This window comes from Chenopodium quinoa, unplaced genomic scaffold (genome assembly GCF_001683475.1).
Source record: "Chenopodium quinoa cultivar QQ74 unplaced genomic scaffold, ASM168347v1, whole genome shotgun sequence".
Lineage (NCBI taxonomy): Eukaryota > Viridiplantae > Streptophyta > Magnoliopsida > Caryophyllales > Amaranthaceae > Chenopodium > Chenopodium quinoa.
Genome location: NW_018745063.1, coordinates 253,718 through 324,326, shown reverse-complemented (window position 1 = coordinate 324,326; position 70,609 = coordinate 253,718). Strand labels below are relative to the sequence as shown.

The 70,609-nt window shown below is 36.1% G+C and overlaps 1 protein-coding gene across 5 annotated transcripts; it reads left to right on the top strand.

Annotated features, from left to right (window-relative positions):
- Nucleotides 1-32,942: 32,942 nt before the first annotated feature.
- Nucleotides 32,943-57,809, top strand: LOC110709230 (GPI ethanolamine phosphate transferase 1-like). Of its 5 annotated transcripts, none has more exons than XR_002508888.1 (18): nt 32,943-33,498; nt 34,019-34,210; nt 34,350-34,505; nt 34,970-35,263; nt 37,821-38,035; nt 38,130-38,204; nt 38,310-38,376; nt 39,640-39,965; nt 42,061-42,294; nt 42,397-42,584; nt 44,069-44,210; nt 44,332-44,440; nt 46,438-46,540; nt 46,648-46,837; nt 50,137-50,235; nt 50,309-50,367; nt 50,559-51,214; nt 52,072-52,177. XR_002508888.1 is itself a non-coding variant. In XM_021887438.1 (18 exons), exons 1-18 carry the CDS (start codon nt 33,249-33,251, stop codon nt 57,548-57,550), a joined length of 2,970 nt encoding a protein of 989 aa, XP_021743130.1. In that variant the 5' UTR covers nt 32,943-33,248; the 3' UTR covers nt 57,551-57,809. The 5 variants fall into 5 exon arrangements, 4 of the variants coding, with proteins under 4 accessions (XP_021743130.1, XP_021743133.1, XP_021743134.1 ...); XM_021887438.1 differs by lacking the exon at nt 50,559-51,214 and adding an exon at nt 57,386-57,809; XM_021887441.1 differs by lacking the exon at nt 50,559-51,214 and adding an exon at nt 52,521-52,770.
- Nucleotides 57,810-70,609: the final 12,800 nt, after the last annotated feature.

Sequence of the window (70,609 nt, the reverse complement as noted above, 5' to 3'; positions counted from 1 at the left end):
AAATGACCTCGATTAGGAACATCAACAAATTTAACTCACTCTCGCACAATTAAGCATGTTAATTATCCTACTAAAATAATTCACTCTCGTGCAACTAGCCTAGAAAAGGTATGGAAGAATTTAGGGCTCTCAACCAACTCACTCTCGCACAATTTATTGAAAACACAATTAAGAGCATAGAATCGATTAGCTAGAAAGATTCTAATCCATAAAAGCATCACCCATACACAATAATCAAGAAACAATTTCATACTAATCACAATCAATCATTCAATTCATTAATATAACCTTCATCCAACTCCCTAGAACAAGACCTAAGCTAACATAATGAAGAAAGACATAGAAAACAAGGTAAAATAAGAATAAAAACAAGATTAAACAAACAAACTAATTAATCTACTCAAATCAACAAACAAAAGGCAAAAACTAAGGATTAAGCAAAGAAATAAAGATGAGAGAAAGTTAGAAAATTCTCATTGAATAAATGAGAAGAAGTTCCACAAAGTTGCGTCTTCAACCTCTTAAAAACTCTATGGAAATCCAAGCTTTCTCTCTCTACACTACTCCTAAACTAGAGAGAGAAAATCCTAATTTAACCCTAAGAGAGAGAAAATATAGGCTAAACTAATCTAATCTATCTATAAAAAATGTTGATTGAAAGTTGTGAGAAAATAACCCCAAAGGGGTATTTATAATACAAGTTAAATAAAAATAAAATAAAAGAAATTAAAAAGAAATAAAACTAAATAAAAACAATTAAAATAACTAAACTAAAAACCCAAAATAACAAAAGTACAATAAAATATAATAAAAGAAAATGAAAAGGAAAAAGAAACCCCAAAACCCCCTAAACCCGTCCAAACCCACGAAAACCAACAGGCCCCCTTTCTCTTCTTCTTCGAAAATTGCTGCTTTCATTTCACCATTATCAATCAGCAAACAATCATCATAATCACCGTTCATCAACATTATAATCATCTAGCATCACCAAATCTCGGCCTTTGGATTAATTGAAGGAATCGTGGCCGTTCGATTTTCATTAAAATCACGTGAAAAGCTCGTGATTGACCCACATTTGCGCGCCCGCACAGAAGTCGTGCACAGGTCTCACAAAGCTACTACCTCAACTCTGTTTTTGGACTCTAATTTGTGCGCTTTCTGACAGGGTTGCGTGGCCGCGAATTGGCTGCTCTGTGAGTTTGGGTTGCTGCGAGTTGTGTGGCTTAATTGGTGAGTAATTGGGTTGGAGTTTGGTGGTTGATTGTGGGTGAAGGGCTGGTGGTTGTTACGGGGGGTGATTGGTGGTTCAGGTGGTTTGGGTGGCTACGTGGTGGTTGATTTAAGTTTCGGGGTGTAAGTGGTGATTTGGGTGGTTGTTGTTGCGTGAAATGTGGGAGCAGGGGAATTGGTTGTTGCGGTGGTGTTGGTGGTTCAGGTGGTTTGGGTCGCTGCGTGGTGGTTGATTGGATTTGCAGGGTGTTGGTGGTGATTTGGGTGGTTGTTGTTGTTGCGTGAAGTGAGGGAGCAGGGGAATTGGTTGTTGTGGTGGTGTTGGTGGTTCAGGTGGTTTGGGTGCGCTGAGTTGAGTTGTTGTTGTTGTTATTGAGTGAATGGTGGTCGAAGGGGGCTGTGGGCTTGTGTGCGTGGTGTTTTGGTGAATTGAGGGAGCAGCTAGGAGGATGAAAAAGGCTTGGGAAATTTTCTTGGACCTCGAACTCGAACCTACACATAAATAAACCCAAGGATGAAACTGAGACAAATAAAAGAAAATAAATAATAAAAAGAAACTAAATAAACTAAAATAAAATTACGACAAAAGAATAAAACTAAAGACTAAAAAAATAAAGATAAACAATAAAATCAAATAAAATCAAATAAGAAAATAAACTAAAACTAATTAAATAAAGATACTAAACACAAAAACACTAAAAATTACCAAAACACTCAAATAAAAGACAAAAGACAAGAATAAGAAAATAATAGAAATAAAGGATAAAAAGAGTTAAATATTGGAAATTAAGCCAGAAAGCGACTTAATAAACACCCTAAAGGTGACATAAAAGTCACTTATCAACTTTCGCAGGAGAAGAACTTATAAAGAAAACACCAATTACCACATCATTAGCAGACTCAGCCTGCCAACTATTCATCACGAACATACGACCCTTTGGGGCACCTCCTGCACTGCTACTGGTTCCTGCCTTGGTTGTAGGTCCACTAGACTGAGGTGGTTTACTGGGTGCACTAGACTCTTTCACCTTCCCAGAATTAACATCAGCTTCCTTCATGAAACACTCATACTCACGGTGTCCCAACTTCTGACAGTAACGACAAGTTACCTGGTTTCCCACACAGTCCTTTCCTGGGTGGTCTTTCTCACACCTCTTGCAGAAATACTTCCTCTTAGGCTTCTCACCCCTTTGGTTCCCATTCCCTTTATGGTTGGAAGACTATCCCCCATTCCCCTTCCCAAAGTTCCCCTTGTTGTCCCTCCTATCTCCAGAATTCCCTTGGTAATTTCCATTAGGCTTGTGCCTCTTTTCACCCCCGCGAAAAGAGTCTGGGTTCTTCCTTTTCTCTCCCACCTGCTCCATCTCCCTCCCTTTAATTCCGTACAGATGGGCTGCACGGCCATAGACTTCATCTAGGGTCTCAAAAGTCACTCCCCCTAGCTCCCCTTGGAGAGTCAAGGTTAGGCCTTGCTCAAATCTTTGAGCCTTAATGGTTTCAGTAGGGACTACTTCCGGGGCAAACCTCATCAACTCAATGAACTTGTTGTAGTATTCACTGACTGACATGTTTCCCATTCTTAGGTTGGTAAACTCCATACACTTCTGCTTTCTAAGGTAGGAAGGTTAAAACTTCTATTACTTGGTTCGGCCATGAGAGTTGGGTTATAACCACTATAGCTTGGAATAAGGCCTGATGAGCTTGACCCAGATTTACTTATATTTTTGTCTGGGCCAGGAGTGTAACTTGGGATTTTTGTTGGGCTTACATCCCCACAAGGTTGGCTTGAAGAAGCTTTGGGGTTTTGGGCTCTTTCTTTTGCAGTTTGAGAACGAGTTCTAGGCCTTTTTGCAACATGGAAATGGGCTTTTGGGCTAGGTTGTTTGGAAGATTCATAACTTGGAGTTTGGCTAAGAGAATGGTAATGTTGTCTCCTACCAAGAGGTGGTATGGACTCATCACTCGATTCCACATACTCATGTCGCTTTTTTGGGTATGAAAAAGGTACTCGGGCATTTAAGAAGTACATTTGGTCATTAGGTCCAAAGGTGCGGTCTTTTGGGATCGTGGGAATTTTCACAAATTTCCTCTTAGGATCACACTTGCGCTCCACATAGTGCAAGTCCCTCTTAAAACTAGACATGGTTTCTAACCACTTCCCTTCATGATGGTGCTTCTCATTCCACATTGTTCCATCTTCCTTGATCACATCCCCATATTTGTCAAAAAGAGGTTGGTATTTCTCAATTCTAGGCAAATGGGCCAAGGCTAGAAGAACCATCCAAGGTTGCATTGTTGGGTGAAGGCTTCCTTACCATTCTTCTCATAAAGGGTCAAGGCCAAAGTACAAATTCCAGTTATGAAATCACTAACTGTGACTCCACTATCTTTCAAGTAATGAATGTCAAAATATTGGTGTCTCATTGCATCAATCATTTTCATCTGTTTCACACATATATGCAAAACAATTAATTAAGTGTCAAATCACACAAACAATCCAATTCAAAATCCATTTGCAATAAGCAATTCATAACTCAACCAAACATAACTCAAGATTACCCAATCATGGGTAATAACTCAAAATTTTGGACCTCTAGACCACACTCTAAGGTGTTTTAACACCAACTTTAATCCACACATAATCGCTTACTCAAGTTTCAAACAATTTCAATTCTTTTTATTTTCAAAAATAATAAATATGTACTTCAATCAAGATTAAAGGACGGTCAAGCCCGCATCTCCCAGGAAAGTTACCTACGACGTTGAGACGAGCCTTTCCTAGACAGAGAGTCGTACCCATTATAGGCCTCTGTAGAGAACTCAAGAATCCTTTTCTCCTTCATCTTTCCACAAATAAGAAAATAGTTTTTTAAGTAAAAATAAGGCTTTTGGCTCACACACAAATGCGAAACTCTATCTATCCTATATGCCCTCTTAAGTCTACCCACAAATTTTTTTTTATTGTTATTCCAATTTTAATATTTTTAGGAACTTGGCTCTGATACCACTTTGTAACACCCCCAAATCTCCCTCTACGGAAATACTAGTATTATCCGTATAATTATACCGTAGAGATAGACTTAGGCGTATTACCGCCGCGTGATTACGCAAGGCTACTCAACTTACTAAAAATAACAATACTTTGCAGCGGAAACTCAAATACTCTTCTTTATTAATAATAACCATAATAGTAACCAATGTTATGAGTACTCAAAATAGATACAAGACCAAATTCCTAATTTAGTGAAAACCAATCCCGCGACTCCAATGCGTCATTTATTAACTCCAACCTGAAAATAAGCAACACTGCTTACCATTACTGTAAACAGGGCGAACCAAAGCAAATAAGAAGTACGAGTTAGCAAAATATGCTAAGTACGATAAGTGCAAGATAATTAAACTCAATTTATTCGAAAACATGCTTGAAAACCAGTTTCCAATAAATAATCCAATAATACCAAACTCATGGTGTAAAACCAATTCTCAATAATTCCAATATCAATAATCAATAAAACCAATTCCAATTATTAAGAAAAAAAACCGATTCCTCATATTAAAACCAATTCCTCTCCCAAGTGTGCAAACCCCCCAAGCTAGTCTCCTTATGTTACAAGGCTATTCTTGAGGAAAGACCAGGTCATGCAAAGTCCAAGGCCTTATCAATAAACCAAATCCGCATAGTGGGATTACCAACATGCTTTTAAAGCATAATAATAAATCAATGATTCAATAAATCCTCTTTTAAATCCAATAATTTAAACTTTAATGAAAACAATCAAAACTCCTTTTCAATAAATCCAACTTGATTGATTTAATCCTTTTTAAACATGAATAATAAATTAATTAATCAAAACATGTTATAAAAATCAATACTCCAATTCAATTATTAAAACCAACCTTTTAAACATACTTTTATTTCATAAACCATAATTCAAGTCAATTTAATTCAAGCAAACATAAATCATTCAAACATTTTCATTCAAATCGATCACTTTCAAGGTATCTAGCTACCTAACGTACCTTGATCTTTGCTTAGCCAGCAACACTTCAAAAGAACTCTCAAGTAGCTTGATTAAAAACACCCTACAAATAAATATAACCTTAATCAATATAAGGTTAACAAATAATCACAAATAATTAAATTAAACCCTCCCAACTATATGTACATGAACCTCTTAAATTAATTCAACATGAACATTATTAAAATCAGATTTTATATAATTAAAATTACTCATAATAAATTTATATTAATCTCTCATAATAATAATAATAATAATAATAATAATAATAATAATAATAATAATAATAATAATAATAATAATAATAATAATAATAATTGAATAAGAGAAAAGGAGAAGAAAAGAATTGAATTTGCGCAGGAAATAATAGACAGAACTTTCAGAGGCTATAACTCCTTCGATATAGCTCTGAATTGGGTGATTCTTGAGCCTAACCTCAAGGCGTTTTCGAGAGGAACAACTTTTTGTGAAACATCAATACCCAAAAACTGACCAAAAGTTCCCGAAAATTGTCTTCAAAGATGAACGGGATGATTTGTGTAAATTTTAGGAGAAGAAAAGAAGAGAATTGGTGTGAAGAATGTGGGAGGTATGAAGGGGTATTTATAGGCTAGAATGAGCATGAATTATGGTAGGAAAATGTAGGAAGAATTATGGTAATTAGGGTTTAAGAGATTACTTGGAGAAGTTAGCAAAGATTTAAGGAAAGTTTTGATATTTGAAGGGATTGTGTATAATTGAATATGGAAGGTAAGTATGTCATGAAAAATATTAACGTAATTGGAATTACTTGGGGAATAATTAAGAAGAATGAATGGCAAGAAAATATAATGATTAGATATCAAAAAGATGGAGAATTAGAATTATGGAAAATGGGAGATTTTAAGAAGATAATTAAAAATACAAATTACCAAAAAAATTTCCCAAAATCTTCATGGGATGGCCGAAATTTTTGAGCTTTCCTAAGCTCATATTTTCGGCCCTCCTACTTAGTATTTAGGTATATATTTTTCTAGTTTTAAGGAATTAAAAATAATTATGTAAATAATATTTATTGTAATAAATAATTAAATAATAAAGTACCAATTATTCACCAAATAATTTAACTAAATAAAAATCATATTTTCACATAGGAAAATCCAAAATTATTAGCTAATTAATTGGGAATTTTGGACCTATTAAAATAATAATAAAATATAGCTTTTGCCTTAATTAAAATATCCGAAATATATAAATAATCTAGTTTTTAAAATAGGATAAATGGATAATAAATCTTATCCAAAATAAAGAATAGTTTTCAAAATACTTTTGGCGCCAAAATTCAAATATCATTTTTGCTCCAAGATTTTTATAGTAAGTTGAATTACTAAAATACCCTTTTTAGAAAATAATAATTAATTAGGAAAATACGTACGAAAATACAGGGTATTACAGTAAAAGCCTTCTACAATTGCAAAGGATCAATTTAGATTCTTTAGCGCGTTAAGACTTGGAATAGCTACTTGTTTCAAACACTTAGCGAACCAAGGATTGTTTCGAAATCCTTAAACATTACTGAAAGATTCTCTATCTTAGAGAACTTCGCAGAATGAGTCTCGGATTTATTTCCTTGACTACTTTAATCATTGTCTATTCTAGACTCTATCAAAGTGGGGGCTAACTGTAGACATCTACTTTTGGCCTCTTGTCCCGACAATAAGTGCAATGACGATAAATAAAACCATCTTCGTGTTGGATCAAAGTGAAGAATACTTATGGAGAACTGGTTAAGCCACAAAACACAAACACAAACCATCTACAAGTTGGATCAAAGTGAATAATACTTATGGAGACCATAAATCCATGCGCAAGACAATTAGTTGCGCTACCCATAACAGCGCAACATAATCACTTGCGCTGGTATGTCGCGCGCAACTCATCCTGTTGCGCGCGACACCTGCTGTGGTAGAATGCTCGTAACCCTAAACCTAATCATTCCCTATAAATAAGAGCTTAAACCGAGGCTTACACACAGAAAAATAACCTAAAACTCTGGCGAAATACTTGTGAACTTGTATGTGCAACCTATCCCCTCTTGTCTTAAACACTCACCCCTTTTGATATTTTGTTACTATGGTGGAGGTTCCCCGACAAGAAGGAGTCCATAAGTATTTTAAACGGAGATCTAGCAAAGAGAAGTGGTAAATTCCCAAGCACTTTGTTAAATCACATTTATTTTCTTGTTTAAAAGAACCCTAATTAAAAAATTAGTGTTGTTTGATCACCTTTAAAATAATTAATTAATCAATTCCACATAGTATCTTGCGTTAAATAAAGATTAGAATTAAATTAAATAATTGTTGGTTGATCACTTAAGCCAAGGCGAATATTAATTATTTTCTTGTCCTTTTCACGAATTTGATTACATAAAGAATAACGACATTACGATGTAATTCCTACGTGAATTGGTATGTGTAAATAAAATCAACTAACATAGTTTTAGGTATCGCGTTGCATATATTATTTGGTGATGAAATTGTAAAAAAGGAAGAGCTAGTAGAGGCCACACTAGGGCTAGGATAACGATTCCCCTCTAAAGGGAACGTTATTTTAGTATCCTTGCTCCCGAACTCGTTTTTGGTTTATAGACCAATTTAGGCATGGGTAAACTGATATGTCCAATTTATATAGTGTTTTACCCCCGTCCCACGGTCATCATTAGTAGTGTTTTTGGCTCTTTAGAGCCACTTTTATTACTAAGTTGTGTTTTCTAGTGTTTTCATAGTTTTAGTTGTATTTTACAGAAAATAGCACTTTTGGAGCATTTTCCCGGGTTTTCATGGATCAACTACGGAAGCTAGAAGGACACGACCACTCTTGAAGCCCATGATTGGTGAGAGCCGGTGATTAAGGGCTCGGTATTAGATACCGGGGCTATTGGATCGATTAATCAAGACCCGATGAGGAAACTTAGATTGGGCGGAGGAATTGAGCCCAATCGAAATCCAAGCCTCGAAGAAGAAGATTGGGCCCAATCGGGCAAGCATACGCCCGATCGGGCGGATGCGCGCACAAGCACCTTCAAGGAAGAAGCGCACCCGATCGGGTGAGCAAGCTCGATCCGGCGCGGCATACCAGCAGGGCGTTGTTAAAAAGGGGGGCCCGATCGGGCGGCCCTTCGCCCGATCGGGCGCGTGTTTTTCTCAGTGCTGATTAGATTAGTTTTAATTTTTGTTTTGATAAATGTTTAAGTACGAATTATGTATGTAAATTCTAATAACCTTCTTCTTTAGATTTTCTCTCTCTACTTAGGATATTTCTCTCTCTTAAATTCTCTCTCAACTTTTGTTCTTAATTACTTTCATTAATCCAGATTTCTTTTGGTAACAATTTCTTCTCTTTTAATTTCAGTTATTTTATTTACTTCTTTGATTATGTTTTGCTTTATTAATTTGATTAGTTTAGTTATGATGATGCTTGAGTAGTTTTATTTCTAGGGTTTATGGGGATCTAATAAATGATATGAAGGGATAATTTTGTGATTGTTAATTACCAATGCTTGGTTAATTTCCTATTGATTGATTTAATGCTATGCAATTAGGTTTGGCCAGATTTAATTGTATGAGTTTAGCAATATTAATTCAAGATTCGACAGATGAGAATTGATGTTTAGGCTTAGTTTCAATAGGAGGATTAATTTATAAATGGTTAAGTCGAGATTTGACAGATGAGATTTAATACCGGTAAATTAACTCTGTGATTATAATACGTAGCGAAAGCCCTTTATAATCTGATTAATCAATGCTTGATGATTGCTTATTATGATTTGCCCTGGAATATTGTTTATTAGTGAACATATGCCCTAGGTATTTTAATATTTGATTTTCCCCTACTTTATTTCTTTCGACCTTATTCTTCGTAGTATAGAATTTATTCACAATAATATTGGTTACTTAGATAATTTAGATTATAATAATTAATTAGGAGTAGAAAGACTTGTTTCCCTGTGAAGTTCGACCTTACTTCCCTATCTACTTTAGTTAGAGGACTTAGGTAATTACTTTTGATTAGGGGATACGACTTTACCCTGTCAAAATTTGGCGCCGTTGCCGGGGAAACGGTTTTATTTTTATTTTCTGATTATTTTTGTAGTCTAGATTATCCCCTTTTTTCTTAGAGAACGTTAGTTCTCTGAGGAAATTCTCATATTTGTCTTTTAGTTCCTTGTTTATGCCCAGGTGTTCCAGATTAGGTTACATCCCATTCGATCTTGAAATCGAGCGGTCTTTTCATAGGCAAAGGAAAATCTATAGACAAATTCTGGCGGGTTCTGAGGAGGACAACAGTCGAAGAGATCCTCCCTCTTATTCTAGTGGCACAGATATTCCTTCAGATTCCGAATCAGAGATGACGGGCCAGAAGAAACTCAGTGATTACTCGCAGCCGAAGCTCACAGATTTCCCGCACCTTACTCCCACTCCGGCACTAGATGGAGTTCAATTCGAAATCAAGCCCCAATTTATCACTATGATAGAGAGGAAGCAATTCAGTGGAGCTAAGGGTGAAGATCCTAATCTTCACATCGCAGATTTCTGCCAATATTGTAACACCATTAGACAAGCCAGAGTCACACAAGACCAAATCAGGGAGATTCTTTTTCCTTTTTCATTATGTGGCAAAGCTAAATTATGGTTTAATAGTTTGAATAGAACTACACTTGGTATTACTGACTGGGAAACTCTTGCTTTGAATTTCTATAATAAATACTATCCTGCAGAGAGAACAGCAGTGCTAAGGAGTGTTATTCAGAACTTCGCTCAAGAGGCCGACGAAACGCTATATGAGACTTGGGAGAGGTTCAAGGATCTACAGAGAGAATGCCCCCACCACAATCTAGCACAATGGCAATTGATCCAAGCATTTTACAATGGACTTGGAAATTCTTCTAGGTCAGTGCTAGATTCCGCAGCCAGTGGGAGGTTCATGAATTTAAATGTGGACGATGCAGGACAGGTTATCGAAGAGATGGCAATACACAATTCCCAATACGGGAATCTGAGAGGGTTTGCAAATAAAGGAAAACATAATGTCGATTCTGTATCCTTTTTGCAAGCTCAATTAACGTCTATTTGTCAAAAATTAGATAATATTACTGTTGCTCCTAACTCTGTAGCTAATGTTTCTGCTGTTGCTAACAATGAAGCTTTTTGTGAAAATTGTGGAATTATAGGGCATTGGGAGCAAGATTGTAGGAGCTCTATGGAACAAGTTAATGTCTTTCAAACCTATAGGCAGAATAACCCATATTCCAATTCCTACAATGCCGGTTATAGGAACCATCCATATTTTTCATACCGGAGCACTAATGTACAAAACCCTCCACCTCCATAACAACCACAACAGCAAACCCCACCATAGCAAAAATATTATCACTTTAATTCAGGCCAGAAAACCCAAGCATTACCCTCATCATCTTCCGACCCTGCCATGACAGAATTTAGAGCAATGCTTGCCAATATGCAAAAGCATATGGAGAGTAGGGATGCGCAAATTGATTCTATTCTAGCCCATAATAAAATCATGGACAATCAAATTGCACAACTTTTATCTACCCTACAATCCCGTCAGCAGGGAGCTCTACCATCACAACCTATCCATCCTACAGATCATGCCAATGCAATCACTCTAAGGAGTGGTTCACATTATGATGGACCTCCTATGCCAAAGGAAGATAGACCAGTTCCTGATCTAGATTCCTCTATACCAAACGCTAATCCCGCTAGCCCTGCAGGGATACAAATAGATACTAACTTTACTAATGTTTCTATGCAGGGTAAATCGCAGGATAAGGGAGGAGATTTGTAGAGCCCGGTTATCAAACTTCCATTCCCTAATAGACAACTGAAGAGTAAGTTTGATAAGCTATTCGGTAAGTTTTTAGAGGTTGTGAAAAACCTGCAGGTAACAGTTCCTTTCATTGACTTAATCACTCAAGTTCCTGCTTATGCTAAATTTATGAAGGATATTCTGACTAGGAAAACGGCCTTTAATGAAGTAGAAATTGTAGCTTTCACAGAGGAGTGTAGCGCTTTATTGCAAAACAAATCCCCTCCTAAATTAAAGGATCCCGGTAGTTTTTCTATCCCTTGTCATATAGGGAATTTTTTTATTGATAAAGCTTTGTGTGATTTGAGTGCTAGTGTAAGTGTCATGCCATCGTCTGTCTGTGCTAAACTTAATATGGGAGAATTAAAAGTTACTAATACAACTTTGCAAATGGCAGATCGTTCGGTAAAATACCCCTTAGGTATTTTAGAGGACGTCCATGTCAGAGTCTGTAAATTTTTTATTCCTGATGATTTTGTTGTTTTAGACATGGCAGAGGATACGCAAATACCCATTATATTAGGTAACATAGGCCTTTTCTCCATACTGCAGGAGCCATTATTGATGTTAAAAATGCCAAACTAACCCTTTCTGTAGGTGACAATAATGTTAATTTTAATCTAGGGAAATTTTTGAAAGGGCCTATGCTAGAGGAAAATTGTTTCTATATTGATGTAATTGATATAATGGATGATATTTGTGATGATATCTTAACACAGGTTCTTGCGAGAGATCCCCTAAAGGAAGTTCTCTACGGGAATTTATCTAAAGACAATGCAAGCGTTTGGGGTAATGAGGTACAAGATATTGAAAAGGCTCTTTCCTTAAAAGACTTAAGCCCCAAGGAAACAATGAAGGTAGTAAATTTAGTTCAGGAATCAAAACCTGCAGAGGTCAAGAAACCTAAGCTAAAACCTCTCCCTTCTCATTTAAAATATATTTTTCTAGATGAACAGGAACTATACCCCGTGATCATCAGTACTGCACTTACTGACTACAAACTTCCCAACTTCTAGGGGTTCTCAAAACCCATAAGAAAGCTATTGGGTACAGTATTGATGATCTCAAGGGTATTAGCCCTGATTTTTGTATGCACAGGATACATCTAGAGGACAACTATAAGCCCTGCATTCAACCCCAACAAAGATTAAATCCCAACATGCAGGAGGTAGTCAAGAAGGAGGTTATGAAACTACTTGATGCAGGTATTATCTATCCTATTTCTGACTCCAAATGGGTAAGTCCTATGCAGGTAGTGCCTAAAAAGGGTGGGATTACTATGATAACCAATGAAAAAAATGAATTAATTCCCACTAGAACTGTAACAGGGTGGCGTATGTGCATTGATTATCGTAGATTCAATATCGCCGCTAAAAAGGACCAATTCCCTCTTCCCTTTATAGATCAAATGCATGAGAGGTTATGATATGTCCATATTATATAGTGTTTTACCCCCGTCCCTTGGTCGTTATTAGTAGAGTTTTTGGCTCCTTCGGGCCACTTTTATTACTAATTTGTGTGTTCTAGTATTTTCGTAGTTTTAGTTGTATTTTACAGGAAATTACACTCTTGGAGCATTTTCCCAGGCTTTATTGGATCGACTACGGAAGCTAGAAGGACACGACCACTTTTGGAGCCCAAGATCGGTGAGAGCCGGTGATTAAGGGCTCGGTAATTGGGATCACGAGGCATTTGGACCATGTATTCGAGACCCGAGAGGAAATATGGATTGGGCCGAGAAATCTAGCCCAATCGAAGTCCAAGCCACAAAGAAGAAGACCGGGCCCGATCGGGTGAGCGTAGGCTCGATCGGGCGCGGCACATCAGTATAGGAGTTGTGAAAAAGGCGGGCCCGATCGGGCGCGTGTTTTCTTAGTAGATGATTAACATAGTTTTAATTTGTTTTAGCGTAGGATTTTTGTACGGAATATAAATACTCCTCCGTAATACGTTTTTTATATCTCTCTTCTTCCCTTGTCTCCTCTCTCTTAGACTTTCTCTCTCTACTTAGTTTTCTCTCTCTTAAACTCTCTCTAAACCTTTGTTCTTAATTCTTTCTTTTAATTCCAGATTTATTTTGGTAACAATTTCTCTTCCCTTAATCTTAGTTATTTATTTTATTCCTTTTATCATGAGTTATTTTATTATTTTGATTAGTTTAGTTTTTAATATGTGTGAGTAGTTTAATTTCTAGGGTTTATGGGGATCTAATAAATAATATGAAGGAGTAAATTATTGTTGTTAATTATCAATGCTAGATTAATTTCCTATTGATTGATTTAATGCTCTGTGACTAGATTAGGCCTATCTTTTATGCATGAGTTTGACAATATTGATTCAAGAATCGAGAGATGAGAATTAATTTTTAGGTCTAGCTTCAATAGGCAAGTTAATTTATAAATGGTTAAGTCAAGATTCGAGAGATGAGATTTAATACCGGTAAATTAATTGTGTGATTGTAATAAGTAGCGAGAGCCCTTTACAATCTGGTTAATTGATGCATTGATGATTGACTATTATTGATTATTGGTATTGCATGATAATTTCTTATTGGATTGTTTTAATGTTTTACAATTGCGACTTGTAAAAGTATAGCAATATTAAATTGATGAATCGAGCAGATGTTAATTTGATATTAAAGGCTATTTTCAATGAGGACTTAGATCTAGTAAATTGCGAGAGCCTGTTAGATCTATGTTGATTAATAAATTGCGAGAGCCTGTTAATCATGTTATTTATGCAATGTCAATGACTGGTTACTATGTTTTACCCTGAAGTGTTATTTATTGGTGAACCTATACCCTAGATCCTTTCATATATTGTTATCTTCCTATTCTCAACCTTAGTAGTTTAGTTTCTTACTTAATTATAAATATTGGTTACTTAAATAATTTAGATTATAATAATTAATTATGAGTAAAACGACTTGTTTCCCTGTAGAGATCGACCCTACTTCCCTATCTACTTTATTTAGAGGATTTAAGTATTACTTTTGATTAGGGGATACGACTTTACCCTGTCAAAATTTGGCGTCGTTGCCGGGGAAACGGTTTTATTTTTATTTCTGATTGTTTTTGTAGTCTAGATTATTTCCCTTTTTGTCTCAGAGAGCGTTAGTTCTCTGAGACAAATCTCATATTTGCTTCTAGTTTTTGTTTATGCCCAGGTGTTCCAGATCAGGTTATATCCCATTCGATCCTAAGATCGAACGTTCCTTCCATAGACAGAAAAACTTCTACAAGCAAATCCTAGCGGATTCTGGTGATACTAACAATAATCACCGTGATCCTCCAACTGATTCTAGCGATTTAGAGACATCATTAGACACAGAATCAGAGATGGCGGCTCCAAAGAAGCTTAGTGATTATTCACAACCAAAGCTTACGGATTTTCCACATCTCACCCCTACTCCGGCTCTTGATGGGGTTCAATTTAAAATTAAACCTCAATTTATAATGATGATAGAGAGGAAGCAATTCAGTGGAGCCAAGGGTGAAGACCCGAATCTTCACATTGCCGACTATTGTCAATATTGCAACACCATCAGGCAAGTCGGGGTCACTCAAGACCAAATCAGGGAGATTCTTTTTCCCTTCTCTTTAACTGGAAAAGCTAAATTTTGGTTTAATGGCTTGAATAGAACTACACTTGGTATAACTGAATGGGAAACTCTTGTTTTGAATTTCTATAACAAGTATTATCCTGCAGAGAGAACAACAGTACTACGAAGTGCGATTCAGAACTTTGCCCAAGAAGTCGATGAGTCTTTATATGAGGCTTGGGAGAGGTTTAAGGACTTACAAAGAGAATGCCCTCACCATAATTTAGCACAATGGCAGTTAATCCAAGCCTTTTATAACGGCATTGGAAATTCTTCTAGAATAATTTTAGACTCTGCAGCTAGTGGGAGATTTATGAATCTTAATGTTGATGATGCAGGTCAGGTTATTGAAGATATGGCGATACACAATTCCAAATATGGGAATCCAGAGGATTTGCTAATAAGGGGAAACATAGTGTCAACTCTGTATCCTATTTGCAAGCTCAACTGACCTCTATTTGCCAAAAATTAGATAATCTGAGCACTGCTAATGTAGCTAATGTTTCTGAGATTAATAATAATTCTAATGAGGCTTTCTGTGAAAACTGTGGTATTGTAGGTCATTGGGAGCAGGATTGCAGGAGTTCCGTGGAGCAAGTTAATGCCTTCCAAGCTTATAGGCAGAATAACCCATACTCCAACACTTACAATCCTGGATATCGGAATCATCCATACCTTTCCTACCGGAGCACTAATATTCAAAATCCACCACCACAAGAACCACAGGTGCCACAGCAACAGCAGCAGAAATATTATCATCCCAATGCTAGCCAGAAGAATCAACCACAACAACCCCCCTCATCTTCCGACCCTTCTTTGGGGGAAATTAGAGAAATGTTGGTCAATATGAAAAAGCACATGGAGAGCAGGGATGCGACAATTGATCAAATTCTAGCGCATAATAAAATTGTAGATAATCAAATTGCGCAACTCTCCGCTACTCTACAAGCACGCCAACAGGGAGCCCTGCCGGCACAGCCAACTAGGCCTACGGATTAAGCATTTGCAATTACTCTAAGAAGTGGTTCAAACTATGAAGGGCCCTCTATGCCCAGAGTTGATGAACCTATTTTATTAAATACTACTAATCTTGATTCCATTAAACCAAACAATGTAGTTGATAGCCCCGTAGGGCTAAAGGATAATACTAACATATCTAATTCTACATTGCAGGGTAAAACTCCAGAGAAGGTGGCTACTCCAGAAAAAGATAAGAATGCTCCAAAGCCAATCATCAAACTTCCTTTCCCCAATCCTCAATTGAAGACAAACTTGGATAAGCAGTTTGGTAAGTTCCTGGAGGTGGTTAAAGATTTGAAGGTAACAGTTCCCTTTACTGAATTGATCACACAAATCCCCTCGTATGCAAAATTTATGAAAGAAATATTGACGAGAAAAAGGTCTATTAGTGAGGTAGAGACAGTAGCTTTCACTGCAGAGTGTAGTGTCGTACTTCAAAATAAGTCTCCGCCTAAATTAAAAGATCCGGGTAGTTTTTCTATCCCTTGTCATATTGACAATCTCTTGATTGATAATGCATTATGTGATTTGGGTGCTAGTGTTAGCGTCATGCCATTATCTGTGTGTTCTAAGTTGAATATAGGTAAATTAAAAGCTACCAATATAACTCTGCAAATGGCCGACCGTTCTTTCAAATACCCCCTAGGTGTTTTAGAGGATGTTCCCGTTAGAGTAGGTAAATTTTATATACCTGTAGATTTTGTTGTCCTTGATATGGCTGAGGATATGCAAACCCCGATTATTTTGGGTAGACCATTCCTTAACACTGCAGGAGCAGTCATAGATGTTAGAAGTGATAAGTTAACACTATCAGTAGGGACGATAAAGTTGTTTTTAATCTAAATAATGCCCCCAAAAGCTCCATGACTGAGGAGAAATGTTTCAGTGTTAATGTGGCTGTAAATTATTCTAACAAGCCCCAAGCTCTTGAAAAATATCCCTTGGAGGCGGTATCTTGTGTTGCATCCTTTTCAGATGAGATAGAAAGATGGCAAAAGGAAGTCGATGCAATAGAAAGAGCACTCTACAATGTTGGTCTTGGTTTCGAGGATGAACAAGTGGAACCGATCGAGCAAGTTGTGCGAATCGAGCCTACAGTAAGTGTTCCGCTAGATCGAGTTGCAAGTGTTGAACGCAATGACAATTTGAAGCAACATTCGATCGAAAAAGGGTTTTTAGTGCGGAGCATTGAAGAACCCCCAATCCAAGTCAAGGAGGATCCACCAGATAATGCGACTTGGCGTCCCACAGGTTATGTTAGGAAGCCGCATCGCAGCCTAAACATCGCTAGACCGGGTGAGAAACCACCCGATCAAGCGTTAGGCCAAGGATCCTAGAAATTGTACTTGGTAAGAAAGTCGTGCGGGACCTAGATAAACCAGCGCTTTGCGGGAGGCAACCCGTATTTTTATTGCTTTTTAGTCTAGTTTTTCTTTTTTCTTTTTCTTATGAGAGAAGAGATGAGGGAACTTAATGAGTTTTATGAGTATTTGTACAGATTTGAAGGAAAAGAGTTAGCCAAATTTTGGAGAAAAGAAGAAAATATCGATTGGACAATTTAGTCTCAGGCCCGATCAGGCGAAGTTCGCCCGACCGGGCGTGAGAGCATGGTTCAAAAATAAAGAAATTTCGCCCGACCGGGCGAGAGGCGCCCGACCGGGCGCAAAACTTGACGTTTACGGACTTAATTGTCCACCCGATCAGGCAAGCCTCGCCCGACCGAGCGCGAGAAGGGAAGAATTTTGGCTTAAAATTCGCCCGACCGGGCGAAGGCCGCCCGATCGGGCGCGAGAAGAGAGCTGGAATCGAGCCTTAACTAGCCCGATCGGGCGCGCTAGTGCAGTTAGAAACTCGAGCAAATTTCGCCCGATTGGGCGAGGTTGCCCGATCGGGCGCAAATCGAGTGAAGGAAAAGATATATCGGGCGGATCTCGCCCGATCGGGCGCGCGTACGCGTCAGCAAACTTAGTCAACTTCAACAGGCCATAACTTTTGTGTTTCTTATCTGATTTTTGTGTGTGACCTGTCGTTGGAAATATCTTCAAGTCTAGTTTCCAATGCAATTAGAATCACTGTATTATCATTTATATATCAAAAGTTATGATCGGAATAGTGCACCTGACTCAAATTTGAACTTTTTCCCACTAACACTTTGTTTCTTTCTTGCCCAGTTTTGTTCCAAAGAGATGTATTGCAATCCTCGAGACTTTGGTGAAATTGATGTGGTGATGATGAAGAGTAGTCACCTTGACTACTAGCTTCCCTTTAAGACAGTGAGGACATTGTCTGATTTAGCTTGGGGGGAGGTTCTCGTGTTCGTATGGTACATCTTTCACTCTCTCTCTTCTTTTTTTTATTTTTATTTTTCTTAGTATAGATTTTATTACTTTCTTAGGTTAGTTTTGTTCTAATTAATTGTAAATCATACTTCCCTGTGCCCCGAACTTGAAAAAAAAATATTGTTTTGATTCTTGGTTATTGATAATGAGCATTGTGGATTTGTTGGTCATGATTTGAAGTTTAATTGTTTTGAATCCTAAACATGCGTCAATTTTGTCCAACTATTTGTGAATATAGTGCCTGACTAGTTGATTTGGTTAGTAAATGTGTGATAGTTCCATAGTCCCAGGTATATCAATGAATTTGAGTATTGGTTTGCAACTACTAGTAATAATATTTATATGATTCATTATTATGCACATTGTGGAGGACGAAGGCATTTGTTCTTTTAGGTGGCCTCCAGATGATTATAGATACATTTGTTCCCTTCTTGCTGCCCATGTTGTTGCCTTGACCCTTTTGTTGTTTATTAGCCACATTACAAGCTTAATTTGCCCCATTGGTTACTAGTCCCAAGCTTGGCTTGGGGGAGCTATTAGTGAGTGAGGTGAGGGAGTTTGTAGTGTGCTTATTATTAGCACAATTTGGGTGGGATTTGAGAAGTTGTTTTGTTGTTATTCATGCTTATTTTTGATGAGTTTGAGAGTTATATTTTCTTGAAAAAATAAAGCATGATATTATGAGAAAAAAAAAAGAGCAGTTCAAAGAAAAAAAATGTGAAAAAAAAATAAGTGAACTTCAATAGAAAAAATGTTCAAATGTTCTAGTTGGAGGTAGATCAAAAGAAAAAAATTGAGCCTCAATGAAAAAAATTCAAGTTTGGAAAATAAGTTTGTTTATTCACTCTATTGCTCCATTATTATATCTTATGAGTGGAATTGTAAGTGTTGGTATTATTTATTATAATTGGAGTATATTTGGTTGATGTTAGAGTTGGTTATGTAGGAGATGTATGATCATTATTTATTTTGATCATGGGTTTTATTAGGATATGGCTCCTTTAAGCATAGCTTTTCTCTCACTTATTCCCAAATTTATCCTAACCTTTACCTTAGCCTTACATTACAAGCTTTAAAGACCTTCTGACCTTTGTGCATAGAATTGTATGAATGTGAAAGTGTTGCTTATCAATGCAAGTTATGACTTGGCATATTTCGAGTCGACTAGTAGGTTGAGCGTTCATTGTTTTATACACGCGAGAGTGTGAGTTGGGAGGGCATTGTTCACATAAAGGGGTTGGTTAGAGAGCGATCGAGTACATTCTTTACTCGCCACATAAATAAGAGTTGAGTGTGTGAGCACTAGTCTTGAATTCTATATGCTCTTGTGGTTTGCTCTACTTGACAATTGTTGGGGAGGAAGGGTGATTAAATGAATAAGATTGATTGATGTTGAAGCGTGTTCATTAGATTTGCCTTGAATTGTTGGTTATTGATTTGACTATTGGGGTGAAGTATGTTTTATATGTTCATTGATGAGCTCTTTGCTTAGGGACAAACAAAGGTTTGGCTTGGGGGAGTTTGATATGTCCATTTTATATAGTGTTTTACCCCCGTCCCTTGGTCGTAATTAGTAGTGTTTTTGGCTCCTTCGGGCCACTTTTATTACTAATTTGTGTGTTCTAGTGTTTTCGTAGTTTTAGTTGTATTTTACAGGAAATTGCACTCTTAGAGCATTTTCCCGGGCTTTTATTGGATCGACTACGGAAGCTAGAAGGACACGACCACTTTTGGAGCCCAAGATCGGTGAGAGCCGGTGATTAAGGGCTCGGTAATTGGGATCACGAGGCATTTGGACCATGTATTCGAGACCCGAGAGGAAATATGGATTGGGCCGAGAAATCTAGCCCAATCGAAGTCCAAGCCTCAAAGAAGAAGACCGGGCCCGATCGGGTGAGCGTAGGCTCGATCGGGCGCGGCACATCAGTATAGGCGTTGTGAAAAAGGCGGGCCCGATCGGGCGGCCCTTCGCCCGATCGGGCGCGTGTTTTCTTAGTAGATGATTAACATAGTTTTAATTTGTTTTAGCGTAGGATTTTTGCACGGAATATAAATACTCCTCCGTAATACGTTTTTTATATCTCTCTTCTTCCCTTATCTCCTCTCTCTTAGAATTTCTCTCTCTACTTAGTTTTCTCTCTCTTAAACTCTCTCTAAACCTTTGTTCTTAATTCTTTCTTTTAATTCCAGATTTATTTTGGTAACGATTTCTCTTCCCTTAATCTTAGTTAATTATTTTATTCCTTTGATCATGAGTTATTTTATTATTTTGATTAGTTTAGTTTTTAATATGTGTGAGTAGTTTAATTTCTAGGGTTTATGGGGATCTAATAAATAATATGAAGGGGTAAATTATTGTTGTTAATTATCAATGCTAGATTAATTTCCTATTGATTGATTTAATGCTCTTTGACTAGATTAGGCCTATCTTTTATGCATGAGTTTGACAATATTGATTCAAGAATCGAGAGATGAGAATTAATTTTTAGGTCTAGCTTCAATAGGCAAGTTAATTTATAAATGGTTAAGTCAAGATTCGAGAGATGAGATTTAATACCGGTAAATTAATTGTGTGATTGTAATAAGTAGCGAGAGCCCTTTACAATCTGGTTAATTGATGCATTGATGATTGACTATTATTGATTATTGGTATTGCATGATAATTTCTTATTGGATTGTTTTAATGTTTTACAATTGCGGCTTGTAAAAGTATAGCAATATTAATTTATGAATCGAGCAGATGTTAATTTGATATTAAAGGCTATTTTCAATGAGGACTTAGATCTAGTAAATTGCGAGAGCCTGTTAGATCTATGTTGATTAATAAATTGCGAGAGCATGTTAATCATGTTATTTATGCAATGCCAATGACTGATTACTATGTTTTACCCTGAAGTGTTATTTATTGGTGAACCTATGCCCTAGATCCTTTCATATATTGTTATCTTCCTATTCTCAACCTTAGTAGTTTAGTTTCTTACTTAATTATAAATATTGGTTACTTAAATAATTTAGATTATAATAATTAATTAGGAGTAAAAAGACTTGTTTCCCTGTGGAGATCGACCCTACTTCCCTATCTACTTTAGTTAGAGGATTTAGGTATTACTTTTGATTAGGGGATACGACTTTACCCTGTCAGGTTAGCTAACCATAAATTCTTTTTCTATTTGGATGGGTATTCGGGATTTTTCCAAATTCCGATTCACCCTGAAGATCAGGAAAAGACAACTTTTACATGCCCTTATGGCACTTTTGCATATCGTAGAATGCCTTTTGGTTTATGTAATGCACCCGCTACCTTTCAACGTTGCATGATGAGCATTTTTTCTGATTTCATAGAGTCCATTATGGAAGTCTTTATGGATGATTTTAGCGTGTATGGTTCTTCATTTGATTCATGTTTAATTAATCTCGCTAAAATTTTGAAACGATGTGAAGAGTGCAATTTAGTTCTTAATTGGGAAAAATGTCACTTTATGGTGACAGAGGAAGTAGTTCTAGGTCACATTGTATCTGATAAGGGCATACAAGTAGACAAAGCTAAGATATCAGTGATTGAGCAATTACCTCCCCCAGTTAATGTTAAGGGAGTTAGAAGTTTCTTGGGTCATGCGGGGTTTTATCGCCGTTTTATCAAAGATTTTTCTAAATCTGCTAAACCACTGACTCAGCTTTTGCTCAAGGATGCTCCTTTTATTTTTACTGACGAGTGTCCTGAGGCTTTCAACAGGATTAAGTAGGATTTTATATCGGCACCCATCATATGTGCTCCCGATTGGAATCTTCCTTTCGAGATCATGTGTGATGCAAGTGACTTTGCGCTAGGATAAAAAGGGAGTAGAGAACGTAGTGGCAGACCACTTGTCACGTATCAAGTATGATGAGGGTAAGGATTCTCTACCTATAGATGATTCTTTCCCTGATGACAACCTCTATGCAGTTGTAGAGCAACACCCATGGTATGAGGATTTTTCTAATTATTTAGTGGGTGGAACTCTACCTCCTGACTTGTCCTACCAACAAAAAAAGAAATTCCTTTCTGATGTTAAACATTATTTTTGGGATGATCCTTTTTTGTTTCGTGAGTGTGCAGATGGATTATTTTGCAGGTGTGTTCCCGAATGGGAAGTCCACGGTGTGCTTACTAGTTGCCACACCTCACCATATGGAGGACATCATGGCCCCACTAAAACGGTGGCCAAGATTAATGAGTCGGGATTCTATTGGCCTACAATGCTCAAGGATGCTAACATTTTTGTGTAGGCTTGTGACTCTTGCCAGAGGACTGGAAACATCTCGCGGAGGCATGAGATGCCCCAAACAGGAATTTTAGAAGTTGAAATTTTCGACGTTTGGGGTGTTGATTACATGGGACCGTTACCTTCTTCAAAAGGGAACCGTTATATTCTTGTCGCCGTCGACTATGTATCCAAATGCGTTGAGGCCATCGCCACTCCTGCCAATGATGCCAAGGTGGTCCACAAACTTTTCAAGAAGACCATCTTTCCAAGATTTGGCGTACCTAGAGCAATAATAAGTGACGGAGGTTCTCATTTCCATGAGCGGAAGTTAGACTTTCTCCTCAAAAAGTATGGTGTTTACCATAGGACAAGTTTAACCTACCACCCCCAAACTAGTGGCCAAGTTGAGCTTTCTAACCGTGAGATCAAGGCCATTCTAGAGAAGGTGGTGGAAAAGTCAAGGAAAGATTGGAGCGACAAGTTGGACGACACCCTTTGGGCGTACAGAACTGCATTCAAGACCCCTATAGGTACTACTCTGTATATACGGCAAAGCATGTCATCTCCCGGTCGAATTGGAATATAAGGCATATTGGGCTTTTAAGGAGCTCAATTTAGATTCCAAACTAGCGGGAGGAAAGAGGTTACTTCAACTTAACCAACTCGATGAGTTTAGGTTGACGACCTATGATAGTGCTCGAGTCTACAAAGAGAAGATGAAGAGGTGGCACGACAAGATGATCCTTTCGAGAGAATTCAAGGAGGGTGATAAAGTGTTACTATTCAACTTTCGACTTAAACTTTTCCCAGGAAAGTTAAGGTCAAGGTGGTCGGGACCTTTTATTGTAAAAAGGGCCAATAAATTCGGTTCTGTGGAGGTTTTCGACGAACATGGTAACGATTTTAAGGTTAATGGCCAAAGACTCAAGCTATATCATGAGGGGGCTACGATTGGTGCAGTTGAATTACTTGACCTAAGAGGTTCCGATTCACTTTGAGTTTCACTGTGGTAAGAGGGTCGTGCGGGACCTAGATAAACCAGCGCTTTGCGGGAGGCAACCTGTATTTCTTGCTTTCTAGACTAATATTTTTCTTTATTTTTATTTTTACTTTTTTCTTCGAGATGTGAGGAGAGTGAATTTTACCTTCCATGAGTGTTATGTATAGGTTTTGGATCACAAAGTACGGAGGTTTTCAAGAGAACAAGGCGAAGAAAGAGAAGCTCCGGATCTGGGTACGGGCCCGATCGGGCTAGGCTCGCCCGATCGGGCGCGCACCTAAGGTCCAAAGTTCGACTTTACTTCGCCCGATCGGGCGAGGAGTCCCGATCGGGCGCGCACCTGCAGTCAGATTTGAGCAAAATTTCGCCCGATCAGGCAAGGAGTCCCGATCGGGCGCGAAATATTGATTTTGTCGAGCTAAATTTTGCCCGATCGTGCGGAGGTCGCCTGATCGGGCGCAAGTGAAGAAAGAAATTGAGGAAAACTTCGCCCGATCGGACGAGGCCGCCCGATCGGGCGGATTTTTAGAGAAATCGAGTGCCAAAAAAAAGAAATATCGGGCGAAGCTCACCCGATCGGGCGGGCAAAATGGCGATTCCAAGGTTCGTGTTCGCGCCCGATCGGGCGGAGGTAGCCCGATCAAGCGCGCACTTTGCAAATCAGCATAAGCCACCTTCGCCCGATCAGGCGCGCCTATTTCTATCCGGGGTTTTAACCCCCTTCTCCCTTCCTCTTTTCTTTTTCTTTCTTACTTCTTCTTTCTCCTTCACACTTTCTCTCTCTAAAACCTCCATTTTCAAACCTTCAACTCCACCTTCAATCCAAGATCTCCTCAAATTCACCCATCAAAACTTCAAATTTCTTACATATTCTTAATCCTCACACCTTACTCTACATTTTCCACCCATTTTCTCCCACTTTCTCTCATACTTCCTTCAAACCCTTAGAGAGAGAAAACTCCAAATACCCAATTTTCCACATACAATGGCTTCAAAGCGTTCTAGGACACAAAGGGGTGAAAGTTCAAGGGCACAACAACCCACGGTCAACCCGGAGCTTCAAGTACCGGGATGGGAGGAGGTTGTAATCACCTTGGAGGAGCAACGGGCCAGGATGCTAAACCTCATTGATCGACAGGTAATCTCAATTCACTTTTTTCATCATCCCACACTAGCTAGATTAGGTCTAGATAAATATGTGGAAAAATTGTTTAAAGGTATAGGCATGAGTGGTTTCTTTCAAATGTGCCATGATACATATGACTATTTAACATTAAAATTTATCTCAAGTTTTAATGTTATTAAAATGAATGCATTAATCACTCATGTGCAATTTCGATTATTGAACAACGATGTGAGATTAACTCTTAAAGAATTTGGAAAGTTGTTTGATTTGAAATCGGATAAACCAATCGAACCCTCTCAAGACCACACTGTCGTGGTCTACAAGAGGCTAACTGGGGAGGATTTGGCTAACCTCCAACACGCCAAAGGGACGTGGATTCAACATCCCGTCCCAAAATTTTGGCAAAGATTTGCCGGCCTCACTATTTTTGGGAGGCATGAACCGGCAAATGTGAGGAGGGATGAATTGGAACTATTGGCATCCTATGTAATTCCTAACGCTGAAAATTTAAACATACCCCATAGGATATTCAATCACTTAGCTTCCAAAGGGCGGCCAATGCGGCCGAAGCGAGTAGGTCTAGGGAACCTATTTATTTTGGGGGGTTAGTGACCCATATTGCCAAAAAACACCTAGGTTGGAACCCGGATGGGCATAGGAAAGTTGTAGGCTCAAACCTCATGGACCTAGCCTATTTAGGGAGTCTAAACTGGGTGCAACCCGTGGGGGTGACACTTGGTGGATAGTCCACCGACAATCGGGTAGGAGGGACTAAGCCTTCACCTTACCCAACCCCGCCTTGACCAAATTTGAGAAGGGGAAGCCTTATTATACATTTGATATTAACGGTCAAGGTGAGGTTCAACCACCTCACCCTTCACCACAACCCCACCAATCTCCTCAAGACCATTCCCCCCAACACCATTCACCACACTACCCATCACCTCCACCCTTCACCTATGGCGTACCCACTTCCTCGGTCGACTATAACGTCGACCCCAATGCCCCTTATGACTTTTCGGCTTTTAGGAGCCAATTGGACCGTATCGAGATGGGGCAAGGGAGAGTTGAGGGTATGATGCAAAACCTAGATTCTAGGTTAAGCACCTTGGATGGTCGGGTAGGACACATAGAGAGGAACCTCGGGAGGGGTTTATACCCCATGTACAATGACTATGCACACCGAGGGGCTATCCCCCCCGAGGCATTAGTTCCCGACTGGTTCCAATACCTACAAGGAGGGTATTCTCACCCCGGTGCATATGGTACTTATGTGGACTACTCTTCAGTCCATGGATATGAGGGTGACGCTCCTTTTGGGGGTATGGGGGGAAATGTAAACCCTAACTACTTTGCAGGTGGTTCGGGTTATGGTGGTGCTTGACCGAGCCAGGGTGGTGCCGGCTCGAGCTATGGAGGAGGATATGAGAGGATGGATGACGATGAGGAGTAGCTTCTCCTGGCTACCCTCCCAAGTCAATGAGGGCATTGCTTGATTTGGCTTGGGGGGAGATTTCTTATATGTATGGTAACTTTCTTTCTCTCTTCTCTATTTATTTCTTTCCTAGTGTAGTTTTTATTGTTTTCCCTTATGAAAAAAATACAAAAAAATACAAAAAAAAAAAACAATTGAAAAATAAAAAAAAAAATCAAAAATACGTTCCAATGAATTGTAATTCATGCTTCCCTGTGTCCCATACTTAGAAAATATTGTTTTGATTCTTGGTATATGATAATGAGCTTTATGAATTTGTTGATCATGATTTGAAGTTTAATTGTTCGGATTCCTAAACATGCGTCAATTTTGCCAACTATTTGTGAATATAGTGCTTGACTAGTTTATTTGGTTAGGAATGTGTGATAGTTCCTGGTATGTCAATGAATTTGAGTATTGGTTTGCAACTATTAGTAATGTTTATATAGCTCAATATTATGCACATTGAGGAGGACGAAGGCATTTGTTCTCTTAGGAAGCCTTCAGACGAAATTAGATACATTTGTTCCCTTCTTGTTACCCATGTTGTTGCTTGTGACCTTTTATTGTTTATTTAGCCACATTACAAGCCTATATGAGCCCCACTGGTTACAAGTCTCAAGCTTGGCTTGGGGGAGCTATTAGTTGGTGAGGTGAGGGAGTTGTGGTGTGCACATTATTTGCACAATGTGGCCTGGGAATAAAAGAAGAGTGATTGTTCTTTGATCTTATGATTGGAAAATATTGATATATTGTGTTACAAAGTTGAAATTTCCAATATGAGTTAAAAAGAAAAAAAAGAGCAAAGAAAAAAAAGTTGTTTCATATGTTCAAATGTTCTATTTGAAGGTTGTTCAAGAAGAAAAAAAAAAAGACAAAAAAAAAAAAAAAAAAAAAAAGAGTTCAAGTTTGAAAGAAAAAGAAGAAAAAGAATAAGTGGTTCAAAGTTTGTTTCAATTCACTCTATTCCATATCATTATATTCTTATGAGTGAAATTGTAAGTGTTGGGATTGTTTATATTGTTTGGAGTTGTATTTGGTGGATTCTTGTTGGAGTTAGTTGTGTTGTTGGAGATGTATGATCATCATTTATTTTTTATCATGGGTTTAGTAGGATTTGTCTCCCTTAATGCATAGCTTTTCTTTCACATATTCCCAAATTTATCCTACCCTTTACCCTAGCCTTACATTACAAGCTTTAAAGACCTTCCGACCTTTGTGCATAGAGTTGTGTGAATGTGAAAGTGTTGTTTATCAATGCAAGTTATGATTTGACATGTTTTGAGTCGACTAGTAGGTTGAGCGTTCATTGTTTTAAACACACGAGAGTGTGAGATGGGTGGGCATTGTTCACAAATAAAGGGGTTAGTTGGAGAGCGATCGAGTACATCTTTTACTCGCCACATAAATGAGAGTTGAGTGTGTGAGCACTAGTCTTGAATTCTATATGCTCATGTGGTTTGCTTTACTTGACAATTGTTGGGGATGAATGATAATTAGATGTATGAGATTGATTGACATTGAAGCAGGTTCATTACATTTATCTTGAATCGTTTGTGCTTGATTTTGTTTATTGGGATGACCCATGTTTTATATGTTCATTGATGAGCTCTTTGCTTAGGGACAAGCAAAGGTTTGGCTTGGGGAAGTTTGATATGTCCAATTTATATAGTGTTTTACCCCCGTCCCACGGTCATAATTAGTAGTGTTTTTGGCTCTTTAGAGCCACTTTTATTACTAATTTGTGTTTTCTAGTGTTTTCGTAGTTTTAGTTGTATTTTACAGGAAATTGCACTTTTGGAGCATTTTCCCGGGTTTTCATGGATCAACTACGGAAACTAGAAAGACACGACCACTCTTGAAGCCCAGGATCGGTGAGAGCCGGTGAATAAGGGCTCGGTATGAGATACCGGGGCTATTGGATCGATTAATCAAGACCCGATGAGGAAACTTAGATTGGGCCGAGGAATTGATCCCAATCGAAATCCAAGCCTCGAAGAAGAAGACCAGGCCCGATCAGGCAAGCATACGCCCGATCGGGTGGATGCGCGCACAAGCACCTTCAAGGAAGAAGCGCGCCCGATCAGGTGAGCGTAAGCTCGATCGGGCGCGACATACCAGCAGGGCGTTGTAAAAAAGGCGGGCCCGATCGGGCGGCCCTTCGCCCGATCGGGCGCTGTGTTTTTCTCAGTGCTGATTAGATTAGTTTTTATTTTTGTTTTGAGAAATGTTTAAGTACGAATTATGTACGTAAATTCTAATAACCTTCTTCTTTAGATTTTCTCTCTCTACTTAGGATATTTCTCTCTCTTAAATTCTCTCTCAACTTTTGTTCTTAATTACTTTCATTAATCCAGATTTCTTTTGGTAACAATTTCTTCTCTTTTAATTTCAGTTATTTTATTTACTTCTTTGATTATGCTTTGCTTTATTAATTTGATTAGTTTAGTTATGATGATGCTTGAGTAGTTTTATTTCTAGGGTTTATGGGGATCTAATAAATGAGATGAAGGGGTAATTTTGTGATTGTTAATTATCAATGCTTGGTTAATTTCCTATTGATTGATTTAATGCTTTGCAATTAGGTTTGGCCAGATTTAATTGTATGAGTTTAACAATATTAATTCGAGATTCGACAGATGAGAATTGATGTTTAGGCTTAGTTTCAATAGGTGGATTAATTTATAAATGGTTAAGTAGAGATTCGACAGATCAGATTTAATACCGGTAAATTAACTCTGTGATTATAATACGTAGCGAAAGCCCTTTATAATCTGATTAATCAATGCTTGATGATTGCTTATTATGATTTGCCCTGGAATATTGTTTATTAGTGAAACTATGCCCTAGGTCTTTTAATATTTGATTTTCCCCTACTTTATTTCTTTCGACCTTATTCTTCGTAGTATAGAATTTATTCACAATAATATTGGTTACTTAGATAATTTAGATTATAATAATTAATTAGGAGTAAAAAGACTTGTTTTCTTGTGGAGTTTGACCCTACTTCCCTATCTACTTTAGTTAGAGGACTTAGGTAATTACTTTTGATTAGGGGATACGACTTTACCCTGTCATAAACTTATGATTTATCCCAATTATTCCATGAACTCCACATGGAAGAAAGGCATGAATGAGGTTTATGAGTTTTCCTAAAACTTATTGGCGACTTCCTACTTATTTCTTACAAAAAAGCGTAGTGATAGAATCAATTCTAATTTAAGGTCCCCCAAACAGTCAGGAATTCAAATCCTACTACACCCTAACAAGTGTAAAGTCCTAGGCTTTTAAAGGGCCATGGACATTTAAGGAGAGGACCCCTTACAATGGGAATCCCCTCCTTACAGTTAGTCAGAGAGCGCACATGAATACGAGTAGAATAAAGTAGAGGCTTATTTTTAGGGCGAGTTCTTTCTCTTTTAGATTGGATTCGTACCCTCATCGTCGAACACCATTCATGGTTCCAGACCTATTGGAGTTGACAATCTTATGGATCGTTAAGGGGTGTAACCTTCACCCTGTGAACGGTTTACAAGTTCCTAAAACTTGTTGGCGACTCTTTTGCTCTAGCTTCCTTCCCATTGGACGCCACCATGCTTAAGTGTATGATCACAGTGGGGTTCAAGTTTAAGATAATGCTTGAAATATTTCCTACATGTTATCATACAACGTAAAATTGTGAGGCATTATCATACAGCATAAAAATGTATGGCGTAGGTGTTTCGAAAAATTTCACCTCTTCCTAGCTTACACGGGATCTACCACTCGTAGTGAAAAGGTAGAATTACTTTACTTTACTTTACTTTAGGATTTAGCTCACGAGTCGACAGGCGCGCCGAACCATTTGAGAACAGACACTTCTTGGTTAGAAGTAAATATGGTAGTTAGTGAGCTTACTGGCTTACTAGACAATTAGGCTGTCGTCCACCCCCTGTATAAAGAGCGACATGCGATATCGCATCTATGTAGGCACGTGCCCCTAGTCCTAAGACACGTGTACTCATATTGTGGACAAAACTGCTTAGAGAGTTGCCAATTTTCTTCTCTCTCACTGGATTTGGATATATGTCTCCAGTCCTAAGACATGTATTTCTATCTTGTAAAGACCGAGTATTGTGTTTTGACAAGCGAATTATCGAGAACTTTACTCAGGCTGCGAAAGCTGAATCATTCAAGCTACGAAAGCCGAAACATTCAGGCTGCGAAACCCAAAACACTCTTTTTATCATCTTTACAAACTTGTTAAAATTAGGCTAAAGTTTTAATGACATATCGAGGGACTTTAGACCAACAATGACATGATTGAAAGGACATCATCCCCTTTTAATATTTTTTAAACCGATTTCTTCGCATGACATGACATCACCCAGAACACCTTTACCTGTAAAAGCGTTCTACAATTGCAAAGGATCAATCTAGATTCTTTAGCGCATTAAGACTAGAAAGTACTCCTATAAGGCCTTAACAACTATTTGTCTTAAGCATTTAGCGAACCATGCAAGGATTGTTTCGACATCCCTTAAACATTTCTGAAAGATTCTCTATTCTTTGAGAACTCCGCTAAAAATCTCGGATTTATTTCCTTGGCTACTTTGATCCTCGTCTATCCTAGACTCGATCAAAGTGGGGGCTAACTGTAGACATCTACTTTTGGCCTCCTGTCCCGACAGGAAGTGTAATGACGATAAATAAAATCATCTTCGTGTTGGATTAATGTGAAGAACACTTATGGATAACTGATTGAATTACAAGAACATAAAAATAAGCTAGCCTAACCCAAAAGCAAAAGCATTAAGGTCCAATTAACTAAGCCCGATCATAATTAGGCTTAAGCCCGAGCTTAAACCCTAAAAATGATGGATTTAGAGGTGCCTAGGTTAAAATTGATGTTGTTGCAGATAAATCTGCGTGCATCTCAAAGAGTCGCGCTGGTCTGGCGCGCGTAACTCACAAGGTTGCGCGCAACATCCAGCGCAACTTCCAGTGATGCGCTTGCGAAAGATTCATAATTTTATGAAAATATGAAATCAAATCTTACCATAATACCGCGCGTAAGACAATCTGTTGCACTGCCTATAGCAGTGCGACCAAATCAATTGCGCTGGTGAGTCGCGCGCAACCCATTCAGATGCGGGAGACACCTGCTGCGATAGAATGCTCAAAACCCTAATCGTATCCCTTTCCTAGAAATAGGCTAGGGTCTTAATACGAGGCTCAAACAGACATAAATTAACCTAAAATGCTGGCAAAAATCTTGTGTGCAACCAAACCTTCTTGTCCTAAACACTCATCCCTCTTAATATTTGTTACTACGGTGGAGGTTCCCGAACAAGAAGGAGCCCATAAGTGTTCTAAACGAAAATCTAGCAAAGAGAAGTGGTAAATTCCCGAGCACTTAGATCAATCACCTTTATTTTATTGTTTAAAATAATTTTAATTAATTAATGGGTAATGCTTTATGCAGCCCTTAGGGCTGCATATAAGCATTTAATATACTTCCTTTTTAGTATTAAGTTGGGAATTTATCGACAATTCACGAGTAAATCGGTGTAATAAATTTTTATTAATTATTAGTTATTTCCATTTTTAGCTTCTTATATGCAGCCCTTAGGACTACATTTATCTTTTTCCTTAATTAATTAGTGTTGTTTGATCACTTTAAATGGATTTCTAATTAATCAATTCCACATAGCATCTTACGTTAAATAAGAACATAATTGAATAATTCATTGTTGAGTGATCACTTTAAGCCAAGGCGAATCTTGTTTATTTTGTTTTTCTCACGAATTTGAATTAAATAAAGAATAAAGACTTTACAATGTAATTCCTACGTGATCAATGTGTGTAAATAAAATCAACTAACTTAGTTTTAGGTATCACGTTGCATATATTGTTTGCTAATGAAATTGTGGAAAAGGAAGAGCTAGTAGAGGCCGTAACTAGGGCTAGAATAGCGATTCCTCTCTAAAAGGAACGTTATTTTAGTACCCTCGCTCCCAAACTCATTTCTGGTTTATGTACACCAATTTGGGCGTGGATAAACTTACAATTCGTGCAAAATATCCCTTGAACTCCACTTGAGAGAAAGACATGAACGAGGTTTATGTGTTTTCCTAAAACTCATTAGCGACTCCAACTTATTTCTTACAAAAAAGCGTGATGAGAGTATCTTTTTAATTCAAGGTCTCCCAAACAGTCAGGAATTCAAATCCTAATACACCCTAACAAGTGTAAAATCCTAGGCTTTTAATGAGCCATGGGCATCTAAGGAGAAGGATCCCCTACGATTGGAACACCCTCCTTGGCCAACTTGGCACAAAATAGCAAAATTATATTAGTAAAGATTTTCCCCATTTTTCTTTCTTTCTCTCTCCTCCAAACCTTCCTCCTTCCTTCAATGGTAATTCCCCTGCCATTGCAACCACCAACCATAGCATCACCAACCCCCGTCATCGAACCCACCCACCACCGCCGTTCGCATGCCTCCACAACCACCAGCGAATGGCTCCTCCACCAGTGACGCCCCCATGACCACCAGCAAACGCCCCCACCACAACTTCCTTCAGAGACCAAAAATTGAGTATCACCGTACCCAAATCGCGAATTGCAAATGGAAAATCGTGAATTGGTGGTGTGAAGTTGCAAATTGGTGAAAAAAAGAGGGAGAAAGATTTAGTTTTCTGATTTCTAAGCGAAAATGTGAAAAGGAGTAAAATATAGAATGGCCGCACCAAACGATGGGTGCGGGTGCCCACACCTAATAGTTTGTGTTAAAAATATACTTCCTCCGTTCTTTTTTTATCGCATCACTTACTACTTTAGGAAGTTTACTTATTATTGCATCATTTCCTTTTTAGGATAAAAAATATCTATGTTCACACTGCAAATACCCAACATACCCTTACTTTTTCACACTTACTTTTTATTTTATCTTATATTACATGGACAATTTTGTATTTTTACGTTTCTCTCTCTTACTTTTTCCCACTACCAAATTTTGCCTCCAAAACCTTATGATGCAATAAAAAAAAAACGGAGGAAGTATATGATTAAAGATTTGTATGGAATGAAATAGTTTTTTTTTTTTTAATAAAAAACCACAAATTTTGATGCAACTTATTTATTAAAAATGCTACTTGTATTTAATAAACATTTATCAAGGTGAAAAATTGGAACTTGCTCGACTTTTGTCACCTTCGAACCCAAACTGTAGAATAGAATTCTCTTTTTTTTAGAGGGAAGAGCAAAGACGAGCGTCAACTAATAAGCTTTGTTTAGAAGCCTAACACCCTTTGCCCAATTCAAGATCAAGAGAAAGAAGAAGAGAGAAATGAGGAGGGATGGTATTCTGGGTGACAATGTGAGCAATGAAGAAAGCATGAGATTAAGGAAGAAAACCAAAATTAACAGAACTTGGGTGAAGAGAAGAGAGAAATGGCTAGTACTTTTGGGAGTTGTTCTTCATGCTGTTTATATGTTAAGCATTTTCGACATTTACTTCAAATCTCCAATTGTTCATGGCATGGATCCAGTCAAACCCCGGTTTTCTCCTCCTGCTAAACGCCTCGTTCTTCTTGTTGGTAACTTGCTATTTTATTACCCATTAATCTGATGATTTATAGCTTGTTTTGATATTTTGTTGGATTATATGAATTGGGTTTGCTTTAATTTTTACTTTGAAGTGGCATTTCTTTGATTATAATGATGGTTGTTAGAAATTATGATCTGGGGTTTGTAGCAATTTATCGTTTGAGAACAGATGAATGTTCCAATGCAAATGATTATGCTTCTATAATGCAATATTTAATGCTGATTTAGATGATTAGAATATATGATTAGTATATGATTTGGGTTTGCATTAATTTTGAAGTGGGTTCATTAATTTATGTTTTGAAAGGGAATTTATGTTTTGAGTGTTGTTGATCATGCTTCCATCATGAAAGTGCAGTTTTATGCTTGTCAATTAAATTCTAGTTGTGAAACCAAATGACTGTTTAATAGTAAGGGTTTGGAACACTACATGAGGTTTGATGAGTAATGACTATCAGTTTGTGCATGATGTAAATTGAAAGTTGGAAACCCTTATAATGAACATGGCAGCTGATGGTTTGCGAGCTGACAAATTCTATGAGCCGGATGAGGAAGGGAATTACCGAGCACCTTTCCTTAGAAGTGTGATAAAAGAACGAGGGCGTTGGGGTGTGTCCCATGCCAGGCCTCCAACAGAGTCAAGGCCTGGACATGTCTCTATTATAGCTGGTTTTTATGAAGATCCTAGTGCTGTTACAAAAGGTACTTACTTTATATCCGTCATCTTTTTGTTTAACTTGCTCCTTTGTTCAAATTGATCAATTTGTTTTTCAAGATAAAATTTGCATGGTTGCCTCCAGACAATATTTTATGTCTAAATCTGTTTTGTTCGTTAATGCAGGGTGGAAAGCTAATCCAGTTGAATTTGATTCAGTATTCAACCGCAGCCGTCATACCTTTTCATACGGCAGCCCTGATATTGTGCCAATATTCTGTGGCGCGTTGCCTCACAGCACATGGAAAACATATCCTCATGAGTTTGAGGACTTTGCCACTGGTACTTTTTATATCTGTTTTGAATATGTCACTTGTAGTTTCTTGTTGGCAGTTGGTTAGATGTACTATATGTGAGCTGATGAGTACAGACTCTTCACTTGGATAAGTTTCTGATATGTCTATTGTGGTTATCTGTTTGGAACTACTTCTAACAGGTACTTTTGTGCAAAATGAGCTCTGATTGTTTGTAAAGGTCTAGTATTATGTTTGGTGAAGTTACTACAACATTGCCTCCCATTTCAACACTTGTTGGGAGAAATTGAAGTCAGATATTTGGATTATCTCAACTCAATATGTATATAGTGAGCAATGATCTATTCAATAAGATAACATATTGATATTAGCTCTGTCTACGCGCCTGAATTTTCACTTAGACTAGCGACTAGTGAATTGTCTTAAAGTTAATTTGTAATCGCTTTTTGGAAATTCATGAATATGCTTGATTAAGTGTTAATTTTTATGCAGATGCATCATTTTTGGATGAATGGTCCTTTGATCAATTTCAAAGCCTTTTGAACAATTCTAAGGAAGACCAGAACTTGAAGCACTTACTTAAGCAGGACGACATTACAATTTTTCTGCACCTTTTGGGTTGTGATTCAAATGGTCATGCTCATCGCCCATTCTCTTCTATTTATCTCAATAATGTTAAGGTTGTGGACAGCATTGCTGAGAGAGTTTATAATCTAATGGAGGATCATTTCAAGGACAATCGGACTGCATACATCTTTACAGCAGACCATGGGATGAGTGACAAAGGTCAGAGACTCAAAATTAATATTTTTTTTTCTCTTTAAAATTGATTCTTATATTATTCCTCTCCATCTGCTTTTTATTTTTGTTTTTCTTCATTTCCTTATATTTTTATTTATTTATTATTATTATTTTTTTTAGGGTAATGTTATATGTAGCCCTAAGGGCTATATATAAGCATTAAATACACTCTTGGAAATTGTATTAAATTAGGAATTCATGACAAAAACACGCATTAATTAGTGTAATTAGTGTTTATATTTTGATTATTTCTTAACTTTTTACGATTTTCAAGTGTAAATTTAATGCTTATATGTAGCCCTAAGGGCTATGTATAACATTTTCTTTTTTTTTTTTTTTATATATAAAAAGAGGCTTTACTAGAACAAGGGAACAAGATGCGAATCAAATCCTGATTTCCCTTTGTTGATTCTTGATTGACAACTTAGCAATTCCCTTTACCCTTTGTTTGAATTTAAAGTCTCTTTAACTCCAGGTTTCGATTTTTCTTTTGCCCTGAATGATTAGATTTAGAGCAGTATGTCCGTAGCGACTAACTGTTTAACCCAAAAGATACAAAAGCAATGGAAAAATAGGTGCAACAATGTCAAGTAATTTATAAAGCATCCATTGGACTAACTGTTAGACCCAAAAGATACAAAAACAATGGAAAAATAGGTGCAGCAATGTCAAGTAATTTATAAGACATCCATTAACTATGGTCGTATGGTGGTTGTAACACCTTCTACACACTATATGTGTGTTTCTTTTTTTTTTTTTTTTTTTTTTTTTTTTTTTTTTTTTTTTTCTCTCTCTACACACTATATGTTAACTATTGATGGTTACTCCGTCCGTTCCATATTGTTGGTTACGTTTCAATAGTTTCCTAAATAATTTTTTTACACATTTTCCCTCAAATTTACATATTTCTAATGCGACTATTCCCATTTGCCAATATATTTACCTACTCCCAAAGCAACTATTCCTAATTACCAAAATTTTTATGTACTCCCAAAACAAATATTTAATATCTTAATACTTGATATATGTGATATCTAATCATTGCTTTCCACTATCTTCTTTTCTTTAATAACCGATACCAAACATAACCAACAATGTAGAATGGAGGGAGTAGTAATTTTCTACTTATTACAATTAATGTTACGTATGAGTATAGGAGGCTTGTTAGTTGTTTTATGATGTACAAAAGACATCGATACAATATAAGAGTACCATTCCTATATCTTGTGTGTTTTTATATCTTTTGTGTGCTTCCTTATCTATATTGCTGTCAATATTATATCAAAATGTGCTTAGAGCCTTAGACCTTATTTAATTTCCCGGTACAGCTACAAATTGCTTGGTTGTCTGTCTTGTTTCCTGGAGTGATTATTTTGTTCACCATTTCACTTCCAAGAATGGACGGCTAAACTAAAACCCATAAAGCCGTCATCAGTTTTTCAGTTTGTTTCTCCTCTTTCATATCCTTTTCTCATTATAGTAGGATAGAGAGCAGTACAATACCATTGAAACATTCAATCTTGTATTTAAATTTAATTTTCAATCAACTCACCTCAACAAATAAGAAAAGAATCTCAGGCAAGATATCTAGTTCAATTATAGCGTCACTTAGTTGGCTATTTGAGCTGAAACTCCTCTGATATCCAGTTGACTCTATTTCCCACATAGTTGATCTCTTTAATTAACCTCGCAAAAGAAATACAATTAACTTGTCAATGAATGCAGAAAGTTCGAATGAAGCCTCCCTCCAGAGCTTCACTAACTTTCCTATCATAAAATCTCTATCTTTCCTTGTGATTTTGAGCTTCACTAAATCAAAGACATGAAAATTCTGTCATTATTGACTTATTGTTATCAGAGGATCTAAATGTTAACATTATCAATGTGAAACTTTAACCTTGCTATATTTGTGAAATTAAGTCTATAGTTGTGAAATTAAGCGGTTGTCTTGTTCAATAACAAATCCAACTAAGCATTCAGGGCTTAAGTACAATATTTAAAGATGATGGTGATAAATGATAGATGAATGCTACGGAATTGTGTTTCTTTCTATTTGTACTGATCGCTCAGCTGTTTCTTTATGTATTTTTGTGGAGGAACCTCTACGGAAACCAATATTAATGAAAAAATTGAAGTACTGAAGTGCATATCACGACATAATTCTTAATATCTCTTTTTTCTTGGTAAATTTAAGGACAAGTATATAATTGACTTTAATTGGTGGTTCATCCGTTCATGAATCTAGAATAACAGAATCCGTGCCTTAGTTGATGATGTGTCTATACCTAGATTCCCACAACAAACACTTTTTCCCTCCCACCTACTCCAGCCTACTGCTTCAAGGATTTCAAACACTTTAATGGACTATAACGAGCTGGTTAATGAGTAGGCAAAATCAAGGAGAAGGAAATAAAAGATCAGGCATGCTAGATTATCAAAAGCTGCAATTCCAGCATAGTGAATAACTTTGATGTGCTGCATACTCTTATCTGATATGCTTGTGCTTATGCTTTTCATTCGACTTGTTGAAGCTGATGCATAGGTAGTCATGGGGATGGACATCCTTCAAACACTGATACTCCCCTTGTTGCTTGGGGAGCAGGAGTGAAAACTCCCAGGCTTAACTCAAGCAACCATTCTGATTGCGGTTTCCGTTTTGTTGATGAGCATTCTCATGACACACCAACACCAAATGAATGGGGTCTTGATGGCATAGAGAGGGTTGATGTCAATCAGGCTGATATTTCACCATTGATGGTTGTTTTATCTTCCTTGATCATCTGTTTGATGCCTCTTTATTTATTTATAGCTTATTTGTATTATTCTCATTTCTTGTTTGTCTTATTAACAGTCCACTCTACTTGGTCAGTCATGTCCTGTAAACTCAGTTGGAAGCTTACCTCTTGATTACATTGACTTCAATGAGGTAAGCTCAGAGATTATTTGTTTCACTATACTTTAACAGTATGACAGATATTATCTGTTTATTATTTCTTTTTGTAACTTTATTCCACTAACTGAAAGTTTCCAGGCTGAAGAAGTTGAAGCTGTGCTTGCTAATACCAAACAAATTTTAAATCAATTTCTCCGCAAGTCATGTATCCTTTTTGCCGTGATTTCATACTTTCCATGTCAACATTTTTTCATTTTATGCACATGTTATTGTTTTCTTGTCTAAGTTATCACGAACTGTTTCTACAAGAAAATAACAGCTTACTTACTTTTTGGGAAAACTAGTTTTTTGTACTGATGTTATGTTACACTTAGTACTAGGAGATACAGATAAGTTGTCTATAATAGCTGCATGTATTCTGAAATAACAGAGCTTCTTACTATATCTTATGAGTACTGGATCTACAAAGCAAGTGGTAGAACTACTTGGCATCGTGGTGTTTTCGTATGCTTAATGCTTAGAACTTAATAAAAGTGAATTTCCATTTTTCCCATTATTATCCAGCAATCTCATAATTCAAAATTTCAAGAGATGGGAGAGGGTGTGAGTGTATGGTTTGGAATCAAGAATGAAAAACGATGGCATGGGGTTGGAACTTGATTTTTTATATACCTTGTGTTTGGTTGATGGTTAAGAATGGTTTTTTTTTTTCAAAAAATAAATAGAGGTGTGGTATAAGCCATACAACCCCCCCCCCCCCCCTCGGGTTTTCTAACCCCATACCATGTGGGTTTGAGGTATGGGTTTAAAATTGAAATTCTCTAAAATAAGCATATGGTATGGGTTATCATCATTCAAAACTCATACCTCATACCTAAAATCTACAAAACAAACGCCTGTCTATAAAAGTGATTGCTGTAATATGTGAGTTTTTAGGAATAGGTGAAGAGTTAAACTTACAGGCTGGAATCAAGCCTTTCCCTCTCTTCTACTGGGCTACAAGCTGAGACCTAGTTTGCCAATTAATATAAGATGACATTGTCTTAGTCTTATAAAGGAGGAAGAGGGTTTAGGCAGCCTCGTATGCAGGCTATCCATGAGATGTTACTTTATAAAGTTTAATTGTTTTGCGGTTCCGGATTGTCACTGTAATATCTTTTGTCTCAATTTTGTGCAATGTATCTAGGACCATCCATCTCATATAAGCAGAGTAGTAATTCTGTTTCTACAACTACTGCTAGGATTATTAAATTTTGTTCTTGTTGTCATAGTTCTTTTTTCTTTTTATTCTTTTATTTTGTAATTTTATCCCTGCTGAACTCTGTATTGTTATATTTGAATGTTAATGCTACTAACCTGTAGGTGTAATAGTTCATTGTTCATGTTTTCGTGTGCTCCTTTTGATTTTGTTGTGGACTGTAACATCTAGTGACTAGTGGGTAGTACTATTTTTCTTAACAATAATTAGATGTTAAACAGTCAAATTCTTTATTTTTCAAGACTTTCAAGCCTCTGGCCAACTATTCAGCGATTCTGGATAAAATTGAAGACCTTATCTCTGCTAAAGACTATCATGGTGCGATGGAACTATCTGAAAATCTCAGAAAACTGGCGCTTGAAGGACTTCATTATTTTCAAACCTATGACTGGATGATGCTCATGACAGTAGTGATTCTTGGATACATTGGTTGGATATTTTATCTAGTGATCCACGTGCTGCAATCATATACTAGCTTGCCTGGTCAGATAATGTACAGAGAGGAAGCTGGTCAAGTGGACAAAAAGATGGGAAAGGTATGCATAGAATACATGCCTACTGATTGCCTCTTTTTCGTTTCTTTACTCCAATTTTCTGTGATACTTGCAGATGTGTTCCGTTGTTGTGGAGTTGTGATTGTTATATATTTTTGTACTACTAGAGCACTCTACTTCCATAATTTGTCTGCATAATGTATTCCATTCTTGTGGAGTTGTGATTGTTTTTAATTTTTAATTATTTAATTTACTATTAGAGCACTCTACTTCCATTCCATCAAGATATTGTGAGGAACTAATATGTGTCATGTAAAACTGATGCCTATTCATGCAAAACTTGCTCTCTTTGCGAGACACTGATATGTGTCAGGAGAAGAGGACGCTATGAAACTGTAAAGAAAGAATGTTGGTGTGAATTCTTTTACGTGAAGAAAACTAACAATTACAAAAGATGTAAGTCAATTAGCTTGTGTCTACTGCATATAATGAAATTCTACGGTTCTACCATTCCATCAAGATATTTATTTCAGAGTAGTTTCCCAATTAAATAGATTGAAAAGTCAGTTGTATTGCTTAATTACTCAGCTTGGCTCTACCATAACAACCCAATAGAGTATAGTCTTTGCAGTATGGCAGTTTCTTATCTCAGCTTAATTGACTTTAGTTATAACTGTCCATCTGTACCCCTAAATTTCTCTACACATGAGTTTCCTTCCAAACATACTCTCAATGTTCTAGTGTATCATTAAATTATTACTTATTTCTGCTAATCCATTTTTGATTTTATGTATCAAACAATCAGCTTGTGCAGTAACTTCTTCAAGGACTTGCACAATTAGGAGTGTCTATGAGAATTTGTGAGAATTAGGTATGGCAATGGGTTTGGGATCCTACCCAGACCTGGCGGATCCTACCCTAAAATACGGGTATGGGTCTTATTTTTTTAGAACCTATGGGTACGGGTAGCTGGGTAGGGTATGGGTCTAGGCGGCATCAGGTAGAGTAAGGGTCCGGGTATAATGTTTTTAGACCCAGACCCGTACATAGACCCGCATAATATATTAACTTGGACAAAGTTTCAAAATTAAATAGAAAAAAATCTTAAGGATGTTGATTTTGTAGGATGTTAATGATGAAATCGAGTATGATACGAAAGACAATTATAAATAGTAGGCTATTAACTTCTTATTCGTGCACTTAATTTTACAAAACTATAATTGTAATGTGCTTATGGATAATAATAATTTGTTTATCTATCATTCTAATATATATATTTTATTAATTGTTTTACGATATGTCCAATTAATCGGTCATGTTCTTATGTATTAGTTTATTTGTTTTTTGTGTAATACATGCAATCGTACAACAATAAATAAACGATTAAAAATTGGGAAAAAAGGCTAGTGAAGGACCCATATCCCTGTTAGACCCATAGGGTCCGGGTAAGGGTCTTAAAATTTTAGACCCTAAGGGTCCAAGTAGGGCATGGATATGGATTGAAAATTCTGCTACGGGTACAAGTATCACTAGGAGACCCTAGTGAGAATAATGCATAGCTAAGTTTTAGTTGTATGGTTTAAATGTAGCAAAATGAACTCAAGAGAAAATTTTGATTCTTCAATATTTTTTTCTGGTGATTATTTACCTTGTTGCTAGAAATTAATTTGTAGCTTTGATATTGTCTGTGATGAATTTGGGCTTTGTCACTTTACTTTAATTCCTGTTACTGCTGTTATTTCTGTATGACTGAAATACTAGGTACTAAGTTGGGTTTTTTGATCGTTTGATATTATTTGCATTAAATTCACTAGATGGTAATCATGGTATGAAAAAGCATCATATTATTTGAATTGACACTATCTTCCAGTTGATATTTATATTTACTTCTGTCAACATTATTCAACATTCAACACATATGCTATGCTCTTATGTCTATAGATCGAAGCATTTAACTTGTTTTGCATTATGTCTGCATTTTGGAGTATTCCAAATGCCTTGGCTTGAAACATCATACTTTATATTCTTGTTAGTTTATCTGTAAGAATAATTGTATTTCCTTCTATTAACGATGTCAATAACCTTTTTTTTTTTAATTGCTTTTTATGTTATAATCTTACAATATTTCTTCATGCAGGTTTATATACTTGGAAGTTTGCTGATGGGGGCATTTTCTATAATACTGCTTGTTGAGCGTTCTCCTCCTCTCTATCATGCTTACATTGCAATGACCGTTTTCCTTTGGACACAAATTTTAAGTCAATACCAGTTTTTAAATGCTTTACTGAGAAGCTTTCAGAAGGAGAAATTTGCTTACTTTGTCAAACTTCTAGCTTATGGCATTGTGTCATTGGTTATTCTTGAATTTCTGGTATGGTTTTAGCTAAACAAATTAAAAATGCTATTCATTGAAATTTAAAATGATTGATGAAACTTCTAAATTTTTACTTTGAACGGTTTACCCCCTGTGTAGGTACACAGCTTTACAGAAAGGAAGCTGTACACCTGGTGCTTCCTAATTGTTGGTAGTGTAGCTCCCTTATATCTTTATCGTGCAATTCCGTGGAAATCATGGATACCAGGATTTGTGTGTGTATCATGTTGGTTGTTATCAATTTTCACATTGATGCCTGCAGAAATTCCTGATAATACATTCTTAGTGTAAGGTTTTCTCTCACATCCTTTTTTTTTTTTTTTTTGTTTTTGGTTCCATATGCCTTGTGTGGGTATTTAACTTTGCCAATTTAACCATTCTTGCCTTGTATTATTGATAAAGATAATCTTTCACCATGTCTGCATTTGGGGAAGAGGAAGGGGAGAGAATGAGACATACTGAGTTCAATTTATTTCCATATAAGACACCATTTATACCATATAAAGTCAGTTTATAAATATTAGAAACTTAAGAAAATATGTGGATATTTATCCTCCAACCTTTGGAAACATGCAAGTGTATATTTTTATGGTTAATTTAGCGTTTTTTCTTATAGTTTAACATTCCCATAAACACGACCTTCCAGAGAAACATAGCTTTAATTTTTTATTATTTAAATAATTATTTATTACTATTAATTTGAGATTTAGAACGTTGATAACCTTTTTTTTTAAAAAAAATAACTTGGGAAAATTTAACAAGAATAATCCAAGCTTTGCTTGGTTCTCCAAAATAATCCTACTGTTTGATTATTTTTTAATAATCCAAGCTTTGCTTTGTCCTCTAAAATAATCCTACTTTTTGATTATTTCTAATCCAACCTTAGCTACCCACTTTTCCCTAGCAACCGATCATCCTACCCGTTATACCCGTTGCTAATCCATGTGTCACCTTTTTATATTTTAGTTTAAAACATAATTTTATTTTTATTTTATTAATTATGTTAATTAAAGCTAACAAACAAAAAAAAAATCCCACTTCTTTCTCTCTCTTTCCTTTTCTCACTTCGTTATCTCTCCATCCCCTCCATGGCTTTCCTCCATTACCACCACTTTCCTCGATTCCTCCTTTGAGCGTGTGTGCGTGTGCGCGTGTGAGTGGGCGTGGGTGTGTGCGTATGCGTGTGTGTGAGGTGGTTGTGTGTATCTGTGTGTGGTCTTATTATATTTGTCTCAATTTTCCATATATCAAAATTATAAATTTTAGTTATAGATAATTGAAGATATCAAAATTGATATAATGTGTTAGAAAACATGCCTAAAGGATACGTGTCAACTGAAATGAGATGAAGGAAATATATGGTTAAAAGAAAGCTATATTGATACTCGATAGAGGATATTTAAAGCAAAATTAAATAATTATGAGAATAAGTAGTAGTTAACTGAACTTGTATGTCTGATTCTAGATAAACTTTAAATTGTATATTGAAAAATAGTAAGACAAATACTCAATTTTTGGCATGTTTCACTGCAGATACATTAATCGGAAATAAAAATAGTGTTTGTTTGCTATGATGCCATAAACCATGTATAGTATAAATTTTTAGCAAATATGTTAATGTTTTATTATTGAAAAACATGATCTAAACTTTTTTATTTTAGAATATCACATTATTAAACCTTCACAATCAAATTTGGAATCAGAAACCTGGGTTTAACTTGTTGATTATGAGGTAAAAGATGATGCTGATGTCTGTTTTACTTGTTTACAGTGTATTTTGTGGAGCTTTGATTATTTTAATTGGACTAGCTGCAAGATGGATAGAATTGTGCTACGGAGAGAATAAATATTTTCAGAATATCATAAATCCTGAATTGACCAAGCTGAAGTTACCAATGCTTTTTCCTCTGCAGGTACATAGATTTGTTATAGTAATGCCAGTTCCATTGATATGAATTTATTCACCAGGTTCTTTCTTCTCCTTGGTGACTAACATGAACAGACTCCTGATGCTTCTTCTCTCAAAAAACATAGGCTGTTTTGGTGGGTTTATCGTCAGTGATGCTCTCTCTATCAACATCACACAGAACTCAAAAGCAAGAATTACTTGTATTTCATCAGTTAACAAATTGGTTTGTGGCAGGTATGATCTTTCTTTCATCTTCATCCTTTTCTTCAACCTTGAGACATGAGCCCAAAAGTATTAAAAAGCAGTGGCAGATCCAGTATGTGTTCAGTTGAACCCATACTGGATCTGGAAAAAATCTAACAAGTTTTTTGAGTAATTAGATAAAAGTCAATACGAATATTATTTTATAATACTTTTAACAGCCCAACAGTAGGAGCACTACATAATATATCAACGACAGCAGGTTTAGTTATGCCTATCATCCTTTTTAGGGAATTAACCAGTACCCAAAATACCAACAAAGCCTAATTTTCCAAGATTTCCAACATCTTCCTCTCTGTCTCACTTTCACTCCTTAAGCTCCCTGTGTTGACCTTGGATTTTGTCACATTTATCGTTTTTTTTTTTCAAGTTAAAGATGATGTAATATATTGCTTTCAACACATGGAAGATTCATCGAATTTAATTGTAACTTGTGTAATATGTGCACACCTATTTTGGATTACACTATTTGATTTCGTTGTGTGTGTTTAGTGACTCCGGAAGTTGTAATTATTATATTTTTACATGTACAAATTAACCCAAATTCTAAGTAGTAACTTGTATTTTGGATTATGCTGTTTGATTTCATTCTATGTATTTAAAGAATTCGAACCCATAAGGAAAATTTTCTTGATTTTCTGCTGATGAAAAAAAGGGGATAAAAAGAAAAGAAAAAGGAGTGTTGCCACTCTCTTCTTCTTCTGCAGGTCTAGTAAGTAAACGTGTCTGCACTAACTTTGTACTGCATCCGTCCCTAAATTTGATTGGGGTGCATTTCTAAGCGATTGAGTGAATAAATATCATTGTATTTCTTCGTTGTTTATAATTCTGCATCTCTTGTTTCCATGTGATTTTCGGTTTATCAAGGATAGTACATGAAGTCCAAAGTCCAAACTTTAACTTGCTGAACTATGAAAGTGGCCTTTTATTTGAAGTTTGGATGTCTAAAAGTAGAAAAACTAGAAATGTTTCTTAATATTAAGAGATTGAGGGAGTAATTTAAAGTTGTGGTGACCTTATTTTACTGATGTGCTGGGAGTAATTTAAATTTGAGGTGACTAATATATTACTAATATAGTAGAATTATGACCCGCTTAATTAGTTTGTTACTTTGAACATTAGAAGAAAAAAATTAATGACATCAGAACTTTGATGTTTGTATATAGCTGGCATGTTTATCTTTAAACTTGACAGTTTCTTCTCCGTCAAATGAAATTCTCTACAAATATTCTCCCTCCGTATTTTACTATTTTTGTAAGTGAAATGTTTTTCATGTGCACGTATCAACGTCTGCTAATGCAAAACTTTGACCATTATATCTATGATTATTCATTCCATCAATCAAAGTTCCATAATTATTGAGAAGCATAAATTATAACAATTGAATCTTAATAATCTATTCATTGAGACGATTCCAACAAATACCCACAATACTGTAATTTTTGTTATGTATTTAAATCACTAACATTAGTCAAACTGGATTAGGTGAGTAGTGCAAAAAAGTCAAAACGTTTTACTTAAATAAATACGGAGGGAGTAGCATATTTCTGAGAACTTGCCATTTCAAGCTGACATCTCCTAAAGTTGTTTTGCCCAACTCTTGCATATTGAGAGTTGAGACTAGTCATTTACATTTACTTTCTTTCTAGACAAGGTTTAGTATATTAATACTTTATGTGTTTTCTTCTAGTTACTGTGTGATTAGTGTTTCTAAGTCTAGTTTTAATAGTGGTTTCGCGATTGGTACATTGAAGTTTTAGTTTTTTTTTTTTTTTTTTTTTTTTAAATATATCCTACTTGCAATTGATTACCCCTGAATTCCCTTAAAAAAAAAGAGAGAGAGAGATTGTCCCTCAATTAAATTAATTAAAAAATGAACAAATAAAAAACTACATATTACTGTTCTGAGTTTAATGGAGGTGTTTTGGCCTCGAGACTTATGCTAACACTTTTCATGTTTCACTTGATAGGATTTTCTATGATTCTCCCCTTATTTTCAGCACCTTGCCTTTTGTCTAGATTAACGTCCATTTTCCTTGGATTTGCACCAGCATTTTTGCTTTTATCAATTGGGTAAATCTGCTTTCTCCATTTATGCAATGAAACCTACTTAGTCAACTTATTGTGCTTAACCATGTTTGGAAGCAGTAATTAATTTTTCCAACTTTTGAAAATTGTAGCTATGAAGCACTGTTTTATGCTGCACTTGGTCTAGTACTTATGGCATGGGTACTATTTGAAAATACAATTCTCTATTTAAGTAAGGCGAGAAGATATTCAGTTTCTTCAAATAGTGTGGTTGAAGAGGTCCCTACTGAGAATGAGGATAGATCTTTGGAGTTGTCTGATGCAAGAATTGGTTTGATCTTTGTAAGTCACTCTCCTTCATGTTTATCAAGAAAATTTAAGGTATTTACTAATTCAAGTCATAGACAGCTCAGTCTTTTTGCATGGCTGGTTTTGTTTTTTTTTTTTTTTTTTTTTTTTGTTATTTTTGTTATTTTTTTTTTTTTATATTTTTTTTAAGTTGCGAAATAATTGTACCATCACTTAATTGGCCAAGGGTTCTCTCTATCTCTCTCTCCTCATCATGGAGATTCCCCTTTTAATTACTCTTTACAACTCTCATCTCCCGAAACAACGTGCATCCCCTCTAATTGCACTTGTAAGAGAATTGAGGGTGTACAATCTATCTACAAAAGATTTTACGCTGGTGTTTCTTATTTATTCTGGATTATTGGCAAAGTATTAGTCTTGAAATGATAATTGCTTTCTTGTGCAATTTCCATTATGAAGCATATGGATTTGCATGAGAATGAGGTAATTGATCGTAAGGTGTAGAGGAGGATGATTTTTGTAGATAACTATACGGAATAATCACTTTTGGTTCATGTAGCCGACCCCACTTATGCGGGTTAAGGCTTTGATTATGTTTATAAAGCTTTATCAATCAAAAGTCAAAGATGTGTGCAATGTGCTACACCTTTATTGGTAGCATAACTGCTTGATACACAAAGTAGTCGCTATTCTCTTTGTTCTTCCTATTTGGAATCTTGACACCATTCAAAAGATGAGGGAATCTTCTAAATTAATTTCAATATATGCAACATAATATTTTCACGTTGGTTTTTTTTTTTTTTTTTTTTTTTTTTTTTTTTTTTTTTTTGTGACAATGAATAATTTATTAATATTGTATTGTCATACATGTTACTAATGTGAAACTAACGATATTGATGATCAAAGTAATGCATTGACAAATGCGCACAATCATAATGAGAAGAATTTTAAGGAACAAAGGGAGTAGTAGTTAGTATATGATAAAATTTACTACTATCATAGGAGTATAGGACCAAAGCATCATTATGTGCTATTTTTTAGTTATGTTTTTTAATAATGCTTTTCTTATTGGTCAAAAGGAGATGAGTCCATGTATAGTAGTTTCTATTACAAGTAAAAGCATCCACTCTTGCAGTGCTTCAAATCTGGACAAAACAATTGATAAAGAAAAAACATGACTATTAGATACGCTTACATGGTAGTCTACAATTTTGGACATGATCACTATGTTAGGGGAGTAGGGGGTTGGTGGGTAGGAATGGCAGTGGGTTGGGTTAAATGGAGATCCGCCCCATTGGGGCGGGAATGGAGGGAGGTTTGGCGGGTGATGGGTATAAAATGTGTACCCGCCATGGGTGATGGGGCGGGTATGGATTTTAGAGTAGACTTGCCCCATGCCCGCTTCCCCATATTTCCTTTAGAAGAGTTTAAATTTTATGAAACTTGATACCCTCCAAGGCCTAATCCACACAAACAATAAGAGTCTCAAATGTTTTAACCTAATTTGATGTAATCGTCATAAATGTGATACCACAATACGTCATTATGGCAATGGGTTGGGGGCGGTTTTAGGGCGGGTATGGGGTGGATATGGATATCCAAGCGAGTGGTGGGGTGGGGATGAATCATATCTTGTACGCGGCGGGGCGGGAATGGATGTGGATATTGTATCCGCCACAAGTGGTGGGGCGGGGATGGGTATAAGATTTTTAGGCGGGTATGGGTATGGAGGTACCGATCATCCACATCCGACCCGCCCCATTGTCATCCCTAGTAGTGGATGGAGAAAAGGGATCTATTGTTATTGAATTAGATTGTGAAACTAAGGCTGGGGGGTTTGTGTTTTGATTGTGTGTTGCCCCTCTAGTATTCATTTTGGAAGCTGACTATGAAAATAAATTCTCCTTGCATAATGGATGATGTGCATTGTCAGGATTCGACACCTTTATCCACTATATTTTCCTTTTCCCCATATAAAGTTTGATGAAGGGTAGGGTTTTTATAAAAAAATCAAAAATTTCACTGTGGACTTTGAGATTTACCTTTTAGTTGTATGTTCTCTTCTCTATCCGTTTTTTATGCAATTGTCTTGCATTGAATATAAGAGGGTTAATGCTTTTTTATTTATTTATTTTTTTTTATTATTATTTTTTTTTTTATTTTTTTTTTTTTGACGGGATAAGAGGGTCTATGCTATTGTCATGTACTTAATGTAAGTTGGGTACAAATTGTCCATAAGAATTTTCAATGGAGGAGACATCCTAATTATTGAATGTGGAACTTGGTTAATAAGTAGTCTAGCTCAAATAACTAAGTGCTCAATTTGTATATGCTCGTGAACAACTTGTTTCTAGTTGTCTATATATTTGTTCGCATTTGTTTATAAGCTTTAATGAATCTTGTTCTAGTTCGGAATTTTAAAATAAACATATATATATATATATATATATATATATATATATATATTAATAACCGTTATTTTAGTTTTTTTAAGCTTCATTAAATATTTTTCTAGCTCAAATTTTAAAAATAATTATGTAAATTAATGGCCATTCTTTTAGTTTAAACGTAGGATTAATATTATCTATGTTATAGTTTCCTTACTTTTCTCGAAAATCCTAAATTGTAATATCGAGTCTTGCATTTGGTTAATATCCACCATTGTTATAAATTCATTGTTGCTTTTTTAATTTGGCTTGGACATAGCAATTTATTTGTAGTTTTAGAGGCCTCATTTTTCTGGTATATACAAGAAGAAAAAACTTGACAAGCTAGCATTTGTAGACAAAGTAGATCCACCTTCCTAGTGCCCATGATAGGCAAGAGAAGGGACACTTTTCTATTGGTTGCTCATATATTCTAAATCACAACATTCATGTTGAGTAGTTTAGTAGTTCAAAAAGTGAACAGTTGGGTTATCCAACCAAATTAGAGAACCTTTAAGTAAAGATATATTGGCTTCACAGATTCTTGGGTTGATCTAAACTTTTGGAAGATAATATCACCTTGCCCTTAATGCTCAGCATCACTCTTACAACGCTGAAGCTCTCTGTTTGTTTAGTTCCCTGTATCATATAGTTGTGAGTTGTGACTGGCAAGTATAACCCTCAACTTCTGGCAGCATTTCTAGCTAACCTGACATGTCAGGTGAACTAAGTGACATGTCAGCATTTATATGCATGCCTGTTTAAAGCATTAAGATAGGTTTTTATGGCTTAGTATGTATGTTTGCTGTAGTGTCTTCTATTATATGACCTAGCAGTTGTGGTCAAGTTTACATTCTATTTTGGATTATTCTATCATTAGTAACAAGTGCAATGGTTACTATCCAGATGGTCTTGTTCAATGTTGCATTTTTTGGCACGGGAAACTTTGCAAGTATCGCTAGTTTTGAGATATCATCTGTGTACCGCTTCATCACCGTCTTTAGTGTAAGTGAAGGAATGAACCCTTAAAATTGCTTGAATTTGCTTTTCAAACTGTTCTAACGTTGATGTGTTGCAGCCATTCTTGATGGCAGCCCTTCTGATTTTCAAGCTATTTATTCCCTTCATGCTTGTAATGTAAGTTATTCTTCCATCAGCTCTATGTGCAATATGTCTTGCTGGCTTACTGCTTTGTTGGTCGTGATGGCTCATGACAGTGTTGCATATGTGCTAACTCTATTGAGATAAAATAATTAAATAAATAAATAAATAAAAAGAGGAGAAGGTAGTTTAGTTGTTGTGATGATTGTTGTTGTTAGAGTGTGCAGGGTACAAGGCCACAAATTCATTTGTAGCAGCACCATAGTAAATGTCTTTTGTACCAAAAAAAAAAAAAAAAAAAAAAAAAAAAAAAAAAAAAATCAAAGTTTACAACAACCCAGCACCTGAATTCACGAACCACCACCACCACCACCACCTATCACCACGAAACCACCCAACACCACCACCTATCACCATGAAACCACCCAATACCACCACCTAGCACCACGAAACCACCCAACACCACCACCCAGGACCAACACCACAACCCACCACTACCCACAACCCCACTACCCACGAATCTAGAACCACAAAAATCACAACCAGTGAACCCAAAACCCACAACCACACAACCCACAATCCACAAATTGACGAACCCAGAAATCCCGCCCCTAGAAAAACGCAACCCTAAAAATATAAACTAAAGGGATGTAAACGACAAACTAATTCATCAATTAAAGCTTTAATTCGTCAAATTTAACCATCAAAACTCAAGATCTAGAGTTTTCATGTTTAAATTTGACCATAAAATCTTCAAATTTGAGCTTCAGCGGCAATGACGAAACAACAAGAAAAGAAAGAGAAAGAAAACGGAGGCAGCCACAAGCAAGGGGACATCAGCGGCAGTGACTTCCAGTGATGGTGGTGGTGGTTGCCAATGAAGGTGATGATGAATTTAGATGGAAGGAGAATTATTTTGGTGGAAATGGTTAAGTTAATCTATTAACCTTTACTAAAAGCAAATCCTCAATGACACTTGTCATTACCTTGTGAAAAATTTTCCCACAATATCTTGTGATATTTTCTTTTCATATTGACAATCATATTCCCTATATATTTAAATGAATTATTAGTATTTTGTAATATTATTGTCAATAATATTTGCACGGGATTTTAAGGTTTAAGTTAATAAGATAAAATCAGTAGTTTAATTAGGGTGTTTAAAAAAAAGTAAGACTAATTTTGTAAAATCACACAAAAAAACTTACTATAGAAGGAAAGAAATTTTTTTGTTGCAAGTAATGTGTACCGGTCATTTATAGTAATTGTTGCAAATAATGTGTAACGGAAGTAGTATTAACTTGTGAAAACTTAACCCATCTACCTTAGGGCATCATGCTTTGGTTGCACTTTCTTATTTTTTAAACTGTGGTACATGACAACACATTTTTCCTTGTGATGGTAGTATTTGCTCTCTCACAAATGAACATTTATTCTGAACATTTGGCCTGCTCGTTATCAAGCGGCAATGATAAATAGTGAACCTTTTGTATATTGATCTTGCCAACAATAATGTGTGCTCAGTATGATTGAAATTTTCATGGAAAAAGAGAAGCCTCTTGGACTTTGTCTTCTTATACATGTATCGAAATGAACCTTTGCATGTGGTGTAGACTTTAGGATTGCATAATTAGCTATTTCCTCTGTGCTGGAGCTGTAATTACTGATTAAGTTTATATTGTTGCTTTGCTGTTGTCTAGTATTCTGCTCTGGCACTGACAATTCTTATCTTGTACACAGCTGTGCCTTCAGTGCCATAACCAAACTTATTCGAGTCCCACGTCTGGGATTGTATTTTCTTGTCATACTGTTCTCGGACGTCATGACTATCCATTTCTTCTTCCTGGTATGTCACCCGTTGACCCTTCTCTTCTACTTTATTTGTCATACTGTTTGCTCTTAAACTTAATAACCCTAAATCTGCGGTTGATACTTGTGTCCTTGCTTTACCATCAAATTTATTACTTTTAAAGCATAAAGTTTGAAGGTTTTGCAAATCTTGTAGTATAATAAAGCGTTCTTAATAATTTGAAGGCTCCCAAAAGCCATAATTGAAATCAGAAATACCCCAAAGATTAATGCTTTTCAGCTTGTTAACTACGCTACTATCTTTTTAGTGGCTGATGTGACTAATTGAATGGACTTCTTTTCATGGTGCTGCAACCTGCAATGGCGACATGCTTCCTTAGCCATTCAACTGTTAACTATGCTAAAATCAGCTGCCTGCCTTAAGCCTTCTTCACTTGGTTGATAAATTTGAATCTCTCCCTTGATTGACTGATTGTCAAGCAGCTGTCAAGTGTTAGTCTTGTAGTACTAGTTGTGAGAACTATTGGTAATATGCATTTTTGATTTTGCTATTGTAGGAGTTGTAACAATTTACGAATTGCTAACTCAAATATTAATAAGGTTTATAAGAAAGAAATCATATGGGTTACAACCCGAAATAACAAAATATGCTTCTTTGAATTAAATTACATCTCCTTATATCTCTCCTTTAATTTCTCTCTTATCATCTACCTTCTTTTATATCTCCTTCCTCACATTGCAATGAAAAGAACAACTCTATATATATAACTTATGAATTACTAAACAAACAAAGGACGAGAATTATTCTCATCTTGAACAACTACTCATTTAAGCCAATGCTATTAACAACAATCTAATATTAAAAATGCTATTTTAAAGTTTGTATTTTCAACACACCCCCTCGAGCATTTCTCTCAATCTATTGAATGTGTCTAGAGATAGAGGCTTCGTAAATATGTCTGCAACTTGCTCATCTGTATTACAATACTTCAGTGTGATTGTTCCTTGTTTAACTTGTTCCTGAAGTATCAATATGCTTGCTTCTCCCATGTTGTACTGGATTCTTAGCAAGTTTTATTGCTGACACATTGTCAACATACACTATTGTAGACTCCTCTTGAGCATGACAAAGTTCTTGGAGGAGATTTCTTAACCATAATGCTTCACACACCGCAGATGGAGATGCTATATATTCTGCATCACAACTTGATAATGCCACTACTGGCTGTTTTTTTGAACGCCAAGTAAAAGTAGTTGATCCTAGATAAAATGCATATCTTTTTCTGTCATCTAGATCTCCAGCCCAATCGCTATTAGAATAACCAGATAATTTTGCTTCATCTCCATAAGAATAGAACATTCCATAATCTAAGGTACCTTTAATATACCTTACTATTCTCTTTACAGTGCACCAATGTGACTCTTTTGGTGTCTCCATGTATCTACTAACAAGCCCGACTCCATATACTATGTCTGACCTAGTTATGGTTAAATATCTTAGGCTTCCAACAAGACTCTCGTATAAAGTTGGATTAATCAATTTTCCTTCTCCTGATTTCGTCATTTTCATTCCTGTCGTTACAAGAGTGCTCATGGGTTTGCATGAGTCCATCTTAAACTTTTCAAGTATTTCTTTCGCATATTTCTTTTGCGAAATGAAAATTCCATCTTTAGATTGCTTTACCTCAATGCCTAGAAAGAAGTTTATTAGCCCACAATATGTCATTTCAAATTCTTTGAACATTGCCGTTTTGAAATCATCAAACATACTTGGATTGTTGCCGGTGAATAATAGATCATCAACATATAAACTTACTATAAGAATATCATCACCATTCTTCTTCACATATACAGCATGTTCATATGGACACTTAATAAAACCATTGTGGATCAAGTATCCGTCTATAGGTGTATTCCAAGCTCGTGGGGCTTGCTTTAAACCATAAAGTGCCTTTTCAAACGAAACAGTTTATATTCTTCTCCTTTGATGACAAAACCTTCTAGTTGTTCCACATAAACTTCTTCTTCTAAAACTCCATTTAAAAATGTTGACTTAACGTCAAGTTGATATATCTTCCATTTGTGATGTGCGGCAAGTGAGATCATCATTCTTACAGTGTCTAAACGAACGAGCTACAGGAGCAAATACTTCATCATAATCAACACCATACTTTTGCTTGTATCCTTTTGCTACAAGTCTTGCTTTGTATCTTTCAATGCTTCTATCTGCACCTCTTTTTATCTTATAAACCCATTTTATACCTATGGCCTTATGGCCTTGTGGTAATGTAGCCAATTCCCATGTATCATTTTTCTCTATTGACTGGATCTCCTCTTTCATAGCAGATCTCCATTCCTCTTGTCCTAATGCTTCTTCAAAATTAATGGGTTCATGGTCTGCATATAAGTAGGATAAATCAACTTCATTTGTGAGTAGAATAAATCAACTTCATTTGTTTCTTCATATGTCTCTAAGACTTCTCATTTTAACAGGTGTTTTTTTTTTATGATGAATCTGATTTCAGTTGATGGTGATGATGAATCATTATTATTTCTTATGTTCCTCGATTTAGTTTGTTCAGAATTCTTTTATGTAATATCATTATACTCTTCAAACACAATTTTCTCTTTCTCCTTTTCCTTTTCTTGGTCATCCCATTTCCATGATTCTCCTTCACTAAAGATTATGTCTCTACTCTCAATCAACTTTCCAGTGATTGGATTGTATAATTTATAAGCTTTAGATTGTGAACTGTATCCAGTGAAAATACATTTCTCACCACGATCATCTAACTTCTTTTTCTTTGCCTCGGGTACTTGGGCATAGGCAATGCACCCAAACACTAAAAAATGTTCAACATTTGGCTTCTCACCACTCCATGCTTCTTGTGGTGTCATATTCTTTACACTCTTTGTAGGACAATGATTTAGAATATAGGTTGTCCATGTAACAACTTCTTCCCATAATTGCTTTGGCAATCCTCTTTCTTTCATTATGCTTCTTGTCATGTCTAAAGTTGTTCGATTTTTCCGTTTGGCAATTGCATTTTGTTGTGGTGTATAGGAGGCTGTAAATTGTTGTCTAATTCCTGATACAGAAATATTTGAATATATTTGATGTTTATTCGCCCCCTCGATCAGACCTAAGTGTTTTCAACTTACATCCGCTTTCTAGCTCAACTTCGAGGCTTAAATTGTATGAATGTATCAAATGGAGCTGCTTCAGCGTATACACCCACAATTTTCTACTATAATCATCAATGAAGGTAATAAAATAGCGATTACCTCCCAAAGATATTGGCTCCAATGGTCCACATATATCTGTGTGTACCAATTCTTCATTTCCATTCTTAAGAAAAAATTGTATTTTTCTTTTACCTTCAACTTGTAGTTTGGATGAATCTCCCAAACTTACATTACCTTGAATCTTTTCATCAAGGTTAATGCAAAATTCTTTTCTCCCACACATGTGGTTGCTAGCTCCAGAATTGAAAAACCACAAGTCTTGCTGATTACTAGCTTCTTCATGTGCTAGTAACAATGTAGGACTTTCTTCATTGTTTCTTGATGATTCAGCAAAATTTAATCGATTGCCTTGATCCTTTTGTTTGCTCCAACACTCAGTTGCATAATGTCCATATTTTTGACAATTATAGCATTGAGTGTCTTTTGATTTACTGTGTTCGTTGAAACTCTTTCCTCCTCTGCTTGACCCTCTCCCTTGGCCAAAGCTTCTCTTATTACTTTGGTTGCGAGGTTGGTAGTTATTATGATCTCTTCCTCGTCCACGAAATCCGCCTCGTCGATTTCCACTTTTTTCATTTAATGACAACTTTGATTCAAGTGCTTGCTCTATAATGTCAGGTTCATCATTCTTCCGAATTCTTTGTTCATGTACTTGAAGAGACCCCCATAAGCTCTTCTATTGATAATGAATCAATATATTTTGATTCTTTTATCGCAGGTTATACATGGTTAAATCTTTTATTGCATGATCGAAGTACTTTCTCAACAATCTTTTTATCTTCGATCTTTTCTCCATTTAATTTTTGTTGGTTAACATTTGTAAGTAGGCGAGAAAAATATTTAGAGATTGACTCATTACTAGTCATTTTGAAAATCACCTCGTAGTGCTTGTAAGCGAATTTTTCAAACTCTCTCGACTCTTTTAAATATAGTTGCAAGATTATCCCAAGATTCCTTGCTTGTGGTTGCATTTGATATTTTTACAAATGTTTCACGATCTAATCCTACGTAGATAAAAAAATAGTGTTCTTTAATCTTTCTTTTGATTTTCTTTCAACTCATCTTTCTTCTCTTTAGTTAATGTCGCTTTTGTTTCACGTGATGGATTTTCAAACCCATCATTAACAATTTCCCATAAATCTTAGGAACCAAATAATGCTTTCATTTTGATGCACCAATCTTCATATTGGTCTTTTGAAAACTGGGGTCTCGTGGTTGAACAAAGTTTGTAGACATTTTGAGATATTGTAAATAACGTGGCTCTGATACCAAATGTAGGATTTATAACAATTTACGAATTGCTAACTCAAATATTAATAAGGATTATAAGAAAGAATTCATATAGGTTACAACCCGAAATAACAAAATATACTTCTTTGAATTAAATTACATCTCTTTATATCTCCCCTTTAATTTCTCTCTTATCAACTACCTTCTTTTATCTCTCCTTCCTCACATTCCAATGAAAAGAACAACTCTATATATATTATGAATTACTAAACAAAGGACGAGAATTATTCTCATCTTTAACCACTACTCATTTAAGCCAATGCTATTAACAACAATCTTATACTCCCTCCGTTTTTAAATACTTGCTCCACTTTTCATTTGCGGCTGTTTTTAAATACTTGCTCAATTTCCTTTTTTTTGGAAAGCTCTTACAATATTTAATTAATTTCTTCCATCTAGTGGATCCAACATGTATTCTCTCTCCAATTCTCTCTACTACTTTTGTCTTTTACATTTTTTAATTCTTCCTCTAACCCCACTACCTTCATATTTTATTATTTTCTCCAATTTCTCTTAAAACTCCGCGCATGGAGAAATGAAGCAAGTATTTAAAAATGGAGGGAGTAATAAAAATGCTATTTTAAGGTTTGTATTTTCAACAGCTATGATATCTTGATTTCTGAATGTTGCTAAAAGAATGGTGTTTACCACTATTATGAAATATGAATGGCCAAAACTTCACTGATGACAAAACTTTTCAATGGAGCAGGTTCGAAATACTGGAAGTTGGATGGAAATCGGGAACAGCATCAGCCACTTTGGTATAATGAGCGCACAAGTCGTGTTTGTGCTTTTGCTCTTTGCATTGACAAATATATACACCAAGGACATCCAAATCAAATCTGCTGCTTCACTGTCCCGGAAGTTAGTGTAACGTATGGTTTTTTGGCTCATTGCAGAGTTAAGCCTCAATAGCAAAGTGAGCATGAAATTTTGATAGTTTGGTTTTATTAGATTTGTGTTTTTCCTCATAGTTTTCATTTGTATAGTACCATACTTCATCTAGCGTATACATGGTATGGAGTACTATTTAGTTAATTAGTTTGTCTTTTAGACCATTTCCAATTGTGAGAGTCAAGTTTGAATATTGAAATACAAAATGGGTTGTTTTTCACCTCAATGGTGATACCCAACCCACTTCTCAATTTAGCAACTCATGTAAAGTCTAATTTCCTAATGGCGAGACTTTCTAAAGTATACTAATGTCACTTTCAATTTATGGCCTACCAAATCATATTATAATGTTTTTTTTTTTAGAAAAAAAATAAAATTAAAACTTAAATAAATTACAAAACATATTATATTATTGATAAGAGTCAACACTTTTTGTCAAATGAGACTCAAAGTTGAGTATCTAAATTTAACAATTTTTTTTTGGAGTTGCTAAGTTTATATACCAACTTATTGGTGTCCTTTGCAAAAAATACTCTCTCTCTTAAAAAAATTCACTCAAGTCTCACCATTGAAAAGGGTCTACTGACAGTTGAAATGAAACGAGAAAACAGTGTTGATTCCTTATTATATAATCAAATTGATACATTTATCATATTTATCATGAAAAGAGAAAATACTCTCTATAAACTTTGTAAAAGTCAGGCGGTCAAAGTGTTGTACAACATAGAGTGTTAATTTGAATGTCTGGGTTGAGTTCAATAACGTTGGGATAGGGTTGGGTGTACTTTGAAATTAAGTCATGCTAATTACTTGGGGCAGATTCGTTTGGATCGGGTGAGTTTTGACACCTATAATACTACTTTTTTCGTGTTACAGAAGGGTAAATAATTAAAGGCAAATGCTAACGAACGCTCCAGAGGCATTGATAAGTTAGCTACAAGTAGAAATATTAAATGAAAATGAACATTAATTACACCGATCGACGCTTGATTTTGTCATACATTTCCAAATTAATACCATTTTAGATAATATTTTAAATGCTTGATCAATATTAAAATCAAAGTAGTTGAAATGTCGAGGTGTAAGACTTGAAAGTATGAGTTATACTGAATAGGTACTTTAATTAGTAATGGGCCAACAGAGTAGACCCCCGTATTAATTAAGATCAAAAACTTTGTTAGCAACTTATAAAGTAAGATTCAAATAAGCTGTTAAATTAAGATCTTCATAAATATGGAAATTTTTGTCCAACAAACACATGTTGTTTACATCATATTGGCCATTTTTTGTCCTGTCATCTCGAACTTTTGGTTTAGTGTGTAAGCTATGTATTCATGCAAATTAAGGGACGGTTAGTCCCTCCATCTCCCTCAGGAGTGACCTGGGTTCGATCCTCACCCCACCCCTCCTGTGATAGGAGGGGCATTTCTTGTATCTTACCATAAAATATTTTACGTTTGATGATTTTACGAGATTATTAAAGAAAAAAAGAAAGTTAAAAATAATGATTAGATGTTATATACGAAGTATATCAAGTATTAAGATATTAAGTCATGTTGCGAATATTTGCTTTTGAATTAAGCAAATATTGTATTTTGGTGTTTAAAAAAAAAAAACTTCTGTTTTTATTTTCTGCAACAAAACAGTATTATTTGTAAGACATAAAATAAAAAATAAAAGTAAAAAACACACAAAAAAAAAAAAAAATTCTTTTTTGCAAATAATAAGAAATGAAATAGTAATTATTTTGAGTGGGTATATATTATTGTATTGGAACTTAGAACTTTGGAAGTATGTACATAGGGTGATTTCCTGGTCTCTACCTACTTGAATTCTCTTGGACTCTACCAAGTAGGGTTCACTTGTACTTTAACTGACACTTTTGTCGTTGGTGGTTTGGTATTGATTTTAATGTCGATGGTATACCAATAACAACCAAGACTAGCCTAGTTGGTGCTCTTCTTTGATACCAACGAACTCCTAAGTATTTCTTCTGATACCAACGAACATCTTACTGGTATTTCTTTAGATACTATCTATATATTAGTAATACTTATTGCTCACTTGTTTTTTGATTAATGATTTTTAACAATACTAGTTATGACAACTCTACTACTTATACATCAAAATAAATTATGTTAATAGTTTAACAGCCCACCATACTTCGCAATAATAATTCTTTAATTAGAGAGTTTTTACCAATATTTGAACTTAGTCGACAATGGAACTTTCGGCATTCTGATCTTCTGGCTTTACCAAGGTAGCTAATCCCAACTCTGTCTTCCTTAGATCAGGCTCACAGATTTAGTTCGTCTCCTACCTTAGACTGTAATCTCTAATCAAACAATTCTTACTTTGTTTATGATGGAACTTATCAAACATAAAGATTACTCATTTGATATATAAGGTTCAAGGGGATAATGTTCCCTTTTTGAATGAAACTCTTATTTAATTTGAAAATATTACAACACTCATATATTACAACAAACACACAAACTAAAAGTTTAAATAGACATAAGTTGAACTAGAGTTTTCTTTACTTTAAGAGAGATGGAGAGCCAATCTATCTCTTAAGGTGAGTATTTTTCTCTAGAGGACTCTCTAATGTTTTCAGAGCAATTCTCTAGCTAACTTTTCCAACTCTGCCTTTTCCTTCTTGGCCTAAGTCCCTTTATATAGGGAAGCAAAATTACATAGGATCCTTATCTTGACTCAGCAAGCAATTATACACCATTCCTTTTTACAAAGATACTTTAAGACTGAAAAATTAACAAAACGTGGCTACAATGAAAGTTTCTTGAATTATTGCTGGTGTGGGCTCAAGCATTCATAATTTCCTCCATCATCATATTTTGTAGGCTTCCCTCACTATCTTTGCTGTCTTCATAATGAACATACATAAGATTCTCTTCTTTTATGTCAAAGTCTACAACACATTTGGATGCATATGATTCATCCGAAGTTATGAAGGCTTCAAACAGATACTCATGACCTTCAAATGACAGAAACTTTCCACTTTCAACATCTTCTAAATATTTGTAGATTGACTCGTGTTGTTTATGCCATCTATTAAATATTCTTTCATCTCATTAGGTGCCACAATTGTTGTATTACCAACATGAAACATGAAATATAACTAGAGGATTTTCTTTCCGTTTTATAAAATCGTTAAGATATTGTAAAATGTAGAAAAATCCCATCGCTCTTACTTCAGTAGGATTTCTAACAGTTTTATGACGAATCGATATGGGATCTTGACAATACCTCACTCTCCCAAACATTATCAAGTAATGCGGTGGACTAACTTTTCCTTCTTTAACTTCGATCTTAGCACATTGCACCCTTGCTCCTAGCTGAATGTCTTCTTTTTTTTCTTCACAATATTTCCAAACCTTGTTGAATGCATACTGTTGGAATTTTGTAAGTCTTGGAAAGAATGAGTCATTAGGAGTAGGGAATTCATGGAAATCATGTACCATTCCATAATCCCAAGTTTTGTAATGTATACTAATGAATGGAGCATCATGATTAAGAGGATATGGGTAGATTCGTAATGGTGCAACTTTAGAGTTTTTGGGAAGCTCTTTTTCCCCATAGATCTCGAGAATCAAAGAATTTACTGGACTTTTTCGCCACCAACTCGTACCATGTTCTTAAATCAATCACTTATTTTGTTCAATATTATATTTCGTAAATCAGGAATGAGCTAAAATAACAAAACTGTTACTTAGAACATCAATAACCTTTGGACTGCCCGATAGAAACCCTTGTGTAATCTCCCGTATTTTTAAATATATTATAAATGAAATTATATTTTATTTATAATATTTATTTGTATATTTCCGGAATTTAATTTCAAAAGTTTCAATTTTTAGTTTTGGGTCGAAAATTATTTTGGTACAAATTTTTATACATACCTTCATTCTATATTTATGTCCAAACAATCTAAGTCAATCTCACTTTACATACTTGATTGGCCTATCAATTCTATGAGGCCCAATCTTACTATTTACCCTACACCACTCTCTCTCCTATAAATACCCCATACATCCCCAAATTTTTCCCCACACAAAAAGGTTAGTAAACTATCTTCTCTTTATTTTATTTCTCTTATTTTCCCTTTATTTTTCTTTTCCCTTTATTTTTTCCCTTCTTTTTTCATTTATCTTTTTTTTTTCTTCTTCTTTCCCTTTCCTCCTCCTTCACGTGAGGAAATCCTCACTCACCACCACTGCCGCCCAGCCATCTCAGGCGCACCCCCCTGCCGCCGCCGCCGGCGACCCTGCCGGCCCACCAGCCCAGCCACCACCGTGGCTGCCGCCCCTCTCTCTCTCCTTTGTTTTATTCTTAGTTTTCCTTAGAATTGATTTAATTGTTTTGGGGTTTTGATTTTGTAGTATAAAGATTATATTTTTAGTATTAAAATCATGTTTTTGATAGCTTAAACCTATAATTTCAGATTTTAATTGTGTTATATATTTCAGATTTTATAATGTATAAACCTAGGGTTTTAATTTAATCAAATTGGGATTTTAGGGTTCTAACGAGCAATTAATTTGGGGCTTTTGTTCCTATTGTATTTATAATGATTAATTAACCATAAAAACATGTTTTTAATGGAGTTTTAAGGACTTTTAATCTAAATTATATTGCTGGAAATTGGGTTAAGTATTAATTTATTGTTGTTGCTTGTTTTCTAGGAAGTGATTATTTCTTAGGAGACTTTTAAGTGATTAAAAGTGGCACAAAGGATTGTTTATACGAGGTACGTACATGTCTACTTCGTTGTAAGTAGTATCATGTTTAGGTACCAAAGAAAAGAACTTAGTTTCATGATTAGAGAACACTTGGATGAAAATTTATACATTTAATTAATTCATGTGCTTATGTTTATGAGACATATTTTGGTGAATTGATTATGTTTGTATGGAATTATGGATGCAAACATGTTGAATTATATTGGATTAATTGTTTGTATGGAATGTTGATACAAACATATTTTTATTGGATTGGTTTGTTAACCACATTTGGATTATTAAAGGATTGAAATTGAATGGTTTAAGTGGAATGAATATATTAATTATTCCACAAGGTTGTTATTTATTTTATTACTCAATCATGAATTGTTAGTATGTTGAGTAAAGGTGGATTAAGCCGAAATGGCTAGGTGAGTTGACTATGTTCAACAATTTGGATAATTTGGAAGTTTAATGAAATTAAAAGTCAAATTGTGATGTGATCACCATTGTCCTAAATAAGATTATAAGTAAATTGATGTATGATTTTTATGTATGGTGTATCTGATTGAGTCGGATATTAATTAAAATTGTAATCACGTAAAGTGAAACATGGATGAGCAATAAAACTCTAGAAAGCGTGCACTTCTAGAGTATTGACAATTATGGGTTGGGGTACACGGTGGTAGCCCGTGGCTTTCCGAGGCTTGTTTGATCAACATGTCCTCTTTTCTTTTGGTATTTACATTTTATTTTATAATTAAAGTTAGATGGGATCCTAGACTAACTTTGTGAGAATGAAGTCGCGCCCATTTTTGCATCGCGCTAAACTTTTATTTTAAATGGTCATTTGGGACCAAAATGATTTGATGGATTGGACAACCTCGTCTATTGCTTACTCCAAGTTAAATTAATTAAATTAAATATAAAGAGTCAAGTGTTTGGAATTGTATGTTGAGTCGATTGAATTGTTTAAGTGTGGAGTCTTGATTAATGAATTCAAGTTGTATGTTTATTTACTTTAATTAGTCGAGAATGTCAGGTGTTGTGCGTTGTAGCTTGTATGTACTCAGCTTTGCTGATTGCGTGCTTTTGTGTGTTTTCTTTTGGTCATGGCCTTCGCCTTTTAATGACCCTGTGATGATCCAATTATTACACTTGTATTATTGGGGAGCAGTATTGCACAGGTTAGCTTGATGATGAGAAGTTCGGGGATTTGACATACGCATTGTCAAGGGATTGGTGTGATTGAGAGTATTCGTTCTTTGTGTTGAACTTATTTATGTTTTACTATTTTAATTATGTTTTGGGATTTTGAATATTGGTTTGGTTTTAATAAGGGCCTTTATGGTTCCAATTTGTAAGCTTTGACTTATTGGTTTTCTAAATTATATTATTTTAATATTTAAGTTGGATTTCCGCTGCAATACTTTGATAAAGCCTTAACGTTCTAACATGTGGCGGTAACATGCCAATGGTTCTCCTCTATTTTTATTTAAAGTAAGTGGTTTGGAAAAGGGAGAATCATTGGGGTGTTACAGCTTGATTAAACCATCTCGTGAGCATTGTTTTGCTGATATGATCAAGCCTTGCATTAAGGCCCAATTGGAGGGTGAAACCCGCTCCATGGCTTTTTTTTTGTTTCATCAATGAGAGTTTTCCTCTCTACATCCATCTTTTGATGTTGGTGTCAGGAGGCTTTTGTGTTGCCTTGAGTTTCTTCGACATTAGCTAATTCTCGTCAAAATATCTGCCAAAGAAAATTCTTCAATCCCTGTATATGTTCTACAGTAAAAGATAATTGATTAAGCCATAATTGCCAACGCAGGATTCTCCCTTGCGCTTGCACATTGGACAACTTATTTTTAACAAAACCGAGTATGCCTTTGCAATCTGTTCTTGTTAAAAACTGTTTAGGGGCTAAGAAGATTGAGAACTTCTCGATCCCTCTAATGACTGCAAGGATTTCCTTTTGCATCGTAGGATAATTAACTCAGCTTAATTAAAACTTCTAATGCTATATCTGCAAAGTCTTTCTCCTTCTTTGATATTTAACACAACACTCCAGTGCTCATTACTAGCATCTGTTTCAAGGATTAAGTAATCTTCACTGGTAGGTAGTGTTAGTATCGGAAGATCTTTACACATAGCTTTTAGATCTCGAACAATTTTGGAATCACATTCTTTCCAGTTCCATGTTATTTCTTTCTTTAGTTTTTGTTGTAATAAGTTTCTTAATAGAGCAAATTTTTTTATGAAATCAGAAGCATAGGTTAAACATCCTGTAAATCTTTCTAGTTGTTTTCTATCTTCAATTTTATTTGGGGATTTTTCAATCTTTTCCAAAATATGCTTTTGCAATATTATTTGTCTTGCTTTAATTTCTAATCCTAGAAACTCGATTTCCTGTTTAGCATAGAAACATTTATCTTTCCAAGGATCATACCATGCTCAACACATTGTTGAGTTACCGCTTTAAGATCATTCTTATGTTGCTGTATATCTTTTGAGAAAACTAAAATATCATCTATATATACCAAACAACAATGATTAAGTTCTCTAAAAATATTATCCATTCTTCTCTGAAATATTTGTGAGCATTCTTTAATCCAAAAGGCATTATGAACCATTCATAATGCCCTCGAGGGGCACTAAATATAGTTAATGGAATGCATTCTTCTTCCATTTTGATTTGCGAGTAGCCACTCTTACAATCCATTTCAGAAAACCATGTGGCTCCTTGTATTCTTTTAAATAACACAGTTTTATTAGGAATATAATAGCCATCAAAAACAATTTAGCTGTTTATCATTAATGACCATCCTAGCTTTACCTCTTTTCTCTTCTGCATGATTTCTTACCATGAAAGCTAGATTATTATGAGGACTCATGCTATTCCTAATTAGTTTTTTATTCAGCAATTCTTTTATTTGTTTATCAAATTCCTGTATATCTTGGTAGGTATAGACCATTTGTCTTACTCTAATAATCTTACTAGGATTTGTTAGAGTTATCTTAGCAAATGCCTTATCTTTTTCCCAATGTTCTTATGGGTTTGATGAATATAATTTTTCAAATAACTTTTCTTGCTGCTTATTTATTTGATCTATTAATGATGATCACACTCATAAATTCTACATGCAACTTCTCGTTGTGTAGGAGTAACCCTATCACCACGCTGGCTGCGCGTAAATACCATAGTGTGATGAATATAAACCTTTGTTATTTTCTGTATAGAAACAGAATGACCATTAGTAGTAAAGATTTTTTTATCAATGGGTTGAGTGCATGGAGAATATAACTTTTGAAAATTATTTCCTACTATCATATCATGACTAAGTTGATCAGTTGCCCATAAAATATGAATAACAAATTGAACTCCAATTTCTATTGGTAATCCTCAATTATTTCAGTATGCATCATGACACTTTTATTAGTGTTTTGGGTAATTTTTACCCAAGCCACGTGGGCTAACCAAGTGCTCACATGTGGCAGACCTAGATTAGTCTAAATTGGATCAATATCAATTTGACACGTGTCATTCCCAGAATTTTGGAGAAAAGGCGGCCTTCAGGGTCTAAATCTTGAGAAAGCCGTAATTCGGCACACCCCAACACAATTAGGTCAGAGTGACCTAATCAAGGGCACACTTACCAATGACCCTATAAATAAGGAGGTTCCCCCCATTTTGGGGACATCTATAATTTATGACATCCTACCCTACATTCTCTTATATTAAAGAAAACACCTGATCTTCGAATCCGAGAAGATCTCACTTTATTTTCCGCACCCTTTCACATTCTCCAACACGTTCTAACTTGATTGTCGGAGGCGGAGCTCCAACTACCCGGAATCTCCGTTATTTTGCAGGTACAAGCACCGGAGGACCTGTCTTCGAGCTGTAACTCTATCGAGGGACAAAAATACCCAAAAAAATTGACACCTTCTGTGGGGAGAGTACCTCAAAGATGGTTCAAGAGTTTGTACCACCGCCAAACCCCAACCGTCCTACGGTTGACGGGGAGGTTTTTACAGACCATGAAGACGACCACGATGTGGACATCGAAACATATGTGGCCTCTGATGGGTCACTCATTGCCAAACACATTCGTTCCAAAGACAAGCTGGAACGATTAAACAATGAAGCAAGTACCAGCAAGTCTGCTAGACCACCGCGGTAGAAGGACAGGTTCCAGTAACCTAAGACAAACTCATGAGATTCATGACAAGTTTCAAGGGTGAGATCAAGGACGTGATCAACCGGAGGACGGATGGCTTTAACAAAAGTCAGTTTGCTAAAAAACCCCCTTGAGCTGCGTGGAGGAAGTCATTCAGAGACAGGCATTCTACTCCACATCCCAAGGAGAAGACTACACTTGTCACTAACTAGACCAAGATCCTTCTGCTCCAGACTATCAATAAAGACTGTCACTCCATCCTCATGGAGATCAAGTACATGCTGACCATTGAGAAGCCGAATCCAATGAAGAGTTTCGTCTAGTCACGGAACAAGAATAAATACTGTCATTTCCATGAGGAAGTTGGCCATGACACCAACGACTACTACAGCCTCAAGCGGACATTGGACTGACTGGCTGATAAAGGAGTGCTAAATTCCTATGTCTTGAAGTCCAAAGTGACCGCCAAGACGAATTCGGGATAGTCGTCAAATACTACCTAGCCTACTAGTAGTTCGGATACTGACAAGGATTCGGTCTACACCATAGCTGGCGGATTTACAAGTGGTGGCCCGACTATTCGGGGCACCAAGGATCATCTAAAGAAGATGATCCATTTAGTTAATGATGGACAGGCGTCCACCAGTGGAACATTCCCAAACGTCCTCATCACTGAGAAGGATCGGAGCAAAGTGCGCCGACTGCATGACGACCCGGTCGTCATTGAATGTAAGGTCGTCAACCAACTGGTTGGTCAGATCCTTATCGACGCTGGTAGCTCCTCTAACCTCATCAGCTACAAGTGTCTGTCCAAGCTGAGCTATAAGCTAGACAACCTACGCGACGTCTCCCATCCACTTATTGGCTTCGGAGGAGGGGTCGTACACCTAGTCGGACAAATTGATCTACCCATCCGACTAGGGCGGAAGAGAAAAGGGCGACATATGATCATCCCTTTTTTTGGTTAAAGAGATGATCGCCTATAAAATCATTCTTAGCCGACCCACTCTAAATGAGTGCAAGGTTGTGATCATCCTAGCTTTCATGCTACTCAAGTATGAAAAGGATGATGGCTCTGTTGGCTCCCTTAACGGGGATCAGAAGACAACTAGAGAGTGTTACCTCTCAGAGACATCAAACAAACGGTTTCTGTATCCGGTCAGCCAAAGGAGCCAATAGACCTTAACGATGTCAAGGACTTTGACTCAGCCTCACCAGCAACCGAAAAGAAAAGAAAAGCTGATTAGCTGGTGGAGGTGAAGAAAGAAATTAAATAACAAACACTGATCGGAGAACGGTAAGATGATCTCTGTCCTTGGCCGGTGAACACATTGATATTCCTTTGGACGAAATTCGTCCAGAGCGAATTGTTAAAGTAAGGACGGATGCTTTTGAAAGGTTGGGTGCAGACTTGCACCTTCTGCTGAAAGAATTCAAAGACGTTTTTGCCTTTGAAGTGGAAGAGATGCCAAACATCAGCCCTGATCTTGCTGTAAACAAACTCGCCGTGGACCTTAAAAAAAGCCCATCCGGCAAAAGAAAAGAAATCACGGCGAGGAAAGAATTCAGGCGGCAGCTGCCGAGCAGGTCAAAAAGCTATTAGACGCTGGGTTCATTTGGCCATGTAACTTCCCGAATAGGTTGCGAACGTGGTGCTCGTAAAGAAGCTGAATGGTACTTGGCGCATGTGTGTAGATTACACTTATTTGAACAAGGCATGTCCAAAGGTCAACAACCGGGTCGACTCTACAGCCGAGCATACCTTGATGAGTTTTACGGATGCCTACTCCGGCTTCCACCAGATACCCCTGTGGAAAAAAGATCAAGAGAAGACGACCTTTGTCACTGATCACGGGTTATTTTAGTATACGATGATGATGTTTGGCTTGAAGAATGCGCCGAGTACTTTCCAACGGATAGTTAATACAGTCTTCAATAATCAGATTGGGAGGAATGTAGAGGCGTATATAGATGACATAATAGTCAAATCCAAGCTACATAAAGATCACCTTGCTGATCTCCGAGAAACCTTCACCACACTCAAGTGGTATAAGGTCATGTTAAATCACAAAAAATGTGTTTTTGGTGTTTGAGTCTGGGAAGTTTCTCGGATTTCCGATTGATCAAAGGGGAATAGAAGCTAATCCCGAAAAGATATAGGCGGTAATTGACATGAAGTCACCCCGCATTTTCAAGGAAGTTCAGAAGCTCACCAGTTGTCTGGCTGCGCTTGGGAGATTCCGCAGCCGGTCAGGTGAAAAATGCCTTTACTTTTTCCAATCAGTCAGGAAGAAGACTAGATTTGAATGGGGGGGGGGGTAATATGTTGAGGCAGCCTTTCAAAAATTGAAAGAACATTTATACTCTTTGCCAAGACTTGTTAGCCCTTTTCCCAAGGAGACGATTTACATGTACTTAGCCGTCTTAGATCATTCCTTCAGTGTCGTTCTCCTTGCTAAGAGAGACGGTATTCAGCTCCCAGTCTATTTCATTAGCCATGTTCTCAGAAATACTGAACTGCGTACCCCATGGTTGAAAATTTTGGCCTTGCTCTCTATATGGCTGTTATGAAGTTGAAGCCTTACTTTTTGGCATATCCGGTTGTGATCTACACAGATCAATCCCTCAAGTGGCCAATGGAAACCTTGGAGTCATCTGGCATAATGCTAAAATGGGCTATTAAAATGCAAAGTCTTAAAATTACCTACAAACCAAGAAAGGCAGGGAAGGGTCAGGCATTTGCCGACTTCATTGTCAAAATGACAAGGCCGGTTGCTTCAGATAACCTTGATCAGGTTTGGAAAGTGTGTGTAGACGGGAGCTCAACTATGAACGGCTGTGGTGCAGACATAATCTGTCAGTCTTCGAAAGGAAATAAATATGAATATGCACTAATGAGTGTAATTTATGGCACTCATTTGGCTTCTTTTAGGATGATTTTCATGCTCTTTTATAGCTCTTTTCTTTAGTTTTCCTTAGTTTTGTTCTTTATTTCTTTAGTTTGCCCTTTCCTTAGTTAGTTTTCTTTCTTTTTGCATTTCTTTGTTTATTCGGTCTTTTTCCCTTTTATTTGCTTCTTTTAGGAGGAGTGTAAGTCCCACTAAGTTCTCTACCCTTTGCATGTTTTATGTGTGCATCAACCTTAGCTATTCTTTTGCTTGGCTACCTTTAATGTCTATAAAGGATTGTATTCTTGTGCATTTAGCCCATTGTTTGTGTTTGGTTTGAAATATCAAAACTCGAGTTTTCTTGATTTCACTTTTACCTTGAATGTTACGTGTTGCCAAAAGTTGTGGGTTAAACCTCTTAGGAAACCCTCACGAGAGCTTACTCGTCCTCTTTGGCGACATAGGGGTTTAAAGGGCTTGATGCATACGCTAAATGCATCCGTGATTCCTACGAAAGTGAGTTAGTGTACATTCTTTCTCCTTGTTTCTTTTTTGTTTTTTGTTTCTTTTACTTTAAATAATTCCATCTTGTTCTCTTTTGCCTTAGCTTTGCTCGAGGACGAGCAAAGGTTTAGTTTGGGGGAATTTGATGAGTGACATTTATGTCACTCCTAAGGAGTAGTTTTAGAGTCTTTTCCGTGTTTATTTTTCCCTTATTTTCCTTTTATTCTCTTGTTTTCTCTTTAATAAAGTTTCTAGTTTATTTTGGTAATTTTTGAGTGTTTTGGTTTAGTTTCTTTATTTTATTACTTTTAGTCTATTTTCGTATTTTATTTTACTTTATTTGCTTGTATAGTTTTTGTTTTATTTTTATTAGTTTATTTTTATGTCTCTTATTTTCTATTTTATTTTATTTATTTTTATTTTATTTATTTTATTTTATTTGTCGTGGTTTTGTTTTATTTCGTCCTTTGTTTATTTTCATTTTATTTTATTTTATATTTTTCCCGATTCTCCCTTGTGTATATTTTGTTTTGCAGGATCGTGTACGGAGGTCCGAGGTTCGAGTAAAATGAGAATTGCCTCTCACTCCACGTAACTGCTGCTCATCTTGCTCCACCTTGCCCTTCTTATCCTCCACCCCACCATATCTTATCCTCCACCACAACAACACCTCACTCCCCTGCTCCCTGCTACACCACCACACACACCAGCACCAATTCACTCACCTGCTGCC

What these genes read in the sequence shown, in the direction of transcription:
- LOC110709230 (XM_021887438.1), top strand. Translation starts at nt 33,249, where the DNA reads ATGAGGAGGGATGGTATTCTGGGTGACAATGTGAGCAATGAAGAAAGC. An exon ending in TGGTTATTCTTGAATTTCTG is followed by an intron (nt 42,295 to 42,396) that starts GTATGGTTTTAG and finishes CCCCCTGTGTAG; the next exon opens with GTACACAGCTTTACAGAAAG. An exon ending in GCTTCATCACCGTCTTTAGT is followed by an intron (nt 50,236 to 50,308) that starts GTAAGTGAAGGA and finishes GATGTGTTGCAG; the next exon opens with CCATTCTTGATGGCAGCCCT.